Raw genomic sequence first — 72,089 nt, 5'->3', positions numbered from 1 at the left:
ATAGTTCTTTTTTGTTATTTATCAGAGAAGTAACTTATTGAGGAGAGTAAGAAACTCTTTGCTTAGTTCTTATTTAGTATTATTCCAGTAACCTACTTCTACTGATTAATCCACAGCCTACCTAGCTACTGTAAGTATTTGGCACAGGGACTAAGACATTCACCTATTTTCCAAGATCATAAGCAATGAATTATTATGGGTGAACTATCATGATTATGAATGAATTTTTTTAAAAATTTAAAATTTATTTATTTTATTTTTAATTTTTTTATTAGTGAAACACCATGAGGTACAGTAGTAGACTTACAAACTTTCGTGCTTGGGTTTCAGTTATACAATGATTGAGTACTCATCTCTCCACCAGTGCCCATTCTCCAACACCAATGATCCTAGTAGCCCTCCCACCCCCACACCCCATCCCCCCCACACTTCATGGCTTCATCTTTTCTAACAGCTGCATAGTATTCCATTGTGTAGATATACCAAAGTTTTTTTAACCAGTCATCTATCCTCAGGCACTTGGGTTTTCTCCAGATTTTGGCTATTGTGAACAGTGCAGCAATGAACACAGAAGTGCCGATGTCATTTCGACTTTACTTTTTTGCCTCTCCAGGATATATTCCCAGGAGTGGTATTGCTGGGTAAAATGTGAGCTCAATTTCTAATTTTTGGAGAATTATCCATACTGTTTTCCAAAAGGGCTGAACCAGTCTGCCTTCCCACCAGCAATGAAGGAGAATCCCTTTCTTGCCACATCCGCGGCAACACAGGTTGCTTTTGTTCTTTTGGATGTGGGCCAGTTTTTGTGGTGTGAGATGATATCTCATTGTTGTTTTGATCTGCATCTCCCTGATGATTAGTGATGTAGAGCATTTTCTCATGTGCCTTTTTGCCATTTGGATTTCCTCTTTGAGAACGTTTCTCTTCATTTCATTGCCCCATATTTTGATGGGACTGCATGTTTTCTTCTTGTGGAGTTCAACCAGTGCTTTGAATATCCTTGATATCAACCCCTTGTCGGATGGGTATTGACCGAATATCCTTTCCCATTCTGTAGACTGCTTTGTATTTTGGTCACTGTTTCTTCTGAGGTGCAGAAGCTTCTTAGTTTAAGATAGTCCCATTTGTCTATCTCTGTTTTTACTTGCTTGGCCAGTGGCATGAGTGATTATATCTTTTATCTTCTCAGAAGAACAGCACTTTTGAGTGATTATTGCATCCTAAGGAGAACATCAATCTCTGGTGAAAATGGTAAGAACTCCTGATTTCACAGCCCACCAGCTCTCTATGAAGTGACCTATCTATGTTTTAACTGGAGCAGAAATACCTATTAATTTGGATGACATACGCATGTGTTGGAGATCTAGAAATTCTTTTGACATCTACACGTATAGATGCTCTGGAATAATATTGTAATAGCAGGCTTATAGAATACCTGAATTCTTAGTGTTTCCTTGAATATTTTTCCATTACATTTTCTCTAGAAACAAATCCAATACTATAAAATGTGTGTAAAGAAATACATCTTTTAAAAACTATATATTTAGAAATAATCCACTGCAATTTGGTAAAGATAGTATTTTAGGGACCTGTGTGTAACTACTGTTATGAATATGCAAGGCAAGAGGATCTAGCTTTGACTATTTTAGATTATTCTCTAGAGTTCACACTCTACAGAATTTATTTCTGTAACATATACATTACATTGGTTTGTAGGTTGGGTTGTGTTTTCCCTCATCACAGAATCTTTGTTACTTCAGTGTGCTATTCACATTTGGTAGCTTTCCTAAGAAATATCTATCGTTCACAGAGAGCTAGAAGGAAAGGGCAAGCCAATTTACCCAGCAATGTTTGGATTGTTCTTGAGAAGTAGAAAAAGTCATCTATGGCTTCACTGATGTAAAGATTCTATTCCATAAAAACAGCTAAGTCGATAAAGGATGACTTTACAGAATCTTCCAAAACTTATTGAGAAACAGAGAACAGAATGAGAACAAAGCCTAAGGGAAGACTTATCTCATGTTCAGTAGATGCAAGGAAAGGCAATCCCATTATCCTGCCATGAGGACCATGGCAAGCATCAGAGACGTTATGAGAAATATTTAGGTAAGCTGTAGGATCCCACCTTACAAATAAGAATTGGAATGACTTGTAAAAATTAGGGAAGTAGTGAGTAGTCCTGTATTAAACTAGATTTGTTGCATTTTGAGATTATATATAATGAGGCAAATGATTTCCCAATGAGGAGCAATGCAGCAAGAGTATGATGTGGTGGAAAGGATGTGAGCTTTGGAGTCAAGAGAGCTGGTTTTGAGTACCATCTCAGCCATCTACAGGTACTATCCTAGTTAGTTTATTTAACATCATTAAGCCACATTTTTTCATTTGTTAAGTGAAACTAAAAATATTGGGTAGGAATTTTCAAACTTGGCACTACAGGTATGTTGGATTTGGTGATTTAAGGTGGCTAAGGTGAGATCAAACCTAACATTGTTATATACTGCAAGATATTTATCGGGGCAAAAAGATTTCTGTTGAAAATTACTGCAATAGTGGTTAAGTGGGGACAATGAAATTCCATGTAAAACACTTGGCATGGTATCTGACATGTATCTAATATTTAAACTGACTTAAATAGTTTTTGTCCACTGAAAAACTGCTGAACAATATTTTTAGTAAATATTGAATAATACCACATATTGTGGGTTACCAATCATTCTTTCAGGTCACATGCCAGTGTCCTTAGTAAAGCGGGTCTTATTTTAAAGGATTTTTTTCTTGCTGCTTTATTCACAGTCTCAGTGAATATACATTATGAGATGCACTAACAGCTCACCTGGAAGATGGTTTGCAGAACAGTAGCTGCATGATTAATTGATTAAACACTGCAGTGTTCACAGCATATTCTGGGAGAACAATTACAAGTTCCCCAATGTGATACATGTCTTGATGTTGAGCAGCTGTCCATATTATTCTTATTTGGAAAGACATTCATGACAATTCTGTGTTACCTTTCCATTAAAAAGTGATCATATTATTGCTGATCTACAGAATAGTCTCTGTTTTGTTGACATAATGTAGAGGAAGGGTGATACTTATTTCTGTTTATCATGTACCTTAATGTCCTATCTTGTTTAGTTCTTATTTAAGAGCAAATAATGTAACATAATTGCTGAAATGCAATTCCATCTTTTTGAATTCAGTGATTAAAAAATAAACCACATAACATGATACAATGACTCTTGATTTGACATCAAAAGCTCACTGTCATTTCAACAAAAGCAAAATTTAGGCTACTAATATAATAGGTATGACTAACCAGGGTAAAGTTTTCTCTTTTCTTTTTCTATTTTTTAACCATAATCAATGGTGCTTAGGTATTACTCATCTAAGCTCAGAAATCACTCATAGTGGTGCTCAGGGTCAAATCCTCATTGGTGTTAGGCAAGAAAAGGGTCTTACCTGCTGTACTCTCTTTTGTCCTTTGTTATTTCTTTTGTATTAATTATAAATTCTGTAAGAATCATTGAATATTGTTTCTTTGACTCCAGATTGGACTATCAGATTTTTCATAAATCTCTAAAATTATAAAAGGTAGATGAAATTAAAGCATAAAATATGACTAAATATTAAATTAATGCATGACTATTAAATTAAAATACTGCAATTAATAAAACATTAAAGACATAGAAAATATATATTATTACACATTTTTAAATACAAAGATTTGTCTAAGAAGACTAAGCTTTGCTGTGGAAATTTTTGAATTAGATTCTATCATTTAATTTAGTATTAAACATGTAGTACAATTTAGAAAGCACTGATTTGACTGATTTGATGTATAATTTAGGCAAAACTTTTGAATTAGTGGCATGTTACAATCATAATAATTTTCCAAATTTGTTAACCTCACATATATATGTATTTTTATGTATGGCTACATTTTTCTTCTTGGTCCTTCATTTTATCATATCTGACACTCTGAGCTAAACATATATTTTTCTCTTTTGGTTTACATTTCACACGCTGTAGTACTCAAGGGCTATTCCTGTCTTGATGACTGAAGTTTCTTGAGTGGAACATGGGGGTTGGGACTGAATCAGGGTCTCCAAATCTTGAGACATCTTCCTGGTCCTCAAAACCCATTCCCTTAGTTGTCTTTTCTAGCAATATACCAGAGAATGGACTGGAGAGATAGTACAGCAGGTAGAGCATTTGCCTTGCACACAGCCAACCTTGGTTTGATTCCTCTGTCCCTCTTGGACAGACTGGAAAGTTACCAAGAGTATCCCACCTGCACAGCAAAGCCTGGCAGACTACCCGTGGTGTATCCGATATGCCAAACACAGTAACAACAAGTCTCACAATGGAGATGTTACTGGTGCCTGCTTGAGCAAATCGATGAATAATGGGAGGACAATGGACAGTGCTACATATTAGTGAATAACGATTTTGTTCTTATTCCATGTCTCTTCATTACTTAAGTTAATGTTTTTCACTTCATTAGCTTTCATGGTTTTACTTACTGCTTAGCAATTTTGTGTATGCTTAGCTCTCTGTGCTTATATCCTTTAAAGTAGATTTTTATTTATTTATTTATTTATTTATTTTAAAGTAGATTTTTATATCAAGGAAAATTTAGATTGCCTTGGACTTCTTGTACTTTCTCAAAGTACCTGCCAAGGTGTTTTGAATGCAAATCAAGTGTGCATTGACTGAATTAATGAACACTATAAGAAACTATTTTAGGGGTTCGAGTGATAGTACAGCAAGTAGGGTGCTTGCCTTGCATGTGTCCAACCCAAATTTAGTCATCAGCATCCCATATGGTCCCTCAACACCGCTAGGAGCAATTCCTGAGTTCAGAGCCAGGAATAATTCCTGAATATTTCTGGGAGTTGCCCCCAAACAAAAAACAAAACAAAAAATATTCCAAACTATTTTAAAGTTAGTGTTTATGAAGGATTTATTTAAGTGATTAAAATTACATGATAATTTTATAATAACCAACAATAGTATCAGAAATACCACTTACTCAGAATGGTAAAAGTAAAGAATGGTATATTAGTTTAATGTAGTTAAATTCTCATTTTGCATATGGAAATCTTCAATGGACCTATTATTCAATTGATATCAACTGAATTATCAGACCAGAGGATAAGTGGTTAATTTTTTACATCTTCCAATTTTCATCTTAGTTTCATTTTCCCCTATTAGAAAAATATTACCAATGAAAAAACAGACTGATATGGAATAAATTTGATATCAGGTTACCTAATACTTCAATAAAAAGGATGTGTATAGTTGAAAATAAAGGGCACACCCAATGAAAAGAAATCAATAACTTCAAAACTTTGTTTATTCATCTACAAAATAACATTAATAATTGTACTTACCTGAGTTATTTAATATATCATGGTATATATAAAGCTGTTAGCAAATGTTACTTAAAATTATTAACACTTTGCGGCTTATTTTGCCATTTGAAAATAATTTTAATAGCTTGGTAAATAACACAGAGGGATGGAGTGAAAGCTTTGCATGTTGGAGCCCTAAATTTGATCCCCTTTACCTCCTGATCCCTTGAGCCCTGGGACAGGAGTAGACCTTTAGTGTTGCCTATGGCCCCAAAAGCAATAACACCAAAAAATTTAATTGCACGAATTTCATGTATTTAACAGACCGTACATATGGACATCAATCTATGAATTTTATAACAAGCTTAAATAAATTTGTATCTAATCTTTGCCATCCTCAGAAAAAGTTCTTTCAGTAAATATTATTTTCTAAATTATGTAGAGAAAAAATTCTTCTGAGTTTTCAGTTTAAATAAGTTTCATATCAAGATAATTTTGATTTCATTTTCAGGAGAACTCCTATGATGTTCAATTTAAAAATAACTCGACATCCTCAAAAATTACAATGTAAATAATAGCATTATAAATCCATATACCTCAGTAAAAATGATTTTTAAAATGAAAGTTTTAGCTTATATCTCCTTGAAGAACTTCTTTTTTATTTTAAAAAGTTAAATGGTAAAGATAATACTGATATATATTTCATATTTTAAATTTTGGGGGGGTGGGTTGAGGTTTTGGGGCCAGAATTGGTTGTGCTCAAAGCTTTTTCATGGCTTTTTTCTCAGACATTACTTCTCACCATGATCGAGGGACCATATATGGAGCCGAAGAATGGAAACATGTCAATATCATATGACAAATATTTGCCTTACATCTCTCTGGCCCTCTTAATAATAAAAAGAAATGTCATGGGAATCATTCCTAATGGTGTTCAGGAATGATGCAGTGCTAGGGATTTAGCAGGACCTTACTCATGTGAGGCATGCACTCTAGCACTGTGTCATATTTCCAGCTATAATCATACTCTTAAGTAGCATACTGCTTTATAGTTACTTCATCTAAAGCTGTCGAGAAAAATATGCACTTACATAATGATAAAACTACAAGTTTTTAAAACTGTGCATTGTTTTTTATGTTTGAATTTCTTTTTTGATGTGGGTGAGGCACACTTTACAATGCTCAGATCTTACGACTGGCTCTGCAGTTGGGAATCACTCCTGTCAGTGTTCAGGGGACATATGAGATGACAGTGAAAAAACTCAGGTTGATCAAGTGCAGGGAAAATGCCCTATCTGCTGGACTATAACTCTGGCCCTTCTGTTTGAATTTTCAGCCCAAACCCTTTCTTTGGTTGACGGAAAAATATAATTTTTGGGAAACGTTGCATATCATTGATTCTTTAAAACATTTACAATTGCCTACAATAAAACTAGAACAAATGTCTTTTATTCGGTCACAAGGAGGTTTGAAGTATGACTGTACCAGGGCAAACTCCAAGTACCTACTTGACATAAATTAATTCCCTAAAGGAAAATGCATTATGCTTATAATTGAAGTTATCATTTCTAATACCACCATTAATTCTGATTGAATCTTAAATTTGTGTTGGGATCATTCATTTGAAGACACTATATCTCTTAAAAATTCATGTCAAGTAGACCCTATAAAGGTTAATCTACAGTCTTAAAGCTATTTCTTAGGCCTTGGCAACTTGGAGAAGGTCAGATTATGAATGTATGCAAAAATAAAAGCCCTATTTTATGAGTTGAGAGTGGTATCTATTTTACAGAAAGATAGAGGATTGACAATTTAGCTTAAGGCTTTATTATTTTCGAATATAAATGGTTGATATGTCTGTATATAGTATTATTAATTTTTTAACTCAATTTCTTTTGTGTGTTGGAGAAAGCTCTCAAGCAGAGATCAGGAGATCCAATTGTCCTGTCTGGTATTCTAGGCCAACTGAACAGGTAGTTCAGTGCAGAGGACTATGATGAAGTGCTGTCCAGTTGCTGTGGTGTTAGGAATTACCCTGGTCACTGCATTGGTGATTTGGAGTCTCCAGGACCAACCCCAGTGGTGCTTGAAAGACCATACAGTGCCAGAATTTGAACTGAAATTTGCTACATGCAGGGAATGTAACTTATCTCCTGTACTACATCTCCATTCCATTTTTCTTATTTTAAATTAGAAATTCCATTTTAAACCATTTCCTCAGACCTTCATATGCTGAGTTTACAAGGATATTTCTCCTACCATTTCATTATGATGCCTCTTTCTGTCTGTTGTCCCTACAAAAATTTCCATCACTAATACTCAGTTGCTTCATTTAAAAAGCTAAAGGGGAGTGTCATTCTTAATAGCTCATTTTCCCTCTTTTGTCATGGCCAGTTAACTTTCAAGAGCTTTCTGTATACCTAAAACCAGCTACAGACATTGTGGAAAACATCTGCATCTAGTCTTCTCACTGTTTGAGTGCAAGAGAAGCTGCCTATTAGGCTGAACCAAATGAAACCTGTATTTTGGCAGACAAAACAACTTATATGTTTACAATCCATGTACTTTAATATAAGCAACTTTCTTTATTTTCTCACTCATTTAACAGTGAAATACATCTTTCAATAATACAACTCTGATCATATCTCATCGTGTTACTCCCCTTTGGTGTTTTTCCATTGTTGTCATGATAATTTCTGAATTCCTTTACACAATCTATAAGGTCCTGCCTGAGCTAATCTGAACGAAATTTTTCTGAATCTTATTTTGCAACTTACTGCCTTGCAGTGTTAATATTTTTTCCTATTTTTCACACTTTGTTTATTCTATTTGATCTATCTCCATAACTCTTTTTTTGACTAAATCCAATTTATCTTTTAAAATTTTGTGTAGCCAACATTTTCTCTACCTCTCTTCTCCAGGTAAATGTTAGAAGCCTTTATAGACACTTATATAGCCTGTAGAATTCACTAAACTATATATTTTTTGTTTGTTTTTGCAACTGCACTGAGGGTTTACTCCTAGTTCTGTGCTCAGGGTTCCTTGCAGGGTTTGGGGGACCATATTGGTGTAAGGGATTGAACCAGAGTCAGATGCATGCAAGAGCCTATGCATTGTACTATCTCTTGGTCACATTCCACTATGTTTTAAAAACTAGATTTACTATCGATCTCCTTTAAAAAATTTTGTACCAGAAAGTCAAAGTTCATGTCTTCTAGTTAAGTCCTGGGATTCTGGTACTAATAAAAAAGCAACATCCAGGAATTTTTTTTAACATATTGTCAAATCTCTCAAATTAGCCTCAATTTCCACATAACAAAGGTGAAGATAACCTCATACAGAAGTGGTGAGTGTTAGGACTTTTTGGTAGATTACTATGATGTTTAGCTCACTGTACTCTAACCATCTAACCACAGTCTTATTATTTGCTCATTTCTTCTCACTTGGGAGTTTTATTTTCTCACTGGAAAATGAGAGATTTGATGAATGATAAAGGGAGGTAGCAAAAGATGGGTACCAAAATCTTCTGTGGGACCTAGTATTTTATGAGTCGCTGAGGATTTTGTGACTCTCTGAACATAGAGTTTGCCAGAGTTAGGTTATTGGGATTTATTGTGAAACTACATTTAGCAGTAAAACAGTAGCATTTATCTCATGGAAATATAAGGAATAGTGAACATAACATTGGAACTTTCCAGGTACGCGACTTAGACTTAAGAATCTCTAAGGAAATTTTGTTTTATAAATTTTCCATTTCTTCCCCTTCCTTCTCCTCCCTTTCTAATTTTTGTGCCACACCCATTGGTGCTCAGAGTTTAATCCTGGCTCTGCACTCAGAGATCCCTTCTGGCAGGCTTGGAGGACCATATGTAGTTCAAGGATGTAACCTAGGTCTGCCACGTGCAAGGCAACCACCCTATCTGCTGTAGTATCATGAATTTTCATATTTATGTCTATTTATGGTACTCTAAAACCTTTTAGTAAGCTTTTGTTTTGTTTTCTGCTTTTCTTTTATAGAAACAGCTGTTTTTTTCATTCTCTACTCTGTATTCTTTTATCTATGTCAAAGTAGTTATCCTTTCAAACCATCAATTCCTAGATGAAGTTATATTCATTATTATTTGGCAGATAAAGCTAAGTAGAAAGCCAGATTATTACTTGATTTTGAACTTAATTTCTGATGATGTTAATTGTATTTATTTATTCATTCAATTAATTCATTCAGAGGATAGATATTCACTGAGAATTTCCTATATTTTAGATAGTGCATTACTAATAATACTACTTAGGTACTATACACATAAAAGTCCTTGCATTGCATATACCCATAACTCTAGCAGCATTAAGGTAAGGTAAAGGTAAAGGCCCTCCCGTTGTTCGTCGATTTGCTCGAGTGGGCCCAGTAACGTCTCCATTGGAGACTTTGTTGTTACTGTGTTTGGCATATCAAATACGTCACGGGGAGCTTGCCAGGCTCTGCCGGGCAGGTGAGATACGCTCGGTAGCTTGCCGGGCTCTCCGAGAGGGGCGGAGGAATCGAACTCGGGTCGGCCATGTTGGCTGCATGCAAGGCAAATGCCCTACCGCTGTGCTATCGCTCCAGCCCAAAACTATAGTAATTTAGTATTAGAAAGGGAAAGAGACTAAGACTGGAGTAGAATTTTAGTGGGGTAGAATTCTAGTAGATACCAGTATGATAGTCCATAAAGCAATGGCTAAAGACTTTGAAGTCAGTTTAAAGAGAAAGTTCCTTGCTTTCTACCTGTTAATTGTTCAAAGTCTACTCTTTCATTTCACCTTTAAGTATTCATAACTTGTATATTTTCTCTCTCAGATGTCTTCTGTTCATATGAATGAGGAAGCAACTTGGCAGGTAGACAAACTTTTGTTTCTCAAATCCTATTAAACATGTAGTAATTTGTAAAATTCTCTCTTAAAACTTCAACCCAAATAAGACAGTCTCTTCTTATGCCAACTGTTGTACATACCCTTCATCTCTTGAGAAAAAAAACACTGTAAATCTAAAGAATTATGAGACTGCTTCTATATTATGCTTATTAAGATATAAATGTATGCTTTTCTTGTGTTAGACATTATAAACAAAGGCTCTTATGTAAGATCTTTAAGTGGAGTGGGAGCCATTATCCGTTAGTAGCTGTTTAAGTACCAATGCAACCCAGTGACATTGCTTTAGTATTTATCCTCAGTCTATAAGTGCTATCACTCTAAGTTTTATTTTACCTTAAATACAATGCGTTATTTTTTTCAAACCAAACAAATTGCACACTGGGGTTTTTTGACCACTTTGAGACAGAACCTGCATATGAAAGCAACAGCAGCCTTAAATATTAGTGTTTCCCAGCTCAGCTGTCTTTCTCCTGTCATAGCTCTCTTTAAAAGGGTTTGGGGTTCTCCTTTCATTACATATGCATAACTTCCATTAGTGTTAATCACATGCTCCATTTTTGAGCTGTTTTGGCCCCTCTGGTTAAATGGGTGTTTAAGCAGTTTTTAATGCATTATATGTACTTATTTTTTAAACAAGTATTATATGCCCAATTGACTGGAATGAATACAAAGTCCATCAGGTGAATACAGATTTATAATTGTTTTTAAAGCATGTATTATTTACTCGACCAACCATGACAGCCCTTTTGGAGTCATTCCAGCTGAGAGGGGAAATACATGTAGATGTCAATACCAAATAAACCTTCATGAAATCTTTCAGTGCTGTGGGTCTTTTAGCAAAGCTTAATGCTTATCTGGCTAATCATTTCCTTTCAATTTCTCTCTCTCATTATAAACAAATTCTCAAAATATTGTTCACTGTTTTTCATTTAAATTATTATTGGTGAATTAGGAAAAAGTCTATTCAATTGAAATAAACTTAACAAGATACACAATATCTACATGGAGTTGGAACCAGACACTGAAGGAAGAAGATTAAGATGTTTTATTCTCAAGTCACACCTAACTGAGCTACATAAATAGAGGTTAATAAACCTTATATTATTTCATTTTATAAATTATTCAGTATGTCTAAATATTACTATAGTTAGAAAAAATTAAATAAATCGCTTTTCTCATCTCATATAATTAAACTTCATTCTGCTCTTCTTTTAAGGCATTGAGCATGTTGCATAGCTTTTTATTGTTTGTTTTTGTTTTGCTGCCACACCTAGCAGTGCTCGGGGCTGACTCATGGCTCTGTGCTCAGGGTCACTCCTGGCAAGGTCCAGGGACCATATGGTATGCTGGAGATTGAAGCCTGGTTGACTGTGTGTAAGTTAAGCACTCTACTTCCTGTACTATCAAGACCTACATAGTTATTTTTCCTTCTCTTTGCTAGTGGGATTATTGTAAAATTGTATTTTTAAACAATATTTCAAAAATATATCATCTTTACTTAAAATTTTTAATTTATTTTATAGGAGCCAACTTCCTTCGATGTGAACCAATCACTAGGACCAGACCCTGGTGAAAATAATTATAACAATTATTTTCCTGCTGGCGGCTTGGGCATGTTGTGCAGGAAATTTAATTCAGGGTCTCACTCATGCAAGGGATATGCTTTGCCACCTAAACTAACGTCCTTATCCATTTTCCTCACGTTTTACCATAATAATGCAGTCATTATGTAACAAAACTATGTGATTTACTTGTATTAACTTCAAAACCTTAAAAATCTATGTTTTCAGTTTCTTATTAAGCATATGTTAACTATAAAAAACAGTGTTATTTAAAAAAAATTGAAAGAAAAAAGAATCTCTAGTTATGTATAGGTCATACATTTTAGGTAAAGTGTTTAGGTCCAATGGCTAGTGAACAATCGCCTTTTCTAGATCATGAACAGTAAACTGTGCCAAGATTGGTTGAATTGAACTCTATGTTGAGAAGTAATGTTAATGAGAAAAGAAGCAGCCTACAGAATTTCACTTGATCATTCAATGGACCACTGTGTCTCCCTAAAGAACTTCTGAAAATGGAAAACTTTTAATCATCATTCAATAAGCAATCACTGAAATTCTCTACCCCCACCTATGCACTACGGGGTGCTGTGCCATCTCAGCAACTCCCAACTTTCAACCATTGAGGGTTATTACAATGTTGATACATATATTATTTTAATCTGTTAAGTCTGTTACAAACTCAGTGCATAAAATGAGTTGCAAACATTTCACCAGTTTCTGAGAACTGAAACATAAGAGTAGCCATAGGTTCCTCCTTAAGTATTTTTGAAATTTTGAAGTTTTAAATTTTATTCACTTCCTTTTGTACTTTACTGTTATCATCTGCCTGATTCAAGTTTATCCATTCTTCCTGTAATTCTTTTACTTCTTTCTTTCTTCTTGTCCTGATCCATTGTAAATTTGTTATATTTTTCTCTCTTGGTTAGGCTTTGAGTGAAGTATGATTCACATTTTTAAAGTCTGTATAATTTAATAAGAACAATGTACATCAAAAGAAATAGTATTATAGCTGCATAACTATATTGTTGATTAAAATTATCAATGTAATGGTGTACATATTAAGATTTATTGGTGATTTGTGTTTTTAGGACTTTATATGAAATGGGCATTTCTATATTGGTTAACTGCTAGCAGTAACAATAGATTTTATTAAATTGAAGAAAGACATTTCCCTGGAAGAATCAAAATAGCTGTTAATAATTATGGGTAAGTTCCCTAATTCCATCCTGAGAGAAAATCTTGGCTAAATACATACTTTTTTCCTTTTTTTTGATAGTGTAAAGAGATTTTCAATAATATTCATTTGTATATACTACGATTGCCAAACATTTGAGTATTGCCAACTCACAAGGGCTATTTTTAAGGCTCAGAAAATAGAAAATCAAACACTTTCAAGTTATTCCCATCATAACACCTCAGGTTGTCTAAAATGGCTATACACACTAATGTCATGTAACAGTTTCAAGTACACTTTTTGAATTGTTCATTAAAGGTACTTTAACCCCTAAATTGCTTACATGTTCTTTGACTTTATAGGACTGCCTTCAAGAAGTCATATCAAAAGCAAGTCACACCAGCCGATGTTCAGGGGTTACTCCTGGCTCTACACTCAGGAGTTACTCCTGGCAGTGCTTGGCGGACCATATGGGATACTGGGAATCAAACCTGGGTCAGCTGCATGCAAGCAAGGCAAATGCCCTAACCACTGTATCCCAATACATAAATTTTTAAGATTACAAAATACGTATTGAATAGATTCCCTATAATAAGAATATTATGTATTAAAGTAATAGCTTGACTTCAAACTGGAAAGTAGTGTTAACATTGTAAAATCTAACTAACCAAAAGTATAATTTACAAAAGAATAAAATTATATATAATACTTTGGAAGATTATAAAAAATTATTCACAATACATTTCCTCCACACTTGAAAGCACTATTCAAATTACTTGTAACTTTGGGAGAATATCTCAAGGAAAGAACATTATAAATATTTGTAATATCACATATCATCTTCATATTATTACTAGTTTATGAAGAACCAACTTCTATATCTATGACTTCTTATTCAGTAATGGAAAACCCCTTTTGAAAGGGTCACATTGCCTTGGACATATGGGTCCCCATAGCATAATTCAGAGAATAACTGACCTGGATCATTAATTGTTTAACCTGAAGAATTCTATAAACCTGAACAGAGAAGTGATTGGTAATGTGACACTGACCATAGAAATTAACATTTTCTATTTTCTGGCTTGAGTATTAAAATTAATTTTATTCCCCAGTCATTTAACACTTGAAAATAATATCACTGAAATGCTTTATTAAAATAAATTGTTTCACAGTTAATAATGTCTCACAATTCCCAAGCATTTGATTAGTTACACTAAACCCTAAATTTTAACTAAAGCTGTATATTAATAAGGCAACAAAGTGATAGCTTCTCTCACATGCCTTCAGTGATGCTATTAGAGTGAGATCAGTTTAGTAAATAAAAAGACTCAATATCAAAACAAAGTTACTGTTGCATTACAAAAGAAAAATTTGGGGAAAATTTTTACCTTTTTGTTCATTGCTATTAATATTTTCAGCTGGACTCCGTGCCAGGCTGTTTTCACTCGGGGGCCCCAGAATGGGGCGGGTGAGAGCCCTCCCCGCTCCATAGGACCCAGCCCTGGCAGCCAATCTCCACTACCCAACCACCGTCACGTTCCAGACCACTTTCTGGACTGTGTGACACATTATAAGACACTTCCTACCCATTTTCCATAATTACTATATTATATTTGATGGGGTTCAGACAGTAGCCAACAAATCATAGAGAGAAATATATAAATACATGCCTCTCGGAGAGCCTGGCAAGCTACCAAGAGTGTCCTGCTTTGGCATACCAAGCTACCCATGATGTATATGGTAGGCCAAAACCAGTAACGACAACAGGTCTCATTCCCCTGACTCTGAAAGAGCCTCCAAGTGTTGGGAACAGACCAGTAAGAAGAGGCTGCTAAAATCTCAGGGCTGGGAAGAATAGAGACATTACTGGCACCCACTCAAGTTAATTAATGAACAATGGGATGACGGTGACAGTGACAGCAAAAATTTTCAGCTACTCTTGCTTCTATAATGTAGATAGTGGCTATAAAAAATTGTTGGCAACACAACAATACATTGTTATACATAAAATGAAAGTGACCAGAATATATTTTAAAAATGAATAAAATATAACTTTGTCTAGGACACAATGATAAAAATATATCCATTGCATTTTTAAGTCGGGTGTTAAAGGACACTTAATTCTCTCTCTTTCTCTCTCTATCTCTCTCTATAGTATATATAAGTATATATATACCTTTTAAACATTTTACTCTGTATTTAAACAATTCTAAATGCTCATTTGTTAAAATAATCCAAGTTTTCTATGCAAATCCAAACAAAATGAAATCAGAAGAATCAGAAATCCTCATAAAGTAGTTTCTCTGAGAAGTAAGAGAACACATTTAGGTTTTCAGAGTAAAGGAATAGCAAATGGATTTTAAGGAGTTGAAGAATCTCCGTATTTCTCAGAAATCTCTCAGAAGGGAATACTTGCAGCCAAACTGATTCCATGTTAGAAAACTGTTCTAAATGCACATTGACAGAGGGACTATGTGAAAGGATGAAGAACTGTCTGCTCACACATGTGCCCTCACACTAACTCTCAGGTTCTAAATTGTTTTAGAAAAGTATGCAAGGAGTTCTCAAGCTTACTCTCACAAGGTCTCCTTAAGGTGAATGCAGACTCCTGCATCTGCACACAAATATCTCAAACAGTTTACCTGATTCAGTTGAACATAGGATGACTATCAGTATTGTCACTGGTTAAATAATAATTCTGGTGAATGCTATGATTGAATCAAGAAAGGGGTACCTAATGGACATATACATGCTTTTACTTCATGTGACCTTTTTGGTAAATGTGTTCATAATTTCCTTGCATGGTACATTGAAGCCCTGAGAAGAATCCACAGTGGTATAAGGAAATAAAATTCCTCTATACCTTTATTGTGTGAGCCACAACATAATTAGAGAATGCACGTAATTAAGTGCTCAGGCTGAAAACATTTTGAGAAGCAGAATTTTTGCTGATTTTTTATTTTATGTGATTGCTTACAGATTAGTTCTCTACTTGCTCCTGAAGAATATACTTAAACACTCAATCAATGAATAACCTACAGCAGTTTGTTGTAGATTCAATAATGGGGAATGGTGCATTGTACCAGGATAGTCAGATATACCCATAGGGAGTGTCAGTGGTCAAAATGCTTCCATTGCCAGAAGGTAGTCTGAAAATGGTCTGGAAATTCAATACAGCATTGACCCTACATTGTATACATGATCTACAGTCAGTTTCCCAAGCTTACTTGAAGTTTTAAAGAGAAATATTTTTTAAAAACTGGGATTAAAAATATTCTAAATGAGTTTTCAGTGAGGTACTGCTTTAAAATGAATTCACTAAATAAATGAATTCACTAAAATGAGTTAGTTCAAATGAGCAAAGGAACAAAATCTAATAATTGTCATTTTATTTTAAATGGTTAAAAATAAGTGCTATTTTAAAATTGACTTACAACAAAACTTTAAAAATAAGTAAAAACTTAAAAGTTATGCAGTAATATTTATTTTACTTATATGATTAAATGCTTATCTAGTTTTTTGTAAAATCTATTGTCACCAAGTAGTAACCACATACAAAACCATACCATTTAATGACTTTTAAAAAAATTAAATCACTTTTTCTTTACACTTTATCAGAAGACTAGAAAAAAAATTAGAAGGTTCTAAGTAAACAGAATTACTATCATATTTAATTTTATCTGCATTCTGAGAATTGCCAGTACATTTTTAATAAAACATATAGCATCTTTACATTTCTAGTTATTTGGTACTTTCACTTATGTAATATTCCTATTTGCTTTATGATCATAGCTTTATTATTTTTAAATTAGTATGAAACTATAAATTAGAATTACAACTATAAAAAGGTTGGAAAATAAAATTTCTTCTCTCGTGCAGAGTTCTTTTCTTTAAACTTAATGAATTAAAATGACAATAAATAACATCATATTAGTGAAAAACCCAGTTACTATTTTGAAAATTTTAGATTCTCTTTTTTCCAACTTAAAAAGATAGGTACATTTACATTCTGAAAAATACAAGCGTAAATACATATGATAAACATTTTGCACACACATACACACACAACACACATATATACATATAGATATATCAATAAGGATAAAGATCAGGCAAAAATTTCATGTACTGCAGAAAGTGACAAGACAATTTAGCTTGACATTTTTGCTTATTTGGTCAAATGGCATACATACATGACATAGAATAATGACATACAATCATCCTATGATTTGGTGTAGAATATAATTCTTTGATTAATTTTAGACAGAATCCTGTTGATTTTTGCCACACAGAATCTGTAAGTTAAATTTCCAAAATGCTTAATAATTATAATCATAATTTTTTCCACATCGGTTTATCTTTGAAATGTTTACCTTTTTTCCCAACATACAAGCAAGATCTTTAAAGAGTAGCATTAAATTTTACAACTCATCAATAGAGTAGTTCATTAAAATTACTCTACAATGTTCATGTAGAAAAAGTGCTATTTATGTAACTACTGATGTACTAGTGCTATGATATGAATCTGTTATTTGTCATAATGAAATTAAAGTTAATTTTAATGATTCATTGTTTTTTAATTTGAATTACATTTTGAAATGAATACTGTCCTGTAAAGAGATTTAGCTAATCTTGATATTCTTATAAAGACTGAATATTTGTGGTGAGGATGTGAAGAATGTCTGGAGTTGGGTTAAGAGTATTGTTAGATGAGAAACAAATGTTAAATTTCTTTCCCTGTTTTGAATTCTATATCATCACAAGTATTTTAATGCTTTGTGCCTTTTTATGAGGAAAGCCTACATTTTCTAATTTGGGTAAACCAGCTGGGAAATTACAGTGTACCTTGAAAATAACACAGGCTACAGAACAAAATTTGCATAAGGACAGAGCTCAAGAGCCTAAAGGATGAAAAGTAATGGAACAACCTTACTTTTACCCTGACTCATAATTAGAATATAATAAAGTTATCTGTTTTTTAGTTTTAAAGCGAAATTGATAGACTCCAAGAAGACAAATCTGTGAACTTGACTTGTTCACATTGTTTACTCAGCTTTGTTTCTGGGTAGTTTTAAATTCTTTACTTGCCAGGAGTTTCATGTCAAGATTTTGTTGTTGCAGAACTAATTTGAGAAGCAAAATAGTAATTTTTTAAAAGGGACATTAATATAAAAGGACAGAATGAAGCAGTTTTTATTTTTGGCTAAAGTATTTTCCTTGATTTAAAGATCTGTGTTTCCAAATGCTGATGTGTGTGTGTGTGTGTGTGTGTGTGTGTGTGTGTGTGTCTATGTGTCTGTGTGTCTGTGTCTGTGTGTATAGCTGAGTTTTGCATTAAGTAGTCAAATCCTTCAATACTTTTGTTTGACTTAGGAGGGAGGCTGCAATTGTTTTCCTTCTATGTGTGTGTATAATCGGTAGTTCTTGACTGGAATATCATTAAATGGTTCATCCGTAGCCTTGTCCTTATATTTTCCCTCATCCTTAAAACTTAATGTTATGCCAAACATCAAAATTATTTCCTCAACATGCTCTTTACTATCAAGTGGCAAGACATTTTTGCCACCAGAATTTATGTAACCATTTATGATTGAGGGCTGGGGATGGATAGGAAGATCTACACTCTTCTTTTGCTTTCAGTTATTATTATTATTATTACTATTATTGCTGTTGTTGTTATTAAGTTTTGGACCACACCCAGCTGTGCTCAGGTTAATTCCTAAATCTTAGGAATTAAGTGTGTCACCAAGAATCAAATTCAGTGTGGACACATGCAGTGCAAGTGTTTCACCTGCTATATTATTTTTCCACTACCTGCTTCCAACTCTTATAATTGTATTATAAATTTGGCCAAGATAGCATTTAAGTACAAGCGAATGCATCTAAATTAGTTTTACAAATTTAGTCATTGCACTTGAAGATTGTCATGAATTACTAGATGCCTCTTTTATATTTACCATATCTTGGGGAACTTTTGGTTTTGACAGGTAGGACTTCAGAACACACTAAAAGATTTGCACCCTGACATGTTATAATTTTCTAGTGTAGTATGCAATCAGGTTTTACACTCTTATTTCTCACTTTTAGTAAGGTTGAATGTTACATTTTTGCAATGTGAAAATGGGAGTACTGTGTCAGTTGAAATCAAACTTGAAACCAGTCAACCGGTTATTTTATCCTTTCTGGCAAAATTGCTTTACAGCCAATTAGTTTTGCTACAAAAATATTTATGGTTAAGAATTCACTGGCATGATTCAGACTCCAAGAACACAGTAAGTGCTCAGTAAGTATTGGTTTTCTTAAATGAAAAGGAACATGCCTTTTTTCTATAACTCCATCATTGTAAGGGTGTATTTACATTTATTAAAATGAACACACATTCTTGTGATATTTTTTCAAATGATCAGAACATTCCACTTCACCAACTAAATCCAATAACTGTTTTTAAGATTGAGCTAAGCAGTTCCAATGTCATTGCGAAATCCCGAGTCAGTCTCCTTATTCTGAGGAATCTCTAATCTGTGCCCCTTATTGTGCTCACCTTGTTGAGTGATATTATATATATATCTATCTACCTTGACTGTGAGACTTCTAAGAGTTTAATAATCCTGATTTTTAGATCATTGCTTTTTAAGTAGATATGTGTATATATATACACATATATATATACATATATACATATGTATATACATATTAACAAGACCTTTATTGTGGGTTGGACTTTGGAAAGGACTTTTCTTGGACCTGGAAATTAGAGCATTCTCTGCTTTCCCTGATGCAAATATTTGCTAAGGGGACAGAGAAAGAAAATAACATTTTGCCTTTTTTTTTCTTTGCAAAAACCTAAAAGCATTTTGTTTTCTAGAGCTCTATAAAAGTTCAGTGCATAAAAGGTTAGGAGGCTGACTTTTTTCTGTCGTGTATATCTTTGAAAAATTGGTTTATGAGGAGTCATACATCATGTAGCCAGACATATGGGAATAGTTAAAGATTAAGGTAAATAGACAAATTGAACTGCTTTAAATCATTTTCCTGGTTTCAGTTTTATGAAAGAGCTTATGAACAAAAGCTGACGTTAAGCAATCACAATAGGCTCTTCTATATGTTTTAGACAGTGGTAAAGACTTTAGTGTCACAGAGTGTTGCATCACCAATAGTTACATCAATTTGATTGGTGTCCAGATTTCAAAAATGTTACCTTGTCAAACCATAACCTTTTCCGAGTCTTTCATTTGTCATTGTTTTGTAGATTATATCATTTATTTTACATTACCTGTATCAGAAAGCATGGATCATGGATTATAAGATTTTTTATTATATATTGGTTGTTTTTGTTTTTTTAAATAAAATTAATACTGTAGGCATTTGTGTTCAAAGGGGACTAATCAAATATTTTGGAAAGAAGTTTGATCTCATGTAACAAACATTACTGTAAATTCACCTAAAGAGACCTTTGATTCATTTTATTTTTGATAAAAAAAAGAAAAAAGATATTTTCAGAACCATTAAGATAGCGTTTTTAATAAATTGAATAAATATATGAAACCTTCTCAGGAAATGTAAAGCACAAATAGCCTGTGGAGAGAAGCTGGCATTGGACTTTAAGGTAAGTGCCAGGAATTTTCCCAGTGACATGGTGACAAGCCCCTACTCTTATAAAAAGTGCTATGGGATCTTTAATGTCCACAGAGAGTAAGGATTTAAGATTTTGTGGTCTCATTTGAAAGACCCCTACATAGTAAACTGCATGGAACTCAATTTATCTACCTCAGAAAGGAGAGAAGGCTTTGTAGCTCCTGTACCTATAAATCTAAGAAATGGTGTGAATATATGCCTTCATATTCAGGCAGCACCAATCCCCTTCTTAAAAAATAATAAAAAATAACAAGGTCTATGATCATCAGGTTGATGTAGATAAAAATCCATTAACTTTTCATCATTATCACAGCTCTTGTATCAAAGTGCAGACATTCATGGGGCTACCTCACCTCCCTTGGTAGCTGTGCAAAAAGATAGATAAAGATCTTTTACATACTTCTTTGTTGGTTTGCCTTTTATAGTGCATGTGCTGGGTTTTTATGGTGAAAAATGTAATTTAATCAGACTACAAATATTTGTACAGGTATGAGACCGACTTGTAAGACACTTAGCTTACAAGGTTTCTCGCATTTTGAGTAATGTATTAAGAGAAGGTAAATTCTAGAAAATATTGACCAAGTTTATTGCAGAGCTTGACCTAATGTTAGACGAGGTAACATGCATGCTTATGTTTGGACCATAGACTGATACATACTCGGAGCTGCATGAATGTAAGATTTTAAAAATTCTTTTAAGATATTCTAACTGTCATGTGTATTACATAAGAAATTGAATATTGACTGTTGAATATGCCATGGGGAGCTTACCAGGCTCTGCGCATGGGGAGGATACTCTGAATAGCTTGCCGGGCTCTTCAAGGGGGATGGAGGAATCGAACCTGGGTCGGTCTTGTGCAAGGCAAGTGCCCTATCTGCTGTGTTTTTCAGTATACAGTATTTCAATATGCCCAAAACAGTAACAACAAGTCTCACAATGGAGACATTACTGGTGCCCACTCAAGCAAATTGATGAACACACGGGTGGACAGTGCTACAGTGCTATCACAGAAGAAATAATATAAAGTATTCCAAAACACATAAAATGCCAATATATGACTTGCCTCTATAAGAAATATGGATGTGAAAAGGGAAATGCCATTATATATAGTTTGATAAAAACTCTAGCTTTTCTTTTTTTGTGGTTGGGAATCTGTGAAGGATTGGGTGCCTCTAGCAATTTTGTCCTCAATCTCTTTTTATCATGTCTCCAAGCATAGACATACAAAATAGTTTGGCTTCACTTAAAGAATGAGATTTTTTTAAGGTCAGACTAGCTAAGTTACTTTTATAGAAATACAGTCTCTGCCTAGATTAAATATAACTATAATTTATAATATTTTAGTACACAATTGACTTATCAAAATAAGGATATATATACTACTTATAATTAAAATATATATGCACTCACTGTATCTATTCTTCCTGGCCACAAAACTTTTTTTTCAAAATATAACTACAACTAGACTTTTGCTGATATTATTTCAAATTTCCAGCAGGTTCAATTTAGTTGACTTTACTAGTGAATATCATGACATTTATTAATAAAATTAGAGAATTAAAACTAAGGGATAAAAAATAATCATTTAATTATTTTATGGAGTCGCATTTTTTGTTACCTTTAACATTAAAGATTGAGACTCCGAGATACTCTTTTCTATTACTGGAAGCAATGTAAGATTGATAACTCATTATACAATATGGTTAAGCATAAAACAACTTTTCTATTGAAAGGGTTGTCATTAGGGTTTTCATGGATATCCTAGCAATTTAAACAATTAACATATATCCCGAAATACCCATAAAACTTGGCAATACAGCAATACTCTAATAAAGATAATGCACTATTCAAACTTAGATATCTCTGAATCTGAACATTTAAGATTTCTTTGTTATGATTGATTACAGAATACTTAAACTTTTTTAAGTTGAAGAGCACATTCAGGTCATTTGTGATGATGGATATATTTTTTAAAAGTTTTTCGATCTTGGCCATAGAGAAGCGTTAAGTAGCTTGGCTGCATACAAATGGTCTTTTCACCTTCCTCAGTCACTTCAGAGCTGTGAGCACTAGAGGGAGCTGTTGGAACTGATACTAACAATGAGCGAGCTGAACTTGGTCTTTTAAAATCAATATTATCAAGATTTTTTAAATGTTTCTAATGAAATAGAATATCATTATAAGTTTTTAACATTGGATTCTGAATGTCACCAACACTACCTCTAAGACAAATCACAAAAGCATAATTAAAGCAAAGAGCTCCGTAACTTGACAATTATTTGTTGTTGAAAGAAAATCAAGATTTTCTCCTACCAACCCTTTTAATACTTCCCCAAGTCTTTCTTCAGATGTATAGGCTAGTGGTGTATTTTTATAAATGGCAAGGGAAATGTGCTTGTCAGGCAATTAACATTTTCTTTGGACTTTAAATGCACATAGACACCAAAGGTTGTTTCTTAAAAGAAATGTGTCAAGAGGCTGCAGATCCAACTTTTCTTAGGGTTGTTTGTGAGACATTGTGGGCATTCAAGGATGCTTGCCCATGATGATACACTATCTTTACGTTGAAACGTTGTTGCTTTGTATGAAAATTGAGTAATCTCTCCTCACTCTACCCCCATCTCCAGGTTGTTATTTATAAAAGCGTCATTGTAGTTGCCTTTCTTAGACCTTCCCTGCAGGCATGATCAGACTTAAGCAGGCAGCTATCTCCCTTTAATTTTCCACAGCAAGTCAGTAATGCTTATGATTATTGTGAAGTCAGGAAAAGTTTAGTTTCATCAAGTGACATGTAGTGATACAATTAGTTGCTTAAGCACTTTCCATAAAATGTTCCACCATGGAACCCAGTTTGTCAGATGAAGCTAAATATTAGCATCTCATATTAAACACAAGAGTAAAACTGCCTCGTGGAAAGCACAGCTGACAGCTCTCAACATGAGCTGAATGATCACTCTCAATTGTAATCGATTCTGTAAGTACTGAACACAAACCCCCAGGCAATTGAAGAAAATAGGATGATGAAGGACTGCAAACTAATATGTTACACATCTTCATTGATTAGACATTGATTAACCATTATTTTCCTGAATGACAAACAGCTAGTGGTAAAGTAACTGAGGCTTGTGATTTATTTACATCTTAGACAGAGATGACTTCTTTATTCAGCTGGTTGTGAACTAATGCTAAACCAGGAGACAGCCGTAGTATAAAAATCCAAGTGGATATTTTTTTCCCTTTCTTTAAAAAAATCCTTTCTGGCAGTCTTCTTAGATTTGGGCATGTTTCTATTAGAAAGAAATTTAACTAGACTTAAAAATGATTGGCTACATTCCAAAATACAGAATTTATATCTAAGGTATAACTACATTTGAGGAAAGATCATTTTATAGACTTGATATTTACAAGCATATTGATCAATGTTTATTGAACTTTTAATTTAATTCTCTCTTTTCTTCAGTGACTTATTGGCAATTATACACAATTTTCGAATGAATAAAATAAGAGTTTGTATCCTGTGTTAGTGGCTATTTTTCTTCTCTGAAGCATATTGCTTAGGGCAGTATGATTATGTGAATCTATTGGGATCTGATGTAAGGAGTTATTATTATGCCATTTGGGTAATTTTTGAAACTGGGAATGTTAGAGACAAATCTTGGATTTTTCAGTAAAGCAATCATATAGTAAAACTTATTAAATTTGTTTCAACATATATTTAATAGAATGCCCAATAGAAAATTTTGCTATGAATTTTCAGGCAGTCTCTTTCTTTTACAGTGAAGAAAAGAGAGCAATTTGAAATCAATTGCATTCAAACTGTTAGAATTAAACTATAAGGATACTAGCATTTGGGGGATTTCTATAGCATTCATATGCGTTTTGAATATTTGTAGGAGACATTATTTATAAGCAGGAATAATTAAGATGTTCTGTAATTCTTGATCATAATGGTCATGATAAACTTTTGATGTTCAACTAAACATAATTTGATTCTCCATTGGAACTTGATTGTAAATTACCACTAATTAATGTTCATTTAAGTGTTACAGATGTGTGATATATCTAGTTAGTTACCAAATGGTAACAATAGGAAATTTATTTTATGAATCTATGTAAATTTTGAGTAATGATTATAGTGTTATTTTAGAAAATAAAAGAAATTCATTACCATTTCAGTGTTACAAGTCAATTTTAGCTTTTATATAACTTAGAAAAAATAACTAATAAACTTTATCACTTCAGTTAATAGAGATATATTCAACATGACCCTGATTAGTTATCGAATTATTAGACATGTAATTGTGAAATTTCATTGTCTTTTGCCCTTTAATATAATTCCAACTCTGCTTTAATAAATCAACCCTGTTCCTTACGGACATGGCCATCTTTATTAGAATGAATATGTGAAATGCTTTTCCCCAATCAACTTATAATAGCCTCATCTAAGACACTGGGCTTTTGTGTAAGTATATAGTAATTCAAGGCTTTAAGTTAAATATTTGTTCTTTAGTTTCAGATTTTAATCAAAGATAGAGAGAAAAATGTGTGTGTTAAGTTCTGTTTTCTTAATAATGATAACAATTAGAAACCTGTCTCTTTGTTAAAGAAATCCTACTGTACTTTAAAGGAAATAGATTTGTAAAATTTAAAAGAGGAAGATATTTACTCAAACTTTTACGAAGAAAACTTACGATGAGCTTGATTCACTAATTTGCCTGAGTTAAATGTACATGAAGGGAACCAGACTAATTATAAATCACCACTTCAGTATTATTTTTGAGGACTAAGTTTCCTTTTAGCTTTATGCTGTGCTCAGAACTCAAGGAAGGGAAAGCGTTGATTGGCTAGTGGAGCATGAAGAAAGAACAAATGAAAAACCATCCAACAGTCATCTCCCAGAGGGAGCTCAGAACTCCAGACAGAAATCTAATAGTATGTTGTTTCTTTGTCCGTGGGTGTGCTGGTGAGAGCACCAACTGCAAACGTTGGTGTGTAAATGTAAAAATCAGAAATCTGGAATTTCATTGAAGCAACCATGGCAGGATATTTGATGCTGATATTGATATATTAACTTTGTCTTGGGGAAATAAAAGGCATTTCCTTTAATGTAAGCTGTTACTCCTTTAGAGTGTGTGTGTGTGTGTGTTTGTGTGTGTGTGCACACGTGTTTGTCCATGTGTACAGACACAGAGGCTTCTGTGGAACTGAGTATGCTTTAGTTTCTTCAAGCATATTTAATATCTTTAAATTTTTAAATGAAAATGTAGCTGTCAATTTTAAACTAATTTGGATGGACAGCAATAAAATGCAAACCTCACTTCAAATTAGAATTTTCAGTGAGGATTTCTAATGGAAAGTAATTGCTGACAATAGGAAATGACAAATTACTAATTACTTAGTTCAATTAGACTTTTGTGCCTTTGGTCCTAAGTGGCAAGCATACAGCAAATCTTGCACTTTTATAACAATTAATGACACTAAAACTATTTAAACTGCCAACAGATGTGAGTAAGAAGACATGAATTGAAACTTACTTAATTTACATACTATCCCTATTTTCTATCAAGTAAATGGTGTTTAATTTTTATGCTACAATTAAATATTACTGGTAGAGTGCAATTTTCACAGAACTTCATAGGGCAAAATATCACTGTTCAGAAGCTGGTCAGTGTTAATGCCTCCTTTTCTCTTATCACAGCAGTATTTCTCTTTAAAAGATCCTAAGAGTATGAATTTCTTTCTATACTGTATTCATAGCTATCCATCAGTGTTAATTAAATAGCAACATATCTACTTTTTTGCTTTTCTTCTCTTTTGTACATCTTTAATTTCCTAATGATATATTTAAAATAAATGTATTTCTTAATTTCCGTCTTTTCCCTAGGGCTAATTTAGGTGTAGTTTTGTGAAAGAATTTTATTTAGAGGTTCAGTTCTGTTAACTGTCTCTATATCATTAAATTCTGGCTGTAACTTACAGAGATCTAATTTAGCATTCCTTGTGCTGTCACTTTTGAAAAATTTTGACTTTGTTAAGATAAGATTTCTTTAAAAATGTCTCCACTAGTAATCAGAAAAAATTCTTTGTAAGTCAGTAGCTCAGTAGAACTATCATAGATACAAGCAGAGTTAAAAAGAAAAGGATTAAATTATGTTAAAAATGATATATTTAGCTATTAATGATTAAAAAATTATTTGCAAAGCATATGAAACTTGTGAAAAAATAAAACACTGATCATCAGCTAGGCCAATTCATATGGGTTTTGTAAGAAGGGCAATGATTTTAGCCAACTAGACTAGCCTTAATAAATAAACATAGAAAGATATCAAAGGACTTACAGAGCATCACATATCCGAAAAAAAAAAAAAGATTCCAATGGAGAAACCCAAACTGGCCTTTATAATCCACACGAATTTTTTTTAGCCCAGGTGAATCCCTACATGTCATTCAAACCTCAGATGTCAAAAACTGGTGTTTTGAACAAAACTGCAAACATCTTTCCCAATGAAGTATGTTTCTTTACTTGCACTTGCAGTTGAAATAGCATAGACTCTGGGTCAAATTGCCATGAGAATTCACTGTAATTGGGTGTACAGAAGTTTTTATAGCCGAATTCTACAAATAAGGGGGAGATGTAAATATTTCTTGTTTTATCATAAGAATTAGGGTGAAGCAAATTGGAGACCCCTAAGATTTAAGAGCAGACAGACAAGTGCTTTCTCCAAGGTACTTGCTTGTTTTTACAGGTTTTTTTTTCTTTTCTGAGATTCCTGAAATTATGCTATTGTTTAGTGCCAATACTGTAAAACTAGATCCAAATAACCAATGGTAGTTTTTGGACAAACCTCTGTTGTTTCACCACAGCTGTAGTTTTCTATTCTCATGAGCCCTGTGAACTTTAAGGGCTAGAAATATAACAGAGAGCATAGTAGATAATAGAGGAAAAAGGAAAAGCTTAGGCAGGGGGTAGGAGGCCTGGGCAGGGACAGAGGAAAGAAAGACTTTCACAAATCACAAGAAAAATGGCACTGGCATTGTGCCTAAAAAAAGATAACGTGGAAAAGAGGCAAGAGCAGTGATACACTTAGCAAGTATATTTAGAGCAAGAAAGATAGGAAAAAAGAAGTGGCCTAATTAGAAGAGAGGGACAGGGGAAGGGAGATAAGAAAGGAGCAAGAATACAGAAGAAATGTCAGGGAAAAAGCTGTGGAAAATAATGAACCTAAGGAAATTAGTAAAACACATAGGAAGCAAAGCAATATTCTCACTCAGGCCAGAAGGCATCACAAGAATTTATTAAATTTTAGCATATAAAGAGTGCATCATTTCCTTCCTACTTTCCATCATATGAGACACAATTACATATAAACGTCACCTTTGTTGCCTAGAGTTCCTTTATTAATTACCCTAGGAATTAAAAGAGGTTCTTTCTACACCTTATATTTTTAAATTTATATGAAATCATCATATACCTATTTCTGTATATTTTGAATTGTTTACATGATTCATACAAATTCTGTGCTCAGTGAAAAGTTTGAGTTCTTAAGTTTAAAAAATTTTAAACTGGGAGCCAGATTAATAGTTCAGCAGGTAGGTGCATGTCTTGCACTTGATCACCTGGGGTTCAATCCTCAGCATCCAGTATGGTTCTCTAGCACCACCTGGAGTGATTCCTGACTTAGAGCCAGGAATAACCTTTGACCATTTCCCTGGCCTAAAAATAACAGGAAGAAAAATTTGAACTCTGTTGTAGGGGCTTCCAGAGAAATAGTACAGCTGATTAGGTGCTTGTGTTGCACATAGCTAAATCAGGTTTGATCCCTGGCACCATATATGGTCCCCCAATCTCTGCAAGGAATGATCCCTGAGCACTGTGGCCCCCAAACAAACAAGAATTTTGAACTCTTAATTGATTTTTAACATAGGGAATCATGTTGGATTTTTCAGATATATTTTTCTTTTCTGCTTTTTTGTTTTTGTTTTTGGGCTACATCTGACTGTTCTCAGGGCTGACTCTTGGCTCTGTGCTCAGGGATCATTCACAGTTTGGTGTAAGCAACCATATGGGGTTTCTGGATTAAACCTGGGTTAGCCATGTGCAAGGCAAGTACCTGTTGTACTATTTCTACAGTCTCAATTTTTCAGATTTTTGAGTTATGCCATTCCTATGAAGAACATATTATATTTCAGTTTAGGAATACAATTTAGAATTCTGTTAAAATATAAAGTTTTTTGGACAGAAAGGTAGAAGTGTGAGAAAGTTCTCCCTCCTTCCCTTCTCCCTCCCTCCCTCCCTCCCTCCCTCCTCCCCTCCCTCCTCTCCTCCCTCCCTCCCTGCCTATCTCTCTTCTCTAAAATGTATCTAATCATGTAGGTACTGGTCAGCAATATATGCTCTTTTTTCCTTTAACTAATTTGAATAATTTTGATATTTTTGTAATATGGTCTGTCTTGCTTAATGGGTCCCTCATAGGAAGCTAACAAAACACTATTTGCAATCACTAAATAGCTCAATAAAAACATGAACTGTAGGACTTCTGGTTTTATATTATTTATTTATTTGTTTTTAAAAATTGTTTGTGTCACATTGCTGATGGTTTGGGTTTACTCCTGGCTCTACACTCAGGAATTACGCCTGGCCATACTAGAAGGACCAAATGGGATTTGGGGAATTGAACTCTGTCAGCCACTTGCAAGGCAAACATCCTCCTCACTCTACTATAGCTCTGGTCCTCAACTTCTGATTTTAGCTTATCCATTTCTTTCTTCCTTTGTCTCTCAGAGAGTGAAGATTAACATAGCAAAGAAAGATACCCATTATTTATCATTATTTCTTTCTTGGAAACTGTTATTTGTATTCTGTCGAGTTTTCCTTTTCTCAGATATCATCTAGAACTTGAAACTTAAAATAAATGGTTGAGGGATATCATGTATATATCCTAGAAAGTGCTCCATTCTTTGTATGTGGGCAGGAGCACACCTGGCAGTACTCGGGGTTCATCCTGGCGGTGCACTCAGGAACCACTTGGAAGATCATTGGGAGCTAGGGATTGAACTCAGGTCAGCCATGTGCAAGTACCCTACCCACTGTACAAACTCTTCAGCCTAGAGTGCTCAACTTTGACTTACAAGGAGAATTTTCTAATGATATATATTTATTTATATACTATATACTTTTTATATAATATATACTTGAGCCCAGTAATATATACTCATTTAATATAATCCACTAGTAAAGAGTAGTTAATTTTCAGATATCCTTGCAAAATTTTTGATGGTAATTTAACTCTCTTAAGGTTCTAATTTCTTCATAAAGTTCCCTACATATCTAGGGAGGTTTATATTTATTAAATAAATATCTATATAAATTTCAGTTTCAAAATCCTAATTTTCACTATTATATCTGTACTTCTGCTCATCTTAACAAAGACAGTATTTCATGTACAATGTAAATTTCTTAGTAGCAAAGTATGTAGAATTATCACAAGCAAAGAAATTTTAATTTTTTAAGGAGCATTTCCACAGTTTTTGCAGGTTTCTGGGCTTCAGAAGACGGTTCTCAGAGATAAATTATTGTGCTATCAAGTTATATCTGTGGCAAATTTCTGTGAATTTCTTGCTTATATTGATTGATGTGCAGAGAATAACTGATTTATTTTAAAAGAAGAACACATTAGTATGACAAAAGGCAGAGTAATATTTTAGAAAATAAAGTAAATGTGATTTTTAGAATTTGATCGACTTAAATTATGTCAAATTTCTTTAAAATCAAGAGCAGCTACATCATTAATCATTAGGGAGATGCAGATCAAAACAACAATGAGGTATCATCTCACACCACAGAGACTAACCCACATCCAAAAGAACAAAAGCAACCAGTATTGGTGCAGATGTGGCAAGAAAGGGACCCTCTTTCACTGCTGGTGGGAATGCTGACTGGTTCAGCCCTTTTGGAAAACAATATGGACGATTCTTAAAAAATTAGAAACTGAACTCCTATTTGACCCAGTAATACCACTCCTGGGAATATATCCCAGAGAGGCAAAAAAATTTAATCGAAGTGACATCTGCACTTATTTGTTCATTGCATGTAAAAACTCTTTGAGGATCTCCCCTTCGCCGCTCGGGGTGGGCCCTGGCCACTCCCACAGTGGCCGTAGGGCAGAAGGCAGAGGAAAAGAGGGCCGAGATGGTTGATTGATCAGTTGCCCTTTATTCCATTCTCCCCACGCGTCTGCCCCTGTCTCTCTGAGCCTCCCATTCTAGTCTCCACTGCGTCATTCCCATCTCCTTCTGTTTCTCCCGCTCATCTCTCTGCGTTCCATCTTGCAGCCTGGCCACTCTCTCTCCACGTGCCTGCTCCTGTATTCTTCTTCTACATTCTTCTCTCTCTGTCCCCCTTGCTAGCCTCTCTGCATTCCATCTTGCTACCCTGATCTCTCCTCTCTCCAGCTCGCTTGTCTTTCCAACTCCCTTATCTTTCCAGACTGACACTGCACCCAGTCAGGTAGCCAAATCAACAAAAGAAAACCCTTCCTGATGAGAGATGCATGCTGAAAATAGACTATAGACAGAACATGATTGCCACTCAATGCCTTTTTTGCAAACCACAGCACCCAAAAGAAGAAAGACAACCAAAGGGAATGCCGTGCCACAGGGGTGGGGTGGGTGGGGTGAGGTGGGGGGGCTGGGGGGGGGTGGGAGGGATGCAGGGAGCATTGAAGGTGGAGAATGGGCACTGGTGGAGGGATGGGTACTCAATCATTGTACAACTGAAACACAAGCACAAAAATTTGTAAGTCTACAACTGTACCTCATGGTGTTTCACTAATAATAAATTTAAAAAAAGAAATAAAACATGTTCAAAGAACAAAGAAAAAATTCTTTATTTTCCTCTTTCCCTCCTGATATCCACCCTCCTCTTCTTTTTAACATTTTTAGGAAATTTGAAGTTCTTTGTACATTTTTTTCAGGATTATTTCTAATGTTTTTGGCTTATGTCTATAAAATCTCAACTGTATGAAATTATTAGGATTTATTTTTGTTATAGCACAGTGGTAAGGCGTTTGCCTTGCACGCAGCCAACATGGCCGACCCGAGTTCGATACCTCCGCCCCTCTCAGAGAGCCCGGCAAGCTACCGAGAGTATCTCACCCGCATGGCAGAGCCTGGCAAGCTCCCCATGACGTATTCGATATTCCAGACACAGTAACAACAAAGTCTCCAAAGGAGACGTTACTGGGCCCGCTCGAGCAAATCGATGAACAACGGGAGGACCGTGACCGTGACCGCTGTTAGTAATATAGTGGATCAAAAAAAAAAAAAGCCCTTCCTGAGGGCCCACAAAGTTCAAAGGGAACACCACCTCAAAGGCATTCCAAAGCCCTTCCTGACTGCCCAAGGACAAAATACCTCCTAAGGTGTTTTTCTCTTTTCCTCAGTCCAATAACTATCAACATATCAATACAAGCTATTTTTGTATGGACACAGTAAGAGATAACATTGAGACTTGTAGGCCCGCTCTTCTGGGAACATCTTGCCACAGACTCAAACTACAGCGCTCAGGACAGATTAATCATTCTTAACCCTAACAGGGTCCAAATCTAATTATTACTTTTTGGATCATGACAGTATTTGTCTATGACCAAGCTCTTAACTGATAGTTAAACATTATGGAGTTTTGGCCAGGCCCATCTCGATGCCAGGGTAGCACATAGCTTACCACTTGCCCTGGTTCCATCCAGTCCCTCATCGGGACCCTGCTTTTGGCGGCAGTAGGAAGCAAAGGCAGCTGAGGCTTAGGTGAGAGAACAGATGCCCAGGAGGGAAATATTACTGAGAGTCACATTACAAAAGCATGTCTTCTTGTGTCCATACAAAAAGGACATTGCTCTGAATAAACTATGCAAAGGACTTACAAGTCAACAGAGCACAAAGAAAGTCACAAATAAACACAGAGGAACGGGAGCACTGTGATAGGAGCAACCCACTATCACTACACTTTCACTATCACCCCATTGTTCTTCAATTCACTCGAGCGGGTCCAGTAATGCCTCCATTTGTCCCTGTCACGTGCAAATGTAGCCCTATGACATATTGGGGGATCCTTCAGGGTCAGGGGAATGAGGACCATTCATTGTTACTATTTTTGACATATCAAGTACACCACGGGTAGCTTGTCAGGCTCTGTCATGTGGGCGGGATTACTTGGTAGCTTGCCGGGCTCTGCAAGATGGATGGAGGCTTTTGGGACAGCCTCTAATCACCTTTACAGGTGTTCCTAGTCAGGCATATAGGCGGGTATGATACTCTCAGTAGCCTGCCGGGTTCTCTGAGAGTGAGAACTAGAGAATAAGAGGTCTTGCAGCCATAAATGCAGCCGCGCGCTTCCAGGAGCTTGGTGTTATAGTCTCTGGATGGCCATTGATGGGGTTACATGGCAGTTGGTGTGATAATTGTCAAGCTACTGGAAGGTGGGGAAGCTGGGTGGAGGTCCAGTCTCGAACTGAGCAGGCTTGGAGATCTCAGCCCCAGGACCGGCACACCTCTGCTGGTTCCTCATGCAAGTGTGTGGAGAATTGTCTCAGCATGGCTTTGACTGGGTCCCGGAGGTCTTCAGCTGCAGGGGCTTTGCTCGAGGTGGAGAGGGAAACTCATGCCGCCCTCCTCTAAGGGATCCCGGTGAGGACAGCCTGGCGCAGGGGCAGGAGACTCTACCTTTATTGAGCAACCCAATAAACCTAAACTACCTGAAGCTATGCAGGAAAGACAAAACAGTGTTACCCTACAATTGCAGCACTGTTTACAATAGAACTTGGAAAACAACCCAAGTGCCCCAGAACAGATGACTGGTTAAAGACATTTTTGGTACATCTACACAATAGAGTACTATGTAGCTGTTAGAAAATATGAAGTCATGAAATTTACATACAAGTGGTACTGCATGGAAAGCATCATGCTAAGCGAAATGCAAAAAAATGGGCTAAGATCTCAGCCTAACACCATGTACAAAAGTAAGATCAAAATGGAAATGAGTCAGAGAGAGAGGGACAGACATAGAAAGATTGCATTCATCTGGGGAACATAAAGTAACAAAATAGGGGACTAACATCCAAGAATAGCCAAGATAAGTACCAGGAAGTTTACTCCATGGCTTGGAGGCATACTAGGGGAAAACGCAGCTCAGATAGAGAAGGGAGCACCAAACAAAGGGTGTTGGGAGGATACTCCGAGGATGGGAGATACATGCTGAAAGTAGACTGTAGACTAAACATGATTGCCACTCAATGCCTCTTATGCAAACCACAACACCCAATAGGAGAGAGAGAACAAAAGGAATGCCTACCACAGAGGCATGGTGGGATGGGAGGGCTGGGGGGGAGGTGGGAGGAATACAGGGATCATTGGTGGTGGAGAATAGGTGCTGGTGGAGGGATGGGTACTCGATCATTGTATAACTGAAACCCAAGGACAAAAATTTGTAAGTCTACAACTATACCTCATGATGTTTCACTAATAATAATAAAAAAATAAAATAAAATCAGGAATCAACTGGTAAAACAAATAAAATCAAGAGCAGGAAAGGTCATTCAACAAATGGAAGTACATGTGTGAGGAGACTATTCTAGAAAAGGAGCCAGGGTGATGGAGCTTGTAAAGAAAACAAAAAGTTACAGCATTCAGCCGAAGAGAAGGACTACATGGAGGGCGGGATCCACAGATCCCGAAGGAAAAAAAAAAAACAGGTTCCAAAAAGAGCCGAGATCATTGGGAAGTCCCAGATGGGGTAGGTACCGCATCCCGCCTCCCCCAGACGGAACCCCGGTGACCAGAAGCCTCTACAAGCACAGCTCGAGTATATACACATCTCTCTATATACAAAGTGATCCATGGGAAGTAAACCACCCAACGTTTCTCTCTGAAAATCATAGTTAAGTTTGGAGCACGGCCACAGCCCCAGAAACACAAGGACTTAATGCAGAACCCAGCAGCTTGGAGCAGAAAAGTGAAAGGACTATGCATTAATCTAGGCCATCAAGTCTGCCGGAGGGGAAAGGGTGTTGCCCCATTCGCCCTTTCTTCTCTGGAAAGAAGGATGGCGGCCGCATGGGAGCCTTGTGGACAGCAGGTATGAGCCGGGGGTGTGGGGGCGACTAAAACCTCATGGGAAGGGGCGCATTCCAGTCCGTTCTTCACGCCCTACCGAGGTCACCAGTTGCCCCCCACGAGAGGCTCTCCAGCACGGCCACAGCCCCAGAAGCACAAGGACTTAATGCAGAACCCAGCAGCTTGGAGCAGAAAAGTGAAAGGACTATGCGTTAATCCAGGCCATCATGTCTGCCCGGAGGGGAAAGGGTGTTGGTCCCTTTCGCCCTCCTCCCTCTGGAAAGAAAGATGGCGGCCACATGGGAGCCTTGTGGACAGCAGGTATGAGCCGGGGGTGTGGGGGTGACTAAAACCTCATGGGAAGGGGGGCATTCCAGTCCGTCCTTCACGCCCTACCAAGGTCACCAATTGCCCCCCGCGAGCGGCTCTCCAGCATGGCCACGGCCCCAGAAGCACAAGGACTTAATGCAGAACCCGCAGAACCCGGCTGCTTGGAGCAGAAAAGTGAACGGATTATGCGTTAATCCAGGCCATCATGTCTGCCCGGAGGGGAAAGGGTGTTGCCCCAGTCACCTTCTCCTCTCTGGAAAGAAAGATGGCGGCAGCATGGGTGCCTTGTGGACAGCAGGTATGAGCCGGGGGAGTGGGGGCGACTAAAACCTCATGGGAAGGGGGGCGTTTTTGTCCGCCCTTCACGCCCTACCAAGGCCACCAGTTGTCCCCCACTAGCGGCTCTCCAGCACGGCCACGACTCCAGAGCACAGAAACCAATTTCTTAACTATCTGACTTTCAGTAGAAATACTTCCAGGGTCAATAAGTAAAATAGCAGAAATCCAAAACCAACATTTAATTCTTGAACCCAGCTGTAGAAAGCAAATCACTTCACAATGCTTTTTCAGCATGTCTGATTTGGGGGGGGGGGTAAACTCTAAATAATAGTGGTGAATCTTTTATTGAAACAATGAATCTAATCAAAGCAGATAGAGTGTTAACTAGAATTCATCTGCCCCACAGGGACTGGGAGGGGTGGGGGGTGGGGTTTTATTGGGGTTCTTCATGGTAAAAAATAAGTATTGGTAAAGGGAAATGTGTTTGATATTTGCATGACTGAGACCTAAACCTAAAAGCTTTGTAACCTTTCCCACGGTGATTCAATAAATAAATAAATAAAAAAGAAATAAAAAGAAAACAAAACGTTATTATTTGGTACTGCACTTAAAGTAATGAATTTTATTCCATAACAATTGTAATCACGGTCCTTCCGTTGTTCATCAATTTGCTCGAGTGAGCCCAGTATGTCTCCATCGTGAGACTTGTTTTTACTCTGTTTGGTATGTTGAATACGACATGGGTAGTTTGCCAGGCTTTGCCCAGTGGGCGAGATACTCTTGGTAGCTTGCCAGGCTCTCTCAGAGGGAAATCGAACCCAGTTCGACCGGGCCAGCTGCGTGCAAGGCAAATGTCCTACCTCTGTGCTATTGCTCCAGCCCAACAACTGTATAATAAGTAATTATTTAATTCAAAAATCTATAAAGGCTTATTAGATAAATAGTAAATTTAAAATGTTATTTTAAGTAATGTGAAATATAATTTCTTCCTTTATTGACTCTTGTCGTAAACAAATGAAGAAACTCTGGCCCATTTGATAACACAGGGGTTATCTATGAGTGCCTTGATCCACAAGAACTGGGTTTAAGCTTCTGGGTGTAGCGCTGGTAACCCTAGAACTGGTAAGATTGCCTGGTAGCATCCGACACTACTGGATTTAATCCAGCTGAGCATTGAGCCTTTCTGCCTCGTTAACCAAGTATCACCAGAGGCTCTCAGGCCCTCTGAGCCGTGCTTACATGCATCACTTGCCCGAAATCAAAGACAAATTGAAGAATATCCTAACCATTAGTATTATTTTATCAAGTAGTCTCCGGAACCTAGACATGTAGATTTGGGAAGTACTGAGTTCTGGGCTTAAATAAGGAGGGGATTCTACTTCTGTATTTTTCTAGTGCTGGCAACATAACATCAGATCAGAAGAATAATATGTTTTTCTTTGTCTGGTAACAGTTTTTTGTCTTTTTAGGGATGTGGGAGAGACTACTTCCAGCTCTGTGCTCAGAAGAAGAACCTTTAGTACTCAGGGAATCATGTGGTGCTGTGTATAGAAAAGGGATCACCTGTACCTTTTGTACTATTTCTCCAGGCCTAGTCTTCAACATTTTTGGAATGCAGCAAGAAAATAAAGCATAATAAATACATTGTGATATATGAAGCTTTATGAAAGTATCATAAGAAGCATGATTTAAAATTTTGGCTTTACTTTTGTTTGGAGACCACACTTAATGGTGCTTCGAAGCTATACCTGACTCTGTGCTGTGATGTCTATCATGCTAAGGATGGGGGATGATGGGACACCAGAACTAAACTTGCCCCCCCCCCCATATGCAAAGCTGTGCTCAGTTTATTGGGTTATCTTTCTGGTTCCAATATCTAATACTTTTATCAAAGAAATTTCTGCAGTGCCAGGGATTGAGCCCAGGATCTTACATGTCAGGCAGGTTTTTTGCTAAACTACGTTCTTGGTCCCTTAGAAACAGGTTATTTGTTTTTAGAATTTGCTAAAGTATTTTGAAGCAAAGTGATTGTTCTTGAAACATCAACACTGTGATGATTAAATGCACCTTTCTTAAAATTACAATCCCCAGGGCTGTAGCTATAGCACAGTGGGTATGGCGTGTGCCTTGCACGCAGCCTATCTGGGTTCAGTTGCCAACATCCCATATAGTTCCCTGAGGACTGACAAGAGTAACCCCCGTGCAATGCCAGGTGTCACCCAAAAAGCAAAAAAAAAAAAAAAAAAAAATTACAATCCCAGTGTCAAATGCTTCTAAATTTCAGACACTTGAAAATCATAAAAGTTTTTTTCAGAAATACAATTATGTACATTGAATTTGGGGGACTACGCCTGGTATTGCTTAGGGCTTATTCCTGGCTCTGAGGTCAGGGGTGATTCATGGCAGGGCTTAGGGAACCATATTTGATTCCAGAGATCAAGCTGGGGTCTGCCACATACAAGGTAAGGACCTTTAATATTATACTATTGTTTTGGCTATCACTGTCACTGTCCTCCCATTGTCCATGGATTTGCTCGAGTGGGCCCAGTAACATTGTGAGACTTGTTGTTACTGCGTTTGGCATATCCGATACGCCACGGGGAGCTTTCCAGGCTCTGCTGTGCGGTTGAGATACTCTCGCTGGCTTGCCGGGCTCTCCGAGAGGGGAGGAATCAAACTCAGGTTGGCCAGGTTGGCCGCATGCAAGGCAAATGCCTTACCCGCTGTGCTATCGCTCCAGCCCATTGTTTTGGCACCAAAATTAAATTTTTTAAGAAGTGAGGGGGAGTAAACAAGTGTTAAAATTCAATGGAAGGAGGCCAAAGAGCGTAGGGTGCTTGTCTTGCATGTACTGTGTTTGATTCCCAACACCTCCCCATAGCTCCTCAAGCCCCACCAGTACTGATTCCTGAGCTCAAATGCTGGTATAAGTCCTTACCACTGCCAGGCGTGGGTCTGCCACATGCAAGACAACAACAAATCGAGGAAAACGATCAATAGTAATAACATTTTAGAATTGCAATTGTTTTTTAACTTAAAATCTAAGCATACTAGTATAGGGACCTGAGTGATAGCACAGAGGTAGGGTTTTTGCCCTGCATGCGACTGACCCAGGATCAATCTCTGCCATCCCATATGGTCCCCCAAACACTGCCAAGAGTAACTTCTGAGTGCAGAGCCAGGAGTAATCCCTGAGCCCTTAATGTGACCCCCCACCCCCCAAAAAAGCTAAGCTTACTATTATACACTGTAGTACTGTCCTGTAGCATCCTCCTCCTGTTGTTCATTGATTTGCTGAGCAGGCCTAGTAACATCTCCATTGTGAGACTTGTTGTTACTGTGTTTGGCATATCAAATACTTCATGGGTAGCTTGCTAGGCTTTGCCATGCGGGCGAGATACTCTTGGTAGCTTGCTGGGCTCTCCAGAAGTGTAGAGGAATCGAATCCGGGTCGGCCAGGTCGGTTGTGTGCAAGGCAAGCGCCCTACCCACTGTGCTGTTGCTCCAGCCCATACTAGTATAAAATGATATAGTATATAAAAACTAAAACTTTGAAGTCTAATTTATGATACAACCAATCAAGTTGCTTGCAAATATATTTTCACTACAAATTTGTAGGTCACAGGAGGGCTAGGAGTGGGAAAGCTGCTGGCAGGGGAAGACCATTGTGTGCGCCATGTGAACTCAGAACTCAGAACTCACAGGTTTTCGGTGAGTCTACCTCATTTTATTGTTTATTATTTATTTGTTGCCCAACAAATGGGCAACAAATCATAGAGGGAAATCTCTCTCGGAGAGCCTGGCAAGCTACTGAGAGTATCCCGCCCACACAACAGAGCCTGGCAAGCTCTTCATGGCATATTCGAGATGCCAAAAACAGTAACAATAATGCGTCTCGTTCCCCTGACCCTGAAAGAGCCTCCAATATGGCAGAGTTGGGAAAGACGAGTAAGGAGAGATTGCTAAAATCTCAGGGCTGGGACAAATGGAGATATTACTGGCATCCGTTCGAGTAAATCGATGAACAATTGGATGACAGTGATATAGATTTGCAATTTGATTTGCATTTTATTCTTGTGGGTTGGGATTGGGCAACACCGGCAATGCTCATGCTGGGGTTGCTCCTGAGCTGCTTGGGAGACTCTATGGTGGAGGGACTCAAAAGGAGAAGCTGTATGCAAGACAGGTGATTTAACTGCACTATCATCTCTCTAGCCCTTAATTCTTAAATTGTGTCCAAAATGTACTAAACTAAATAAGGAAACAGTATGATAAAATCTTATAGATCTCAGTTTTTAAATAAAAATCCAGAGAGTGAGATATATTTTAAGGGTCTTTCTAACCTAATTTTTTGTCATTCAAGATTCCCTTTAATGAGCAACTTTGAATTTTGGTCATTGAGGCTCTGCTGAAACATACCCAGCAATGGAAGAGCCTCTTATTGTCATCAGTCTTCCTCCCTCCCTCCCTCACACCCTCCCTCGTTTCCTCTCTCCTTCTATCCCTTCCTTCCTTCCTCCCTCCCTTCCTTCCTTCCTTCCTTCCTTCCTTCCTTCCTTCCTTCCTTCCTTCCTTCCTTCCTTCCCCCTCCTTCTTCTCCTTCTCCTCTTCCTCCTCAACCTCAATCACTCCTCCTTCTCTCTCCCTCCCTCCCTCCCTCGCTCCCTCCCTCCCTCCTTCCTTCCTTCCTTCTTTCCTTCCTCCCTTCTCTCTCTCTTTTTCTCACCCAAGGTTGCTTGGGGGACCATAATGGTACAAACCATTACAAAATAATTTGAATCTATATTTCAGACAAGTTTCTGTAAGAGTTAAAGCAAGCACCTTAACTCTCTCAATGCAATTAAATACTCTTTGGCCTTGTTATTATTGGTCCTGTATTTCAATTGGTCCTGCAATTTTGTGTAATTATCATACTTGATATATACTAGTGGCATTTTAATTATACTAAATATTTGAGAAATTATGAAATTCAATATTTAAAACAATCACTTCGTTGCATTTGAAAATAGCTGCAAACCATAGACATGCAGTGTCATGAAAGTTAGACATGCAGCTCTTAACATATAGGAATTCATACCTTACTAGAAATAAGTTTCAAAGCAAACAACAGCAGGGTAAGGTACAGGAAAAAATATAAGTATTATTCATGGTAGAGAATTATATGTGTGTGTGTGTGTGTGTATCACTGTGTCACTGAATCACTGTCATCCTGTTCATCTATTTACTCGAGCGGGAGCCAGTAACATTCCATTTGCCCCAGACCTGAGATCTTAGCAGCCTCTCCTTACTTGTCTTTCCGAATGATTGGAAGCTCTTTCAGAGTAAGGGGAATGAGACCTGTTATAGTTACTGTTTTTGGCATACCGAATGCATCATGTGGAGCTTGGCAGTTTCTGCCTGTGAGGCGGGATATTCTTGGTAGCTTGCTAAGGAATATATATGTTTCTCTCTATGATTTGTTGTCTATTGTCTGAACCCCGTGAAACATGGTGTAGTAATTATGGAAAATGGGTGGGAAGAGTCTTATGTTTCTTTCTCGAAGAAGCAGCCGTGGGTTCTGGAGGGTGGCCGATGAGGAGATTATCTGGTGCTGGCAGGTAGTGGCTTATGGGTGTGACCCCTGGGTCTCCGGAGATTGGAGGTGTATATAAATACAAATATATATATACACACACATATACACACACATATATACATATATATTACAGAAAGGCCTACTAAAAAGAGTTAATAGAAGAATGAAAACAAAAGAGGTTATTCTGAGCCATCAATACCTGTAATTAATGGAGAAGAAAAGATTAAGACACTAAAAAGCACACACATAGACTAAAATACTACTTGGGAAATGGCAAGGAAAGTGTGGTGTTAGGTCCACCCATATTTTATTTTTATGATTGATATTCTTAAAAAATTTTGACATATTTTAGGTTAAAGAACTGCACCTATTTAAGTTTACAATTTAATGTGTTTGAACCTATGCACATAGGTTCATGAAAAAAATCACAGTCAACTTGAAAGTTTCCTCTTGCTCCATTATTTTTTCCTTTTGTTTTTTTATGAAGAATGCGTGTGATCATCTTTCTTTTTATACTCGTTTATTTTGTCTCTTATGAAGGGCTCAGAAGACTTGGGAACTCTACCAGCAATTCTCAGTCAACTGTCCAAGTTGTTTAATGTGAGGACCAGAGAACTTGGTGCAGCTCAGGAGCACCCTCTGGTGTCAGGGATACCCAGACTATGCCAGAGTTGCTGGGGTCCTCTCAGAGACCTGATGGTGTCTGAGGTGTCTGAGTTCTCCAGGGATAAACTCAGTGATGTTTGGGAACTATGTGTTGTCAGGAATTGAATATGGGTAGGAGGAATACATGTGTGCTAATCATTGCACTATCTCCTGGTCCCCAGCCTCACATTTTTTTTTAACAACATAACACCTTTTATATTATTCCACATTTGGGTAAATGACACTCCATTTTTGCTTAGGCCAAAGCTTCTTATATCCTCCATGACTTTCTGTCAGATACTTGTATCCAACCTTTATCTAGTCAAGCTTTTACTACTTTAAAAACTACCTAGAAGCAAACCGCTTTTCCCCCCAATCACTCTCCCTGCTACCAATCCTCTGCAAACAAACAAAAAACCTTGTATTCTTCATTTTGCCCATGGCTAGCTTTGGTGCATTCTTAATAGAGTGATCAAAATCGTCCTATTACAATATAAGTCAGTCTTGTCATTTCTCCACACAAAATCCTCAGGGCCCTCTCCAAGTAAGAGCTCGCATTTCTTGCATTAATTTATAAAGCCACCTTTTCTCTCTGATATCATCCTAATCTTTTTGCCTCCACTTCAGTCACACTTTCTTCCTCTTGTTCCTTGCACACACCACGGAGTTTTCCCCCTGTAGTACCTCTCTCATTACTTCTACCTGAAATGATTAATCTAAATTGCCAAATAGTTTATAATTTCATTTCCTTTACTTGATGGGAATTACTTGATATCAGAGACTACCAAGCGAAGAGACTTACTTGATTGAGACTATAAATTTTAATACTTCTCCTCCTTTTCAAGATTTCCCAAGCTCCAATCCTTTAGATTTTTTTCAACATTTAATCATTATCATGCTACGTTTATTATTTATTAATCCACCTTATTGTCCACTCCCCTCCCCTCCCCCCACACACTAGAATGTCAGCTCTGTAAGGGCAGAAATTTGTGCAAGTTTTATTCATGTGCAGTTCCTTCAATGGTGCTATAAGGGGCATGGGAATAGAATGAATTAATAAATCATTCTATATGACAAATCTAACAAAAAAAGATGAGTTAGTTTTCAATGCAAAAGAGCATAAAGAAATCTGGAGGACATAATGCTCAATGAAATAAACCAGTGACAACCTGACAAATAATGCATGATTCCACTGATAAAAGGTATCTGAAAGTCAAATTCATGGAAGCAGTGTAGAAGAGTTGGGGAAGTGGAAAATGGGGTAGGGATGTGTTATTCAATGGGTTTAAAGGTTGAGTTATAGAGGATTAAAAAGATTTAGAGATCTTCTGAAAAATAAAGCACCTGAAGTCTGAAAAGAAGGGATGGAGAAATAGTAAACTGTCCAGCAAGCTTAATCCCTGGCACCACCAAAAAAACTAAAATTCCCCGAATTTATAAGCCATTATGTCTTTCTTATTTGAAAGAGAAACACATGCAACAAGCTACCATTTACTTTAATAGGAATATCTCAATGTGTCCCTTATCTTTGAACCCATAGAAATTTAGCTGACGCATAAGCCGTTTGATTTTTAAATCAGCTTTCTTTGCCACTCTAGACACACATATAAATTACCTATAATCTAGCATAGTGGTTACTTCCTGTTCAGTAGATGTATTTAGAATGATGTCAATAATGTGAAAATCAGTATATGTTGATGAGAGAAAGATGGACACTATCCATCTTGTGAACTTAATTATGACATAGGACAGGACAGTTGATAGACCCTACCCCCAAGACAAGACAGTAAAGGAATATTAATGTTCATGACAGATGAACGAAATATGCTTCTGGTAGTCTTTACTAACAGATATCAAGAATAAATCAAATCTGCCAGGTCAATTGCCACATAAGGCATCTGAGGAAGTATTAAATTTCACGAGCAATGAAACTACATCTGGTAAAGCAGCTGAGTCACCACCTGCTAGGCTTATGACAATTCATTGTTTTCTTCCAAGCTCTTTCTATCTCTTCAGAGACCAAGTCAATAAGTGGAATAGAGACATATGAGAAATAATCTCCCTAAATCTTTCAAAAATCAGTCACTGATCTCAATAATTTTTCGAAGAATGTGATGCTATTTTTGAATTGGTTTGCTATTTTATCTAGAGACAATTTTAGTAGCTTTCTCTTGGCCTTTTCTACCATAATAACTGTTACTATGAAGCTCAGGAAACTAATAGAGGAATTTACTAGCTGCTAAATTATTTCTATTCCAATAATGCAATCTAGACCAAGTCACAGAGTGGGTTCAGGGAGCCACTGGGTATATGGTTAAGTGGATCTGAGCTAAAATTATACTGACCACCTGTCCCATACTCTGAATGGTGCTTTGTGCTGACATTTTAGGTCCCCTGGAATCAGTATCAATTCATAACTAGTGTCCAGCAGTATCTGAAAGGTAAACTTCCTTTTTCCCAGTGCACAGTTACCCTGGTAAAACACTGCAGGTCCTTTGTGGAAGGCTGTGAAAAAGATAAATTATCGAATTATGACAATGTACTGGTTTTCTTCCTGCAAATGCCATTAAGGTTTCAGCACATGTTTCACGAGGAACACGAATATTCAGTTTATTATATCCGAGTACCCTAAGGACCAGTCAAGTTGACAAATAAACATCACAGGAGCCATCACAAAAAAATGACTATAGTCTCAGCATAAAATGATTTCTTTTATTCTGAGGGAATTGGATGTTTGGTCCACTCTGGCTTGCACAGGGCTTACTCCTATCTCTGTGCTCATGGAACACTTGTAGTCAGACTTGGCGCATCATATATAGTGCCAGGGACCAAACTTGGGTCAGTTGCATGCAAGGCAGGCAAGAACCTAACCAATATCCTATTTCTCCATCCTACAATGATTTTTTTCTTTTTGGGTCATACTTGGTGATGCACAGAGGTTACTCCTGGCTCTGCACTCGGGAATTTACCCCTGACGGTGCTCAGGGGACCATATGGGATGCTCGGAATTGAACCTGGATTGGCTACGTGCAAGGCAAACACCCTACTTGCTGTGCTATCACTCTAGCCTGATCTTACAATAATTTTTATGAGTAATAAGTGATCCTTAGATTCCAACTCAGGACTATGTGAATTTTGATATTGCCAGTGGAATTATAGTAAGCTAATTGCTTGGTATGCGATTTTAATAAAACCTTAGACATTTCATAATTTCTGCCAGGTTATAATCAGAAATGAAAGTCATTCTCCATTTTTACAGGAAATGTGAATGAACGGCTTCAAAATTTTAGTCAAGCTTCAAGTCAGGTAATTAAGAACAGAGTGGAAGAGATGGTGTTGATGTTTTGAAAAGAGAAAAACATGTATTTATAGAGTGAGAATGTGAACAGACCTGGGAAAAGTTATGTGATCTGTTGATATTGTGATTTTTGGTTATTAAATTTAAAATGAGACTAGATAGGTTAGCTAGAACAAGTTTAGGCATGTCAGGTTTTTATTAAAGGATGGATTTAGATAGGAAGAATTTCAATCCAAAAAAGTGAGGGAGATGTAAGAAAATTACAAACTCATGCAAGAGAACAATTGTAATTATTAAGCCATGGGATTTATAAGGGCTAGAGAGTAGCTGGACTCGGTGCCAGGCTGTTTTCACTCAGGGTGTTCCAGAGTGGGCTGGATGAGAGCCCTTCCCTCCAGACTCAGCAGTCAACCTCCACTACTCAAACACCACTTTTCCAATGGTTAGGCCAAGCCTCACGCATGAATGAAGTCCCATGGAACCCAGGTATTGCGGAACTATGTGACCTTAGACTCTGGGCTCAATGGGACTGGGGAGCAGAGGTCCTCTGCCTGTTTGCCCCAGTCTCCAGCAACCCAGGAGTCACACCCATAAGCTACTCCCTGCCTGTACCAGATAATCTCCTTATCAGCCACTGTCCAGAACTCATTGGCTGCTTCTCCCGGAAGGGAGCATAAAATGAGGCACCCCTAACTGTGCCAGGCTGTTTTCACCTCACTTCAGAGCTCTCCGGAGTGGGGTGAGTGAGAGCCCTCCCCTCCTCAAAGGACCAAGCCCTGGCAGCTGACCTCCATTACCCAACCACCGCCATGCTCCAGGCCGCTTTCTGGACACATCATAAGACACTTTCCCCATTTCTCATAATTACCACACCATGTTTGATGGAATTCAGACAGTAGGCAACAAATCATAGAGAGAAAAATAAATATATGCCTCTCAGAGAGCCCGGCAAGCTACCCAGAGTATCCCGCCCTCATGGGCAAAGCCTGGCAAGCTCCCCAAGGTGTATTTGTATGCCAAAATAGTAATAATAACAGGTCTCATTCCCCTGACCCGGAAAGAGCCTCCAATTGTTGGGAAAGATGAGTAAGGAGAGACTGCTAAAATCTCAGGACTGGGGCAAATAGAGATGTTACTGTCACCCGCTTAAGTAAATCTACGAACAACAGGATGATAGAGATGCAGTGATAGTGATACAGAGATTAATGAAGGCATCATAAAACAGGGGTAGTGCAGGGTAGTATATTAGATGGATTTTAGACCTCATTCTCAGAACCATCCAAAGGTACTAAGTATATTCATTATTAAAATAAAGATAATAGTACTCCATTCTTTTAATTTCAGAGTGACATTATTATTAAAAGACAAATAAGGTCAGTTGCGCATAGTAGTTTTACAAAAACATCCTGTTTTCAATAATTCCTATATATTTCTAATTGTATTTCTATTTCTTTCAGGTGTGCAAAGTATCTCTTAGAATTTCCTGATTATTGATATTAGCTTCACTAGGCTATTATTTAATTTATATACTTTATGTCTTCTGGACTGGAGTGATAGCACACCGGGTATAACATTTGCCTTGCATGAGCCGACCCGGGTTCGATTCCTCTGTCCCTCTCAGAGAGCCTGGCAAACTACCGAGAGTATCCCGCCCACACCGCAAAGCCTAGCAAGCTGCCTGTGACATATTTGATATGCCAGAAACAGTAACAACAAGTCTCACAATGGAGATGTTACTGGTGCCTGCTCGAAGAAACTGATAAACAACGGGAGGACAGTGCTACAGTGCTACTTCATGTCCTCTAGATTGATGACTTTCAAGTATTTTTCATCATGAAACTCTTAAAGAATTTGAAAATTTGTATTCCATCATATTCTCAGCCACCACCATGCTGAGACCACTCTCCGCACACATAAAGGTACTGGCAGAGGAACAAAGTCATGCAGGTCCCGGGGCTGAGATCTCCAAGCCTACTCGGATCGGGGTTGAGCATCCTCCATCCAGATCCTCCAAATTCCAGTAGGCGGGGGTCACACCCACCAAATGACCCCTTGGCACCGTGTAATCCTATCAACTGCCAAGACTTAGAGACTATAAAACCCAGCTCCCGGAACCATGCGGCCGCATTTGTGGCCACGCAACATCTTATTATGACAACTTTTTATCTCATTCCTACTTTGGACAAACTGGCAGGCTACCGAATGTAGCCTGCCCACAAGGCAGAGTCTGGCAAACTCCCCGTGGCGTACCCAATATGCCAAATACCAGTAACAATGATGGGTCTCATTCTCCTAAAGAGCCTTGAATATAGCACTTTCTTAAAAATCTCAGGGCTAGGATGAAAGAGACGTTACTGGGGCCTGCTCGAGACAATCAACGAATAACAGGATGGTCGTGATTTGTGATTCGTATTCCATCATGTTCCAAATTATGTACTAGTTGTGCTCTTATATTACAAGATTATCAAATTTAATAAACATGCTACAAAACTATAGAAAAATAAGACTTTAAAACTAAAAAGGGTTTCTGTTTGTCTCCAACGCTGTGCTGGTGTTCTTCCCCCCCAGGTCAGTTAAGCTGCCAGTATTCAAACCCAGGAATTGGCTTTCTTCACGCAAGCACCTCAGGCGTCCTCTACGACTCTGGGTTGCCCACCATCCCTGAGCCTCTTCCTATTCATCCCCAACGCTACACCAGTATTCTTTCCCTCATAGGTCAGTTAAGCCACCAGTACTTGAACCCAGGAATTGGCTTTCTTTGCACAAGCACCCCAGGCATCCTCTAGCCCTGAGCCTCTTACTGTTTGTCCCCAGTACTATGCCAGCCATCTTCCCCTCCCAGCTGGTACCTCCCCAACCAGTACCTGTGGGAGCGTGGCCTCTTCAGAAGTGGGTGTAGCTTCTTCAGAAGTGAACGTGGCCTAATTTTAGGCAGGCAGACACTCATGCAGCTGCAGGTACTTTAGTCATACCAAGAAATCTGGTATAACATCTTAATCCCCATACCTCCACACGAACATGAAGAAACAACGCTACACCAGAAAATCCCCATCACGTGGGGAGGACAATAAAAAGAGTTCAGAAGCCTCAATAGGTGATACTCACTTAAAAGACCTCTCTGAGAAAGAATTCAGATATGAAATAATGAAAATGTTCAGTGAACTCAAAGAAACAGTCATGACAGAAAGATGGAAAAATTACAGGAAGAAATGAGAGTCAAAATTGGAAAGCTACGCACTGAAAGTTCATGAATAAAAGATTCTGTAGATAAAATAAAAAACTCAGTCTGTGCCCTCAACAGTAGAATGACCATAGTTGAAGACAGAATCAATGGTTGGAAGATCAGCTGCACCAAGCAAACAGGCAACAACAAACAACAGCAGGAGGCCTCAGAATAGCATTAGAGCAAACCAGAGTTCCTAGGAGATGATTCCAAGAGGAATAAGATTAGAATCATTGGAGTACCAGAAGGTCAGGGAAACAATCCCAATGAAAAAGCCATGGTCAAACAAATCATTGCTGAAAAATTCCCAGAGCTGGACAATGCAGCCATTCAGATTCAAGGAGCCCTAAGGGTACCAGCTAAATGAGACCCTAACAAAACTCTCCAAGACATATCGATGATGCTGCCGATAGAGACACAATACTGCAAGCAGCAAGGTCAAAGAAGGAAATCACATAGAAAAGAGCACCCTTTAGATTCACAGCAAACCTATCAGAGGAAACCATCGAAGCCTGAAGGCAATGGTGGGATAAAAACTCACTGAAATGAATGCTTCACCAAGAAAACTCTATCCGGCTAAACTCTCACTCAAACTCGAAGGAATGGTACACTATTTTCTAGATAAACTGCAGCTCAGGAACTTTATAGACTCAAAACCAAACCTAAAAGAAGGGCCAAAGGGGCTACTGTAAGACAAGACAAACACTACAAGCACAACAGACCCTTACAGAAAGATGACACAAAACCCGGTAACAATAATCTCTCTCAACATCAGCAGTCTAAATTCACCAATTAAGAAACACAGAGTGGCAAAATGGATTGAGAGACAGAACGTAAAATTCTGCTGCCTACAAGAAACTCATCTGAACAGTCAGAGCAAACACAGACTCAAAGTAAAAGGATGGAAAATAATCCTGCAAGCAAACTGCTCCTTCAAAAAAAGCTGGGGTGGCCATACTAATATCTGCCAACATAAATTTCAGGTTAAAAAACATTAGAAGGGACAGTGAAGGATATTTTTTCTTCATCAAGGGATACATACAACAGGAAGAAATCACACTCTTAAATGTATACGTACCTAATGAGGGAACAGCTAAATATTTAAAATGACTGCTAACAGATTTGAAGGAGGACATTGCTAGAAACACAATAGAAGTTGGAGACTTCAATATCACTTTATCACCTCTGGATAGATCAACAAGAACAAAACTCAGCAAGGAAACATTGGCTTTGAAGGAAGAAATAGAAGAGAAAGGGCTTATAGACCTATACAGGGCTTTACACCCCCAAAAGAAAGAATACACATTCTTTTCCAATGCACATTCTTTTCCAATACACATTCTTTTACACTGAACATTTTCCAAAATAGACCATGTGCTTGGACAAAAAACATACCTCAATAGAATCAGGAAGATAGAAATAGTATCAACAATCTTTTCAGACCACGATGCACTGAGAAAAGAAATAAATCACACATAGACACAGAAAACCAAATCTAACACCTGGAAATTAAACAACTCAATGCTGAACAATGAGGGGGTCAGGAAGGAAGTCAAGGACGAAATCAAAAGATACCTGGAAACAAATGAGAATGAAGACACAAGCTACCAGAACGTATGGGATGCAGAGAAAGCCATATTAAGGGGAAAATTTATAGCTCTGCAAGCATTTCTCAGGAAGGAAGAAACAACTTAACAACTTAAACAACTTAACTTCGCAGCTCAAGAGTTTAGAAAAGTATCAACAAAAGGAGCCCAAATCAGGCAGACGGAAAGAGATCATAAAACTTAGAGCAGAAGTCAAGACATGGAAACCAAAAAAATAATCCCAAACATCAATGAAACCAAGAGCTGGTTCTTCAAAAAAATCAACAAGATAGATAAACCACCAGTGAGACTCAGAAAGAAAGAGAGAGAGAAAACCCTAAAAACTGAATCAGAAATGAGAAAGGGTGTATCACAACAGAAACTAAAGAAATTCAAAAGATCATCAGAGACTACTTTGAAAGTCTGTATGCCATGAAACAAGAGAACCTGGAAGAAATTTATAGATTCCTGGATTCCTATAATCTCCCAAGGCTGAATCAAGAAGATCTAGATTACCTGAATAGACCTATTAACATCAAGGAAATTGAAACTGTAATCAAAAGTCTTCTCCAAAACAAAAGCCCAGGTCCAGATTGATTCACTAGTGATCTTTTCCAAACATTTAAAGAGGACCTATTGCCAGTTCTTATCAAGCTTCTCTAGGAAACTGAAGAAATGGAAACTCTCCCAAACAGTTTTTATGAAGCCCATATCTCTCTAATACCAAAAGGAAATAAAGACACGACAAGAAAACTACAGGCCGATATTCCTGATGAACATGGATGCGAAGATTCTCAACAAAATACTAGCAAATAGAATTCAACAACTTATCAAAAAGATCATACACCATGACCAAGTGGGATTTATCCCCGGTATGCAAGGATGGTTTAACATTCGGAAATTAATCAACATAATCCATCATATCAACAAAAGAAAAGATAAAAACCATATTATCATAACAATAAATGTAGAGAAAACATTTGAGAAGATCCAGCACCCATTTATGATGAAAACCCTCACCAAAATGGGTATAGAGAGTACTTTCCTGAATTTAGTTAAACCATCTACCACAAACCTACAGCAAGCATCATTCTCAATGGGGAAAAACTGAGAGCTTTCCCCCTAAGATCAGGGACGAGACAAGGATGCCCACTCTCTCCACTGCTGTTCAACATAGTACTGGAAGTACTTGCAATAGCGATTAGGCAAGAAAAATATATTAAGGGCATTCAGGTAGGAAAGAAAGAAATCAAGCTCTCACTATTCGGAGATGATAAGATACTATAGTTAGAGAACCCCAAACCACTATAAAACCTCCTAGAAACAATAGGCTCATATAGTAAAGTTGTAGGCTATAAAATCAATACCGAAATGTCCATGGCTTTCCTATATGCAAATAGTGAAAGAGAAGAAAGTGACATGAAAAAAAACAATCTGTTTCACAATTCTGCCTCAGAAAATCAAGTACCTAGGAATCACCTTAACTAAGGAAGTAAAGGACTTGTACATAGAAAACTACAAAAGGAAATAAAAGAGGACACGAGAAACTGGAAAGATATCCCCTGCTCATGGATTGGGAGAATTTACATTGTCAAAATGGCAATACTTCCCAAAACACTGAACAAATTCAATGAGATTCCTATAACTATACACATGACCCTCTTCAAAGAAATGAAGCAAATACTCCTGAAATTCATATGGAACAATAAGCCCCCAAGAATAGCTAAAGCAATTCTTGGGAAAAAAGAAAATGGGAGGAATCAATTTCCCTAACTTCAAACTGTACTACAAAGCAGTAATAATTTAAAAAGCATGGTACTGGAAAAAAAGGCAGAACTGCAGACCAATGGAACAGGGTTGAATATACTGACATCTCCCCTCAAACATATGATGATTTAATCTTTGATAAGGGATCAAGAAATGTGAAGTGGAGCAAGTAAAGCCTCTTTAACAAATTGTGCTGGCAAAAACTGGACAATTACATGCAAAACAATGGGCTCAAATCTCTACCTAACACCATGTACAAAAGTAAAATCAAAATGGATTAAAGACCTCAACATCAGACTGGAATCCATAAAAAAGTATAATAGAAGTGACATCTGTGCTTGTTTGTTCATTGCAGCCCTGTTTACAATAGCTGGAATCTGGAAAAAACCTGAGTGCCCAAGAAGAGATGACTGATTAAAGAAATTTTGGTACATCTACACAATGGAGTACTATGTAACTGTTAGAAAAGATGAAGTCATGAAATTTATATAGAAGTGGTACTACATGGAAAGTATCATGCTAAGCAAAATGAGTCAGAAAGAGAGGGACAGATATAGAAAGATTGCATTCATTTGGAGAACATAAAGTAACAAAATAGGAGACTAACACCCAAGAATAGCCGAGATAAGTACCAGGAGGTTCACTCCATGGCTTGGAGGCCAGCTGCATGTGCCAGGGGAAAAAGCATCTCAGATAGTGAAGGGAGAACCAAATAAAGGGTGTTGGGAGGATCCTCTCAGGATGGGAGATGCATGCTGAAAGTAGACTATATACTGAACATAATTGCCACTTAATGCATCTTTTGCAAAGCACAGCACCCAAGAGGAAAGAGAGAACTAAAGGGAATGCCCTGCCACAGAGGCAGGGTGAGATGGAAAGGTTGGGGGTGGATGGGAGGGATACTGGGATTAGTGGTGGTGGAAAATATGCACTGGTGGAGGAGTGGGTACTCGATTATTGTATAATTGAAACCCAAGCACAAAAATTTGTAAGTCTACAACTGTATCACAAGGTGTTTCACTAATAAAATTAAAAAAAACTGAAAAGGATGAAGTTAGATGAAATATTCTCTATTTTCATTTGTCTGTATGAAAACATTTAATCATAAAACTATTAATTGAGTAGTCAAGATTTGTTTTTAATATTTCCAAAAATTCAGTGAGAGTAATATTACACTGGATTGATGAAATTGACATAGACTTTAAAAAATTATTTACTTTTAATTCATAACTCTCTGACATATATTTTTGTAGTATGAAAGAAAGACCTAGTGTTGCCATTTTTAAATTTGTTTTGGGGTCATACCTGGCAATGCCCAGGGTTTACTCCTGACTCTGCGCTCTGGAATTACTCCTGGCAGTGCTTAGCAGACTATATGGGATTCTGGGGATCAAACCCAGGTCAGCCGAATGCAAGGCAAGTACCCTACACACTATATTATCTAATTGCACAGTTGTACTTACATTAGTAGAATTGCTTCTGATCTTAGCTCCTTTGCAGGATTCTTTTTTAATCCTGTTCATTTTGCAAGGGTGAATTTCAATAAAACTGGACAATGTAATCTGTAAATCTGCTTAACTGGTACACTTTAATTGTGATACTTTAAATATGAACAAAAGCCACTGGTCTTATTGAACTACCAATTTTCCATTAGGATCTCTCAATAAACTATACTGCACATATGGATGGTCTCATATCTGGGTTCAGAGAAAATGACTTTGCTAGTTTGTTTATTGAATAACACATATTTATTAACGATTTATAAAATACAAAGTATAGCTTTGTATTTTTCTCATTCATGGATTAAAATGCACATCGATGATCAACGGGAGGGCCTTTACCTTTACCTTATTTCTTGCACTGTTGATTTTTTCATGGTTTCTTTGCAACCTTAGAGATCACTATTTTAGTCTGTCAGTTAATGGTTGCTCCTTTACAGAACACTGTATGCCACATATATCATAGGAATGAATGTGGATTATGTGGAATCTATTTTTTTGTATTTTTATGTTTTGTTTGGGGGTCACACCTGGCGATACTAGGAGCTTACTCCTGGCTATGCACTCAGAAATAACTCCTGGTAGTGTTCAGAGGACCATATAGGATGTCAGAGATGAACCCATGTTGGATGTTTGCATGGCTAGCACATTACCTTCTGGCCCATTATTAGGTCAATGAATAAACCCACAGACTCCTGATTGAAAAATTAAGAATTTCTCTGTCTCCAGTACTGTTATACCGCATCTTAGGGCATATCATGCATTCTTTACAATACTAATGAAATTACATTTTCTTATTACTATCCTAATGTAGAACATGGTTAAATAGTACTCCATACAATATTTACTTGAAAATATATGTTCAAATCACATTTTTAAAAGGTCTTTGCCTGTGTATGATACTAGCTACAATTCTTTTTTTAATCCTATTTTATTCTAACATTTTTCCTTTTAATATTTTTAAAGCAATGTATACACAACATGTTTGTGAACTTATTTAATATACTATATGACAAGAAAAAACAATCATATTCATTTTGGGTATGCATAATGATTTCTAGGTGCAAGGTTCCTTTACTAATTCACTAAGTCCAATCTAAACTCTCAGAAACTCTGGAGTTGGAATTGGAATATAGGCAGTAAAGAGTGGATCTTTACTCCATCACTGGCACTGATTTTCTGTCATAGGAAAGGAATTTAATTAGACTTAATTAGCACAAAGAGCAGGGGCTGGGCAAGTAGCTCAGGGGTCTGGAGTGCATGTCTATATATCTGTATGAGAAAACCCTTGCTTTCATCCCAGGCATCACATGCTCCCTTCACCCCCAGAACTGTTATAAGAACCCCTGGAGGCACTCAAGCATCATTGAGATGGCAATAGTGGCCCCCTGTGCTGCATTACTAATTTGGATAGGTTGGTCAAGTATTGCAGAGCGTAAACTCCAGCCACCACCAACCCTCCATTCCATTTAGGTGCCCTACCTTTTACAAAAAGAATTCATGATGGTTATGTATTTACTCAATGGCAGATGGATGCTGAAATTACTTAAGCTCTTGACACTTCATTTCTTTACTAGGCATTTCTCACCTAATGTTTGCTAGAAGTAAGGATTCTCTTGGTAACACTGCCTTATTCGTTTCACTGTGATTCTTGCATCCATTTCTTTACACATCAGTATTTGTTTGATAAGCTTGAGTCTTCTCTCCATTATTAAATTTAATAAAGAAGGAAATAAAACCAAGAAAGTTTTTAGATGAATCCAGGATTTTTTCTCTTTCAGTATTGTATTTCTTCTTGGCTTTTTCTCCTGTAAGAGAATGACTTCTTACCTCCTTCATTCTTTCTTCACAATCAGTGTACATACACTTTCAAGAGAATATTTTCTGTCATATAATGTCCCCCTGTTTCCCAGTGCTGACAACTGGAGACTTGTCTGTCAGTGTAGATAGGGCAAATGTAGCAGCAACTTTTCCTCACACTTTCATTGTGTTTAGAGAAAAAATAAATTTCCATTACTTTGTCAGAAACGTGGGAACTATTTTAATCTGACTAAAATACAACCTAGGTTTCAAAGAGTATTTATATTTCAACACTTCAAGTCATCTGACATTTTTCTCTTTTCATGTAACAGTTAAGTATTGAGGAAAAACTTGGAGGCAAATGTTTTGAACAGATTCACTTGAGAATTCCTGGAGTTCATAATCACATATGGTTATTCAAGTCTCTGGTACTTAGCTAGTTTAAAATTTACTTAACTATCTGTCTATTCTCAAGCAAGCATGCTGAACAGTTTGTGACATACATTCACTAGGAAGATAAAAATTCTTTAAAGGATGAGAGTGAATTTAAATATATATATATATTTAAATTTATTGAGATATCTGTCAGAGTGCAAATGTCAAATCCAAAAGAAATTAGTTATGGTAAGAGAAAGCTGATCTGGGTGATTTCTTTTTAAAATTAAATTTAGTGTTTTGTTTCTGATTGCACAAATAAGCATGTTAATTGTATTTGGTAAATATGGGAAAGAAAACGAAAGACACCACTCATTGTTACATAACCTTATACTTTTTTTGGTATCTTCTTACAAAGTTTATACAAAGTGGGAAATTTGATTTTTTTTCTTATATTTGGTGTGCTTTTATGCAGTTTTAAAATTCAATCACACATACCATACTACACTAAGACTTGTTCCCTTTCCCACTTTCTAATTTTATAGGTTTTGATATTTTACTGTGGATGTTTTAAGGGTATAACAAAATGATTCAATATGTGCAGATATTGAAAATGGTTACCATAAACTCAGTCAACACCTATGCCCTCACATATTTAGAATTAATCTTGTGATGATAACTTTTAAGATCTACTGTATTAGCAACTTTCATATATACAATATGGTACCACTAACTCATTCTCATGCTGTACATTACATCTGCAGGATTTAGTAAGTTAAAGCTTTTGAAAACTATCACAACTTTCACCACCCTTATTCCATCTTTGTCTACTACCAGCCTGCTCTTCTGCTTCTTCTGAAGTTGTTTTTACCTTCCTTCCTTCCTTCCTTCCTTCCTTCCTTCCTTCCTTCCTTCCTTCCTTCCTTCCTTCCTCCCTCCCTCCCTCCCTCCCTCCCTCCCTCCCTCCCTCCCTTCTCTCTCTCTCTCTCTCTTTCTTTCTTTCTTTCTTTCTTTCTTTCTTTCTTTCTTTCTTTCTTTCTTTCTTTCTTTCTTTCTTTCCCTTCCTTCCTTCCTTCCTTCTTTCTTTCTTTCTTTCTTTCTTTCTTTCTTTCTTTCTTTCTTTCTTTCTTTCTTTCTCCTTATATAAATACATCATAGAATATTTGTCTCTTAGGTTTATTTTACTTAACAAATACTATTGGAGTCTAAAAACTCCACTATGAATAAGCTTATAAATCATGATGCTGTAATACATTTAAAAATAAAAAAATAAATACTAGATAGGTAGTTTTTTAAAAAGAAAATACTATGTAGAAAGATGAAGACATAAACTAATCCACAATAATAGTAAAAATCATGATAAATCAATAAAAATGGGGAAGAAAAGAAATGTGAATTTCCTTGTTGTTAGGGTCATATATTCTATTCTTTTTTGTTTTGTTTGTGGAGCCACAACTGGCAGTAATCTGGGTTACTCCTGGCTCTGTGATCAAAAATTGTTTTGTTTATATGAGTTCTATTATTTTGTTCTTTTTTTCACTATCTACTTGTGTGCCTCATCCACTTGCCTGTGTGATCCTTTTTATTATATCTTTCAGTTCTCTCTTTGCATTCTTTCGCCATATAATCCTTGTTTGCATCTTAAATTTTCTGTTTCATCCATTATTCTTACAAATTCATTGAGCATTTTTATAGTCTTACTTTGAAGTCTTCATCAGGCAGTATATTTGCATCCATTTCCTTTTAGCCTTATTTGTGTGTGTGTTTGTGTGTGTTGTTCTTTCTTCGTTGATATGTACCTTTGGCTTCCCCTTTTCCCTGATCCTCTGGGCTTGCTTCTATCCATTTTTGAGGACCTCTCTGTAGATGTCAAGTGGAGTCCAGGTGCACAGTCTCCCATGATCTCCAGAGAGAAGTATTCCAGATGCACCACAGGTAGGCTGTACCCATCCTCTTGCTATTTCTCTATGAATATTAAGGGAGTGTTGCAGGGGTGCTATTGTGGATTTTTGCGAGTGGTAGTGAATTGTCAGTCTGTAGTGGATCAGCAAACAGTTCAGCCCATATAGTCACAATTGTATGACTTGCAGGGTCTGATCACAATTTATAGTGGTTCTGGGTGCCAAGTGATGTGTGGAGGTTCTTGACACTGAGGATATAAAAGAAGTTATGTTGTGAGGTGGAAATGGGGGTGAATGGGATTATAATTCCCCCAAAGGTTATAGTAGACTGGTGTGACTGTTCTTAGAATACTAAGATGACATCACTAAAGACAAGGTTGTGTGAAATTGCCAGGATGGTTCTTGTCTTACCTGGGAATTATCCCTAGAGCTTTCAAATGCTAAGAAAAATATGGGAAGAGTAATATATGGATTTCCTTTACTTACGATTCAGCATTTTTCATACTAGTATTGCAATACTGGGTATGTGAATGAGAGTCTGAGTGAACTTTTAAAGAAAGATTCTCCATTCACTGTACTTTTTAGATTCTCATCGGAGCTTTTCTTGCCAGAATTTGATGCTTAAATTTTAGGAGCTTGTCTTTGCTGCACAGAATTTAAAATTTGGGTGTTCAGTACTAGGTACAATACTGCCCTTCAGGAAACCCATTGAGACCACAATTCTTCACTGAAGATAGAATATCTCTGTGTAAGAGCTTACCGCTCTTTTCTACAGGTCTGACTGCTCTTTTTATGTCCTATGAGGTGGGATATGTGTTTGTTCAGTTTTTAGGTCTCTTTCCTTTTAAATTATTCTATATGGCTGAGTTTATTGTGTCTGTGGAAGAACGTTAAGATCAGGTTCTTCCTGTGCTCTCTTAAATCTCTCTTCCCTTTATGATTTATTTTTTTAAATGTTGGTGGTTAATTCTTGTTTTCTGGTACTTGGATTTATTTTTGTTATTATTTCTTTAAAAATCTATGTTTCTGGGGAGTATCCCTCTTAATGCATATTTTTATGAGATTTGGTAAACATCTGGAATTGTATGGCTAAAACCATAATGAAGATATTGAAAACTATCATTTCAAGAAAATACCTCCTAAATATTGTAGTTTGCTTCTCCATCACTTCAGTCCTATGCAACCACTGGTTTGCTTTTCCTGTAGACTGCAGCTTTGCCTTTTTCAGATTATAATGGTAATGATAGCACTGTAGCACTGATCTCCCATTATTCATCGATTTTCTTGAGCAGGCACCAGTAATGTCTCCATTGTGAGACTTGTTGTTACTGTTTTTGGAATATTGAATATGTCACAGGTAGCTTGCCAGGCTTTGCCGTACAGGTGGGATACTCTGGTAGCTTTCCGGGCTCTCCAAGAGGGGAGGAGGAATCAAACCTGGGTCGGCCTCGTACAAGGCAAACACCCTACTCACTGTGCTATCGCTCCAGCCCATGTTAATGGTATCTGATAATATACATTTTAAAAATCTGTTTTTTCATTAAGTATTATGAGATTCATCCATGTTGCAGCAAGTATTAGCAGTATGTTTCTTCCTTTCTCTAGTTGAGTAGTATACTATTTATTGGTTATGTCTCATCAAATGACCAATAGGACATTTGCATTTTTTTCAAGATTTTATCACATTTCATGATCTGTTTATAGTAATTTGAGTAAATATAATTTCTATTTCTGATGAATAAATGCAAAGAAGATAGTACTGCTGCATAATTAACAATGATTTACATGCAGGGTATTATAGAAATACAAATTCATTCAAAATGGACTTTTACTATAGCACAGAAACCTTTTTATAGTGTTCCAGAAATTTACTTTCCAACTCTTCAAGACTTCTACTCCCTTCAAACTAAATTTAAGACATTAATATAAATTTTAATTTATATAATACATTTTTCATCCTCATCCTCTTTGCCTCCAGGCACATCTTTTCGACTCCACAGTTCTTCCTGCACCAACATACACCTCAGAGACCTGGGTCCTACGAAAACAGGATGAGAACACTATTTGGGTCTCCCAAAGAGGAATCAAAAGAGCTATGCTTGGAGTATCATTCTTCACTCAAGTGAGAGAAGGAATATGAAGTTACATCCTCCATTGACTATGGAGAGCAGGGACGCTGCCTAGTTTGACAAGTCATCGAAAATCAGATGGGCTGGACAAGTAATGCGATTTGGAGACTATGCTGGACTAGAGCCATTACCAACTGGATTCCACGGGATGTCAAAAGAATGTGTGGCTGTCCACTACGAGATGGTCGGACTTTTTGTCAAGACTCTGAACGAATGGTTTGATGCTCTTTGTGTTCCTGGAGCGAGCAGATGCCATTGGGCCACACTAGCACTCAACAGGAATGAATGGAGATGCTGGAACAAATCGATGAGCAATGGGATGATGTGATACAGGTGACAATTAAAATATTAAATTTTTAATAATTTAAACTTATGGGTTTTGGTTCATGGTCCTTTTCTAGTTAACTTTTCTGAATACTGTGAATTAAGTTCTATGTTGTATATTTTTTCCTCACTATGGTATTTCAGTTTTATTTTTTTACCCTATTTTTTGAGCAGTTTTAAGTCCCAACAAAACCAAGGAGTCTCACACATGCTTATCCTGCCCAATTGTCAATATTGAAGCTGACATATCATTACCACCCAAAGGCTATATTGTTTACACAAAGATTTTTTTTTTTTGTGGGGGAGAGTAAGGACCACACCCAGCCATATGCAGGGCTGACTCCTGGCTCTGTACTCAGGGATTATTTCTGTTGGGGCTCAGGGAACTTTATGGGGTTCCAGGTATTAAACCCAGGTAGGCTGTGTGCAAGACAACTGCCCTACCTGCTGTACTATATCTCTGGCCCCAGGATTCTCTCTTCTTGTATATTTTATGGATCTGGACTATTGTATAATGCTGCATATCTCCATCATTATTGTACCATACAGAATAGTTTCCCTTACTTAAATTTTTTCTAGGCTCTGTTTAGTGATTCCTTTCCCCAACTCTGACCACTACTGTTCATTTTTCTATTCCAATAGTGTTGCTCTTTTCAGGGCTGGAGTGATAGCACAGCGGGGCATTTGCCTTGCATGCGGCTGATCTGGGTTTGATTCTTCCATCCCTCTTGGAGAGCCTGGCAAGCTACTGAGAGTATCCCTCCCACATGACAGAATCTGGCAAGCTCTCCATGACGTATTTGATATGCCAAATACAGTAACAACAGGTCTCACAATGGAGGCATTACTGGTGCCCGCTCCAGCAAATCTATGAACAACGGGATGTGCTACAGTGCTATAGTATTTTTTTCAAAGTATTATATTTTGAATGATAAACTATAAAATACTCTCTGATGTATTTTTTAATAATTTATTTCTTTATTGAATCACTGTGGGAAAAGTTACAGAGCTTTCGGGTTTAGGTCTCAGTCATGTAAATGTCAAACACATTTCCCTTTACCAATACTTATTTTTAACCGCGAACCCCAATAGAACCCCACCTCCCACCCCTCCCAATTCCTGTGAGGCATATGAGTTCTAGTTAATACTCTATCTACTTTGACTAGATACATTGTTTTCGATAGAAGATGCACAATTATTGTTTAGAGTTTACGACCCCCCCCCATCAGATATGCTGAAACAGCGTTGTGAAATGATTTGCGTTCTACAGCTGGGTTTAAGAATAAAATGATGTCATGCGGCCGCAATAGCGGCCGCGTGGTTTTGGATTTCTGCTATTTTACTTATTAACCCTGGAAGTATTTCTATTAAAAGTTAGATAGTTAAGAGATTGGTTTCTGTGCTCTGGAGTCGTGGCCGTGCCAGAGAGCCGCTCGTGGGGGGCAGCTGGTGACCTCGGTCGGGCGTGAAGGACGGACTGGAAGGCCTCCCTTCCCATGAGGTCCCTGCCGCCCCCACCCCCGGTTCAAGCCTGCTGTCCACAAGGCTCCCGTGTGGCCGCCATCTTTCTTTCCAGAGAGGATTGGGCGTCTCTGATGTATTTTTTAAGCTTAGTAATATACATTTAAGTTTCCTCTATGTATTTTCTGAGTTTAATGCTTAATGTATTTTTATCTTAAAATAATTTTCCACTGTTTGGATACTATAATTTATTTATCTGTTTACCTACAGAAAGACATTTTGGTTCTTTCCAAATTTGGGCAATTATGACTAAATCTGCTCTATGGGTAAGGTTTTGTGTGGGAAAACATTTTCTATTTCTCTAGGTCTATTAAAAGAAGACATTGTTAGATCACATGGTGGGTATGTGTTTAGTTTTGTGAGGAACTGCCAAATTTTCTTCTAAAGTGTATGTATGAGGGCAGAGTGATGGAACAACAGGAACAGAGCTTGTCTTTTAATTGACAGTCTTAGGTTTAATCCCTAGGACCATATCTATATATTATATAGATAATTCCCTGAGAACTGTTAGGGGTGATCCCTGAGCACAGAACCAAGAGTAAGTTCTGTCTACTACCAGGTGTGGCCCCCAAACAAACACCAAATAAACAGTTGTATATACCATTTTACATTATCACAAACAATGATGTTAGTTCTTGTTCTTTCAGATTCTCATTAGTAATTCAGATTCTGGCTATTATAATAGATGAGTAGTGGCATGTGATTATCATAATAAATATTTCCCTGCTAACATATAAATGGGGCATTTTTCCATATTCTTATTTTCATTCTGTATATCATCTTTGTTCAAGTATCTATTAATGTATTTGATGCATTAAACTTCAGGCCTAGAGTTAATAAAAGTTTTCCTTTATTATACTTTTAATGTTTATAGCATCTATAGTGATGTTGTCTTTCATTTATGAATTTAGTTATTTGTTTTACTTTCTCTTTTTCTACCTCTTTTCTTAGATAACCTACCTAGAAGCTTAAACATCAATTATTTTCTGAGTCTCTGATTTCCCTGATTTCTTCTCCACTAATTTTCTATTTCATTGAGTTTTGGTCTAATTTTTATGATTTATTTTATTCTGCTTATTTTGAATTGACAATGTTCTTTTCTAGTATTCTAAGATGTGATCTTAGAATAGTAATTATAAATTTTTCTTTTATACTAATGTATGCTTTCAGTGCTATGAAATTACCTCTAACCACTGTTTTTATCAGATATTTTTTTAAATGTAGGAATATTGCTATTTACTCAGCCATTGCTTAGGCTGATTGAATTGGGCATGAACTCCACCTTACTTTTTAAAAATTTTCTATAATGTTATTTATTGCATTATCGTGAGAGCAGTTACAAAACTTTTGGGTTTAAGTCTCGGTCATACAATGATGAAACACCCATCCCTTCACCAGTACCCATTTTCCACCACCAAAAACCCCAGTATACCCCCCATCCCACACCCTCCCCCTATTTTGGGGGCAGATGTATTCCACATTACTCTCTCTCTACTTTGATTACATTTAATATTTTGACACCAGATCCACCATTATTATTTGGGATTTTACCCCAACACTCAGTCTGCCGAGAAGGCAACCATAGACAATTTGTTTTCTATTGCTGATTATGAATAACATATGATGTCGTGTGGCCGCAGTAGTGGCTGCATGATTTTGGAATTCCGAAATTTTAACTATTAAATTTGGAGGGATTTCTACCAAAACTTGCTGGGTTCTGAGATTTGTTCATGAGTCTCTGGGATCATGGCCATTAGCAGCTTTATCAGGAGCTAGAGAAGTCGTTCTGAGACTAGGGGTCTCGTTGCGGCAAGGAGGAAAGGGCCAGCTCCACACCCATCCCATGAGGCCTCGCATCTCACGTCACTGCCGGCCCAAACCTGACTGTCCAATGGCCTCTGGAGGATGATGTCACTGAGTTGCCAAAATGGAGCAGGCAGAGGGACAGCATACTTTCCTGCCTGGGGTGTACTGGCTCCGGTGACCTACTTTGGGAACTGAATGCATTACTGTGAAAAGCCGCTGGGTTCTGAGATTTGTTTCTGAGTCTCTGGGATCATGGCCGTTAAGCAGCTTGGTCAGGAACCAGAGAGGTCTTGCTTCCAATTATATAGCTGAGCCAGAAGTGGTTGTCAATATGTCTCCCACACACCTAACTTTTGGCCATTTACTTTCTTAGTAAACTTGGCTCCAAGTTGTTGGAGTTGGCCAAAGGCACAGCAGAAATTTTGGGGTATCTAGAAGTCTGAAGGCACCATCAGGCTGCTGATGCATTTGCCTCATAGGTACAGACTGACTTGCTGGTGGCACCATACCGCTGTGTTTTTATTACATGGAGTGATAGCACAGCGGGTAGGGCGTCTGCCTTGCATGCAGCCAACAGGGCCGACCCGAGTTCGATTCCTCCGCCCCTCTCGGAGAGCCCGGCAAGCTACCGAGAGTATTCGATATGCCAGACAGTAACAACAAAGTCTCCAATGGAGACGTTACTGGGCCCGCTCGAGCAAATCGATGATCAACGGGAGGGCCTTTACTTTACTTTACTTACTTTTAAAATTTTGTTAAATTCATTTAATTGACTCTGCCTTTTGACATACAGTAAAATAATTACAATTTTTAAAAAATACATCCTTATTATTTTTCATTAGCATACTATTCAGGATTATATATATAAAGGATATATATACTTACATATGTGTATAAATGTATATTCTTAGGAAATTAAGGATGATCCTGAAGAACACACACACATATATCTATATATACATATATATGTATTTATATATATCTGTATAATGTACAGTTATATCCTAAAAACAATCATCCCTCTGAGGAGATCTGATCCCTTTTATTATAAAACTTGAGGTTTAATATGCCCACTGCTATAATAAATTTCAAGGAACTCTCAAGACAAGGAGATATATGAATATGTGAAAATATCTATAGGTATTTCTGTAGTAACATATATTTTTTCAGTTAAACATGAATTCATATGCTTATGTTTACAATTCTAATTCATAGACACAGTTAAATTTATTCCTTTCCTTGTTATTTGAAATCTTCCACTTTAAAAGTGAGAAATTAAGCACCACTGCCTAATATTAATTTACTTTTTTGTTGGATTTTGATATAAATATATAGTTGCTTTAGAATTGTTAACCTATACTCTAGGGAAGCATTTTTTGCTGTAATTGAGTGGTTATGTATAGTTCCTTTTACCTTTAATCTTACAGGCATATTTCCACTCATTTCTAAAGTCATCAAGGTCGGCCATATCTCTGTCATCCCATATGTATGTAATAGAACTATATTGTTCTGTTAAACTCTACATTCCATCTCTTGCAATACCCTTACTTATTTAAAAAATGGCATATATTACCACTTTGTCAATGGTATTCCTGCATTGCGTCATGTATTCATCATTATTATGTAATGTGGAAAGAGGTTGACTATCCTAAAAATCACCATAAAATTGCTTATTTGAAACTGTCCTTATTCTTGTAAGTGGAGCAGTGAATCATTTTTTTATGTATACAGTTACATCTTTACTAAAATGTTATATAGATGGAATAATGAAGTATAACTTTCAATATATCTTGTTTTTCCTTAGCAATGACTTGTCTGTGTGTGACTTGAAAGTTCATTTTTTTTCATTATTAATGGTTAGTATTTGTTAAAGTATCAGATTTGTTTATTCATTTCCCTACTGAAGGTTTCTTGGTAACTTCCAGTCTAGGGTGGTTGTGAATATATCTTAGGTAAATGTTAATGTTTATATGTAGATATAAGCTTTCAGTCAAAGAAGTATTGAGAAATATTGCAAAGTAAGTGTGACTTCTGGATCATATGTGGTATCATACATTTAGTTTTGAAAGAAATTGTCAAGCTCGGGGCTGGATCTGTAGCACAGCAAGTAGGGCATTTGCTTTAAATCTGGTTGACCAGGTTTGATTCCCAGCATCCCATATGGTGCCCCAAGCACCACCAGGAGTAATTCCTGAGTGCAGAGCCAGGAGTAACCCCTGTGCCTACCGAGGTGTGACCTAAAAAGAAAAAAAATGAAATTGTCAAGCTCTCTTTCAATGTAGTTGTGCCATTCTTCATTTCAATCAGAAGTAATAAAAGTATCAATTTTAGGGTTTGTGCATAGCTCAGTGGCAAAAGTTCAGGTGTGGTCTGGTCCCTGGTGCCAATCCAAATGTGTGAGGTGATCCTAGTTGTGCTAAATATTTGCTAACATGACAAAGTATATGATCTCAAGAGTATCACAACCAGGTGTTTATAAGTGTACCATATGCTATGGGTGTTGGTGGTTATGTATGTGATCCCTGGCACCACAACCAAGTATGTGACCTCCACTGAGTACCACAACCAAAACATGCATATCCCTCATTGAGCAACACAGCCAGATGATGTGTAAATACTACAAACAAGAGTGAAATCCCTAAAGAACTCCAAGGTGGTGTGTAATTTGGTAGCTATATATTGGTGAAAACCCTGTCACTTAACAAAAAACAGAAAAGGAAGGGAAGGATAGATTTCTTTAAAAGTGCTCCTGTTAGGCTGCATTCTAACCATTGATATTTTCAGATTTTAACCATTCTGATGGGCTGGAGTGATAGCACAGTGGGTAGGGCATTTGCCTTGCAGGCAGCCAACATGGCCGATCCGAGTTCGCTTCCTTTGCCCCTCTCGGAGAGCCCAGCAAGCTACCGAGAGTATATTGTCCTCACGGCAAAGCCTGGTAAGCTACCCGTGGCATAATTGATAAGCCAAACACAGTAACAAATCTCACAATGTTACTGGGCTCGCTCGAGCAAATTGATGAACAATGGGAGGACAGTGACAGTGACAACTACTCTGATAGCATGTAGTGGTATATGCTTTTTTCTAAAATTAAATCATCTTGAACATATGAAAATATGAGCATATTTTTGCATACTTAATTTACATCTATAATATTATTTGGTGAATCAACTGTATCTGTTTTACTTTTCAATTGTATGCTTTTCTTATTGTGGAATTTTGAGAGTTCTTTTAATATCTTGCACCCAATTCATTATCAACTCATCATCAGATATATGCTTTGGAAAAAAATATTTCTACCCATTACATCATTTAAAAATATTTCCCTTCAAACAGTTCTTTCTAAGAGAAAAACAAATAATTATAATTATGTCTAATTCATTATATATTTTTACTTTTATAATAAATAAGTTTTAGATTATAATTTTGAGTTCCTCTCTACCAATTTACCATGAAATCCAAGGTAATATAGCTTGTCTTCTCTTTAGTTTTTAATTTTGAGATAATTTTAGTTTCAGACTGAAAATATGCCTAAATTCATTTTATTTTATTTTTATTTGATTATTTATTTTATTGTTCTTTATTTAAAACCCTGTTATTTCTTTAATGAATTATTTTATGGCTTTGTAAACTTGAGTTGATTATATTCATGAAAGTCTATTTGAGGTTCCATATTCTGTTGTTTTAGATCCATTTTTCAATAGTGTTCTGTATTAATTTTTTATAGTAAGCTTCCTCATTTATTTCTTTATTATTGGATTACTAGAGTACTTTAGAATTTCAAGGGTTTAGCTTTATAGCTCTATAATGTAAAGGACTTGTCAAACCACCATCCAAGTACACTGCAATCTCATAAAAAAAGATACTATTCTTTTCTATAGCAAAATTTTAAATGAATTTTAATTTTGTTTTTCTTTTTAAGTATTTTACTGGCTACTGTATGTATTTTGACTTTCCATTTATACTTTAGAATCAAATTATTGATATAAAAAAGTATCTGGGATTTTGTGGGGAGAAGGTTTAATTGGACCTATAGGCCTAGTTCCAATTACCAACATAAATTTTTAAGTTTAATTTTATTTAATGATTTATTTTTTCCATGCAGTGCTTCAGAGGCCCGTGGGTTCTTTCACTGTTTCTCAGTCAACTGCATAAGCAACTGAATGTCTAGCTTTTCAGGTCCTACAGTGCTGGGGATTCGCCAGGCACCTTAGCTTAGAGTATTAGCCTTCCTCCAGGGCCATACATGCAGATACTTAAACATGTCTTGCCAGGGTTGAAACTCAGGTCTGTGCACCCTTATCATAATAGTGTCAGTTGTGGTCACAGAAATGAACATCTTAATAATATCCAGTCTTCATATTCATAAAAATGAAATGCACTTCTACTTTTTAAATCTTTGACTTTTATCAGTATTGTGTGATTTTTACATAGAAACACTCTATAATTTTAAATTAGTACCTAATTCATGTATTTTATTATTTTCATAAGTAATATTTTTAAAATAACTTTTAATTATAACTTTTTATTGTTGGCAAGCAATTAGTAATCATTATACATATTGGCATTATACTTTAGGACATTGGTTTGTTAGTTAAAGGAGGCTTTTTTGGGAGGAGGTGGGATTCTACATAGAAACACTTTTATAACTTTATTTCTTTCTTTTCCATTCATATACCTGAATTTAATGTTCTTGTCCTATTCATTTTACATTTAAAATTTTCAGAATAATGCTGAATAATTGTGGTAGGACATTACTGCTACACAATGTTGGAGGAAAATGTCTTGTTTTACACTACTAAGTATTAAAATGTTAGCTAAATTTTTTTTTATATTTTGGTAAGTATTCTTTCTTGAATTAAAGTATAATGAGGTGAAATCAGCATAGTATCATCTATGATGAATTATATCAGTGAAGCAATAATATTACCTATTTAATTCAAACAGAAGAATGATAAACTGACTCAGTACAGCCATCTTAAATCTACCATAATCTGTCCTAAATCACAGATTGTTTATATTTCTTCCACATAGTAATCAAACTCACTTTCTCTAAGTACCACCAGCTTTAGTTTAATTTCAATGTTATCTCAAAATCCCATATCATTTCTCTAAATCAAGTCAAGGTGTATATCAAGCTCACTGAATGCAGTTCTTTACATGTGGTTTCTCTAATTTTAGTCTTTGGACAAGGTATCGTTATGTGTTCCTCATACTCAACATACAATAGTAATACAGAGAGAGTATAAAAAGCTATAGATAGGTCTTTCAAAAAAGAGAAAAACAGGAAACATATAAACATTTCTATTCTAGAATAATGTACACGATTGAAATCCAGTACTGATCCATAAAAAATTATTGCTATGTTCACTCAAACACTGACCTGCATGCATAGGATACTTTTTTATAAGAAACATTTTGTACTTGTAGCTGAGTAGTTTTCTTAGCCTTCAGTTTGCCTGGGGTAAAGTGAGGATTAAAATGTCTTTTTTGTTTAGTTTGTAATATCACCCATCTTTTTAGTTTCATAATTATTTCAAAAAACTTTGTAGACTCAGTCTTATGCTATTCCTCCAGCCCCAAGGAACACCATCTTAAGTGTCTCTAATTTCAAAATTATTTTACATTTTGATTTTAATTTTATTAGGAGCGCAGAATTTGAGACGATTTCTTAATTTTTAGTAGATTTTGTTGGCTTGGAAAATCCCCCTCCCCCTCAAAAAAAAGAAAGAAAAGAAAAGAAAGAAGATTTAAGATTTTCTTTTTCACTTTATCACTTATTTTTCATTCTTTCATGGGTAGCTAAAAGAATTTGTTCCAGAAAACCTTTTTAGTAAGGTTTCTGAGGGCATTAGGCAGTCTTTCTATTTTTCATATTGCTTTAGACAACAGTTTTGCTACATTTTTTGTCTGTGCATAACTCAGCTGCCCTTTTCACTGGCCTCCATTAGTATTTTCCTCATTGTACATGAAGTCCTGATAATCTAAGGCCTTTTAAGATTTCACCAAAAGTTCCTTTTAGTTCCTGCTCACCACCCAAGTCTAGTCAATGCTACATTTTTTAATTGCAGTTACAATATCCATTTCAGATACAAAATCTACCCCTGTTATCTACTGCTACATTACAAATTAGCCACCACTTGGAAGATTAAAGGAAGAAATGAATTATTCTATGATTTTATGAGCCAGTATTTTGGGAAAGACTCAATAGACTCAACTTTCTGTCCTGTACAATGATCAGTGATGCCTCTGGATAATCAGCCTATGGATGTGTTGGTCTCTGAAGACAGACTCACACACATTTCTGGTGTCTCTGTAAGGGTGGCTGACTAGCTCCACTCCCCTTGGACTTAAGGACAGAGCACCTAAACCGGATTCTTTAGCAGAAGATGTCAAGGTCAATAAATTGCTTACATTATAGCAACTCAAAGTTCACAGAGAGTTGTGTCTCAAGGTTTCAGAGAGGCAGGAGACTCAAGATGGGCTTTTTTAAAGCCGTGTACTCGAAATCACCACAGACATATTTCCATTGAATTTTATAGGACAAAAGAGCTACAGAGATCATTCAGATTCTAGGTCAGTTATTACAGAGTTGCTTCTGTATGAGAATCATCTCAAAGATATTTTTTCTTTCATCTGCCTCACCTCTTCTTTTTCTTTTTTCATGAAATTTCTTGTGATGTGGGAAAAATTTTTCCTGCAGCATGTTTAGGAAAATAGAAAATTCTTGAATCTCGGTCTCCAATAATTAGTAGCCCTCTTATAAAGAAAAAAGGAATTAAAAAATAGAATTAAAATGTATCTTAAAATGAGATGGTGCTGTTCATGTCTTTTATATTGAGAAAACTAAGACTCTCCATTAAATATTTGTTCTGTAATTTATTCAGGTTTGTAATTCTCAGCTGAGCACATTAAGTTTCTGAATTAGAAAGTGGGAAGAGTGGAGCATAGATATAGTATTCATATCATTAAACTTGGGTGCTTGGAGGAATGCTAAAAATGAAGTAGCTGTACCTTCTTGGTAAAAAGGCTAAAACCAGTTGTCTTAGACAAATGACTCATTTTCCTTTCTATGTTTCAAGAATTTTGTGAAAATAAGAGCTTATTAATAAACCATCAACATTTTAAAATGTAAAATAGAGGGTATGTAATGGTCCCCTAAGCAGTTCTAAAAGTATTTATAAATCTGAATCATCTTCAGTCTTCAGCAATATTAGATGTATATTGATATTCCTCAAATTTAGAATTAACATAAATAACACTTATTTTTTAAGGCCACACCCAGAAGTTCTTAGAGAACGAAACCAATTCTAGAAATATTCATCTTGATCTGACAGTGAAGTAGTTAAGTCTGGAAGTCTCTCTACATCACCTCAAATGCTGCTAAGGTGGAAGAACACCAAGTGGTTTGGGAAGGGATATGCAGTGCCAGGAATAAAACTCAGGACATGACATGCACCAAGCAAGTGAAGCTTGTGCTTTTCACTTACGTTATCTCCCCTTACCCCCTGGCATGATGCATTTTAAAATAATTTCTTTTTATTCTATTCTTATAGGGAATCTTGAAGAGAGTTGCTCACTATGCACCTTACTTGCCTCACCTATTAAGGTCCTCTGTGTCCTATCTGTTGTCTGCTAATAGTTTGGCCCTCATTTTAGGAGCTCTCAATTTTTTAATTTGCAAATCTTAGTTTTCTATTTTTAAAATTTTTTAAATTTAAAGTTTTATTTTATATTGATTCACCATGAGGTATAGAGTTAGAAAGCTAATCATGGTCAGATTTTAGTCACATTGTGTTCCAACGCCCATCCCTCTACCAGTGTACATGTACACATCCCACCACCAATGTCTCCAGTTCCCTCCCAGCATTTACTCCCACACCCTGTCTCTATTGCAGGCACTTTCCTTATCTATCTATCTATCTATCTATCTATCTATCTATCTATCTATCTATCTTGTCTCTCTCTCCCCTTTGGAGCATTATGGTTTGCAATATAGTACTGAGAGGTTATCATATTTGTTCCTTTACCTGTTTTCAGCATGCAGTTCTTACTTAGGACAGTTTTCCAACTAATTGTCCACTAATTAAAACTCTCCTTTTACCTCAATATAAATGTAAATCTTTAGCATAGCACATATGAATTGAAACAATTCTAAAAAACATCAATTTTGACTGATTTGCTTAGACTATTTCTATAGTTACCTTGATTTTCCGTGTTCAACATATTATTGAACATTTTCTAGCTTTATACTTAAACAATTCTTGCTTAATTCTAGAGATAGTTACAAATTGCTGATTATTTTGGAACCCACTTAGAGATGCCAGGGCCATTCCATGAAATGCTCAGCCCAGTGGTTGTCAGAGATCAGCAGGCCTTACCCAGTGATTCCTGTTGGGGACATGAAGAGCTAGGAATTGAACTCAGAGTCTTGTTTATAAGATACATGCTGTATATCTTGAGCTCTCTTTTCTACCCACTACTTGAAACAAAAATATATAAAAGAAAACTGCGTGTCAGGAGAAATGTGTTTCATAATTCTAGGTAATAGAAATCTGGAAGTATAGCCCCAAAGAAAGTTAGAAATAGATCTTTTTGTAAAATAAATAACTGATCTTCTAAGACAGAATATTTTTTACTAGTGTAAACTGACACTCTAATATAGTAACTCAATCATTGGCTATAACTTGATAAGGAGAGAATTAAAAACCAAGATCCTTAATTTCTATTTATTTATTTTTTATTTTTATTTTTAATTTTTTAATTGAATCACTGATCATATCATTCCTAACAACACTTTTTTTCCTCAATCAATCATTCAGTAACACTCATCTGTGATTTGACTTTTTGTATTCTCATATCATAGGTACAGGATCAAACCTTGCTTTAAATTTGTAGAGAGCTTTATCATATGAACAAAGGGATTTCATTTTCCTTTTATAGGGGATTTTGTCTTAATATAGATATCAAATATTTATGTTAAATATTTCTTGAATTGATACTATGCATATCAGTTGTGTTTAAGTGACATCAATCTGAATGAAAGAAATCCCAGTCTTGTACAAAGTGTCAACAATTGACTTAATTATGCTGTGAATTGTGGGTTTTAATAAAGAAAATCACAAGCACTAAATTTTCCTTTTGAAATTGTACAGCACTGCTTTTTTAAAAAAAACACAAAAGAACAGTAATTAAACACTACACAGTTCATGACTTCATGGTCAAAATCAGTGGAGTCATTTGTTTTGATAAATTGTCTATAATGTTGATTAGAAAAATAACTCATTTA

This window comes from Sorex fumeus, unplaced genomic scaffold (assembly GCF_029834395.1).
Source record: "Sorex fumeus unplaced genomic scaffold, SorFum_2.1 ptg000009l, whole genome shotgun sequence".
Lineage (NCBI taxonomy): Eukaryota > Metazoa > Chordata > Mammalia > Eulipotyphla > Soricidae > Sorex > Sorex fumeus.
Note: the sequence above shows the minus strand (reverse complement) of the source record.